At 46.6% G+C, this 52,836-nt stretch overlaps 2 protein-coding genes and 1 long non-coding RNA gene across 9 annotated transcripts; 2 read left to right on the forward strand and 1 right to left on the reverse strand.

Moving 5' to 3' along the window:
- Positions 1-2,784: 2,784 nt before the first annotated feature.
- LOC115076441 lies at positions 2,785-21,041 on the forward strand. The gene is made up of 3 exons (XR_003852761.1): positions 2,785-3,818; positions 3,975-5,528; positions 20,742-21,041. It is a non-coding gene; the product is annotated as an uncharacterized LOC115076441 (long non-coding RNA).
- On the reverse strand, positions 5,069-32,131 carry LOC115076440. Of its 3 annotated transcripts, none has more exons than XM_029577907.1 (9): positions 32,113-32,131; positions 26,343-26,439; positions 20,066-20,219; positions 18,534-18,679; positions 17,324-17,500; positions 15,019-15,138; positions 7,929-8,015; positions 6,408-6,555; positions 5,069-5,522 (listed from the first exon to the last, which is right to left on the reverse strand). In XM_029577907.1, the coding sequence occupies exons 3-9, from the start codon at positions 20,121-20,123 to the stop codon at positions 5,491-5,493; spliced, it is 768 nt and encodes a 255-aa protein (XP_029433767.1). In that variant the 5' UTR covers positions 20,124-20,219; positions 26,343-26,439; positions 32,113-32,131; the 3' UTR covers positions 5,069-5,490. The 3 variants fall into 3 exon arrangements, with proteins under 3 accessions (XP_029433767.1, XP_029433765.1, XP_029433766.1); XM_029577905.1 differs by lacking the exon at positions 32,113-32,131 and adding an exon at positions 28,809-28,926; XM_029577906.1 differs by lacking the exon at positions 32,113-32,131 and adding an exon at positions 28,245-28,585.
- LOC115076439 (solute carrier family 35 member E2A-like) lies at positions 28,941-51,146 on the forward strand. 5 transcript variants are annotated; one of them, XM_029577902.1, is made up of 10 exons: positions 28,942-29,078; positions 34,245-34,355; positions 40,103-40,599; positions 41,723-41,858; positions 43,723-43,850; positions 44,807-44,927; positions 46,761-46,814; positions 47,163-47,235; positions 47,551-47,696; positions 48,647-51,146. In XM_029577902.1, the coding sequence occupies exons 3-10, from the start codon at positions 40,248-40,250 to the stop codon at positions 48,876-48,878; spliced, it is 1,242 nt and encodes a 413-aa protein (XP_029433762.1). In that variant the 5' UTR covers positions 28,942-29,078; positions 34,245-34,355; positions 40,103-40,247; the 3' UTR covers positions 48,879-51,146. The 5 variants fall into 5 exon arrangements, with proteins under 5 accessions (XP_029433760.1, XP_029433762.1, XP_029433761.1 ...); XM_029577901.1 differs by having other exon boundaries at positions 28,984-29,078; positions 34,242-34,355; XM_029577903.1 differs by lacking the exon at positions 28,942-29,078 and adding an exon at positions 29,129-29,147.
- The last annotated feature ends 1,690 nt before the right edge of the window (positions 51,147-52,836 follow it).

Consider the following 52,836-nt stretch of genomic DNA (forward strand, 5'->3'; position numbering starts at 1 on the left):
GAGGCACCTGAGAGAAAAGGGTTATCTGGAGGATGTTGTTACCACTTTGTTACAAGCAAGAAAGAAGTCCACCTCCTTGGCATATGGAAGATGTTCAAGGTTTGGTGCAAGGAGCTCAGCGTGGATCCAACTTGAGCTTCTGTGGCCCACATTTTGCCTTTTTTTGCAGCAAGGTTTGACTTTCAGTTCTTTAAGGGTCCAGGTGGCCGCCTTGGGGTGCCTTAGAGGCAAGATGCACGGGTTGTCTCTGGCTGCGCACCCGGATGTGATACATTTTCTGCGAGGTGTGAAACATTTGTGTCCCCTGGTGCAGAACGCATGTCCCTCATGGTGCCTAAACTTGGTCCTTAAAGTGATGGGTGGGGTGTCGTTTGAGCCACTGCACAGGACAACTTTGAAGGATCTTACTTTAAAGGTCGTTTCGCTGGTGGCAATTTGTTCAGCTAGACAGATTTCAGAGCTACACGCCCTTTCATATAGTGATCCTTTCCTAAAGATTTCAAATTTGGATGTCTCATTGCATACGGTGCCTTCTTTTCTTCCAAAGGTTGTTTCGACCTTTCACTTGAATCAGTTCATGGAGTTACCAGCCTTTCCAAATCTGGATAGGTCGGTTGCTTTGGGTAAGGAGCAGAGGTGTTTGGATGTGATGTGAGCACTGATGCGTTATCTGGAGGTCCTTATTAGCCCATAGAGTGTCCGGTCATCTTTTCATTCTCTTGAGTGGTGCAAAGAGGGCAGAAGGCCTCAAAAGCGAAGCCAAGGTTTTGGTGTACATTTGCCATGGGATGGTCAGTGCTCAAGGTCTGAGAGCTCACTCGACTCGGTCGCAAGTGACATCCTGGACTGAATGTCAGTTAGTGTCGTCACAAGAGATTGCTAGGGTGGCTACTTGGAAGTCATTGCACACTTTCTCCAAGCATTATCGCCTTGACGTCCAGGAACTGTGGTGAAAGTGCTGGGAGCGGGACTCTTGCAGTCCCATCCGGTTTAGGGAAGCTTTGGTACATCCCAGGAGTCTGGACTGATCTGGGTATGTACAGGGAAAGGAAAAATTTTCTTACCTGCTCATTTTTGTTCCTGTAGTACCACGCATCAGGCCAGAGTTCCACCTGGGTTTGGAGAGTCCACTTCATGTGCTTTTTTGTATATAAGCTGAAGGATTTTCATTTGGGTTTTTCTGGCTCAGGTGATGGTTGTACATTCTAACTTCTATGGGTATAAGGATCGTTCAGATTCGGTGGTTCCATTTCCTCCTCCTCGTTTGGTGGGAGCTGTTAAGTTACGTTGTGTTTTCGGATACATTTCAATCTTGGCTTGGGTCCAGGTCACTAGTGAGAGACTGCAGGTTCCACACCAGCTTAAAAGACAGTGTCAGTAAAAATTTCTGTCTCCATCTGCTGGAAGGGAGGCAAAACCCGGGAGTCTGGACTGAACTGTGGTACTACAGGAATGAAAATTAGCAGGTCAGAACTGATTTTCCTTTCCACTACAAACATAGATATGGAAACAATATCAGAAAAATGCCTTGGGCCTGAATCGTGGGTAGGTCCTTCCTGTGAGCCTCTGCTGAGGTCAGAATGTGCTCGGGCAGAAATGATGTTGAGAGGTGTTGCAGTAGACTTGCACTGTATGCCATTTGATTCTAGGGCTGCATGCCCCTCCTTCTAGCAGTGCTGGGATGTCCTGCAGTATACAATTAAGTTCTACCCATTTTTCTATATGAAAAAAGAAAAGTCAGGTTGCCTACAGCCCTTCAAAGCATATACACATTCAAAAAGCTGAGGCTAAGAATCTCTGAATGCACGAGACAAAGTTACCGACCAGCCTAGCGGGGGCAAGTAAGGCAGGTAAACAAAGAAGAGGGAACATGGTTACTGTAAGGAGCTGGAGCTGTGCCCTGTACCCAAAGTCCATTTGTGGTGAGGCCTTGGCAATCAGCAATGATGTTGTTGACAGGCTGCTGTATAATTTTAGGCTTTCCCTTAGTACCATATGGATTCCAGCTGACCCTAAGAATCCCGTACCTTTGGGACCTCCAAGCCTTCAGCTTGCCCCTCACCCTAACAAGTTTTTAAAGATTCTGGCACATAGGTGCCCCCCAGATATATAAGAAATAGCAAACTCAGTCAGCTGTGAAACCTGACTCCCCTCTCCATCTGCTAGTAAGGGCGCATGAACCAGTGGTCCTGAGTCCATCGGGCTACACTCGAGGAAAATCAGTTTTTAAGCATGGGCAGAAGTGAGCCTGCCTGCATGCATACCACTCTCTCATGTCACATGCACCCTAGAAATCAGATTAAATTTCATTATTAGACCAACATGTAAACAGGCATGCCTACTGTACATGGCTGCCTTTGTCAGAGGAAGCCCACGCACCTTCACATCATTTTCATGTCGCTCTGATTGGTGTTTGCAGCCTGAAATGATGATGGGGAACAACCTGGCCAACTGGTTTACAGTAATAAAAAAAAAATAAATACAGTGCAGTTGTCACCATGCAGAAGCTCAGCTCAAATACAGTCCTATCACATGCTGCTTATAGAATTTATCTAAAAAACAAAATAAAGCTAATATCAAAACATTTGACTGCATTAAAGGCATTTTAAAATCCTGGCACCCTAGAGTTAAGCAGCAGTGGCTCTTTCCATACTTATTACAGGATCTCCCTGTTACAATGCACTTCTGCTGTTGCAGTTAACAGAGCATAAACTGAAGGGATGGCCTAGACTGAGTATACTTGGGGGTTTTTTTTATTTGCCTGTTTTCTGAAAAGCATGCGCTGAGCTGGGATTATCCCCAGAGAAGGGGCTGACCCTTTCAGTTTAACAGATGCCAGGGTTCAGGTGAACCAAGCTGTGTTGGCTGGGAGACGTTCTCCCTCTTCCAACCCATCAGATCCATCTGTGCTGCCCCAGGGTTATGTTTTGTCCTCTTACAATGTAAAACAAACACACACAGAGCTTGATTAGCATATTCCAGAAATTTGCACATCCGGTATAGCTGAGTCTTGCTGTATATTTCTGTTTTCTTTTAAGCTGCAGTGATTATTTTCTTGAATAGCAGTAGGTTTAGTAAACGGCACATGATCGGGGCTGGATTTAGGCACAGGCAACTCTGAAGATGCCCCAAAACTAGATTTCTGCTTTCCGACAGTGAAGCTTCCCTCCATGCCTGCTCCCATAATCTTAAATCGGGCCGTGCATGCAACTGTACAACTCCCACGAGCAGCAGAATTCATACACGGAAGAAGCTAAAACAAGCCCAACGCTCTGTACCTCGGTTCCAATGCTGGGTTTGTTTACATCAGATTATTAAGGGCTGGGCCATCAACGTCCTGGCAGGCAGCTTATCAGCACACACCACACATGGAAAGAACAGATAGGGAGCAAAAGGGTGAAACCTAAACCGGGAAGGTGGTGCCACAGGGAGGCTGGACTCAAGGCCCTGCTTTCCTCAGTGGTTGCACTGGAAAGCTTGCACTGTCACAGATTAGCAGCGTGGGAAGGCGACCACAGAAACAGTGTCTGAGCTGCAGCCAGGGCCCTCATTTGCCATTCAGAAGGGAAGGACGTGGGCGGCAATGGCTCAAAGACCTGAAGTCAGGGCTCCTTAGCAGCTGGGAGACAAAAGCAGCCACCTTTAAAAAAAAAAAAAAAAAAAAAAAAAAAAAAAAAAATCTTTGTCTGGGGAGGAACAAAGCAATCAGGGAAGGTGTGCACTAATGCCTTGAGATTTGCTGGTCAGTGGGGCAGAGCTGAGAACTCGCTCGCTTGTGGCCAAGAGCCCGTGCAGGGCTAAGTTAAAGGACAAATCAGGTAAAAGCAATCGTATGACTCTTAATAAAGGGGAAGAGAATGTTTGCTACATTGCTTTCTGACTCCTGTGACCCTGACAGGACTGCTTTACCTCCCTGTGCCAGTAGTGATGACTAAAATGAATAATTTTGAGGTTTTTCTACTCCCTGCCTTTAGTAAGAGTTACAAACTTCTACCCGTTTGTGATGACGTAAGTTCCGGTCCAGGCTATAAGAGTCTCACTTTCAGCGGGATGCCATTTAAATACAAGGGCGGCAGGACGCGGCCGCTGAAAAATTAAGATACTTCAAAAGATGCCAAGAAATTATAAGAAGCAAGAAAATGAAGAAGGCAAATCGCGACTTTGAAGCTGGGCAAATCATTTATTAACAGATACAGAAGGATATCCCCCTGAGGCAGAACTTCGGGTTCGAAACACGCGCGTGTCGGGGAGAGGGAGACCAACCAAAATATGGGAGCAGATGAGTATTGACGGTTCCTCTCGTATCTTTTGAAACCTTTGTGCTATAAAAAGCGGTGATTGAATGCTGACCTTTGATTAGTTTGCTTGACATTTTAAAAAAAGGCAAAAAATTTCAAAAAGTTCAAAAAACGATGTTATAATTAAAGTAAGGTGGCCCCATACCTATTTAGGAGTCTGTATGATTTGACAGACCCTCAGAGTGAGGGGCCTACATATACTTGGCTAAATTGATTTACATGAATTATTGACCAGTGATACGATTGTTTCGTGTTTGTGTGTGCATTTAGTAAGAGTTATGCAGATTGGGCAATAAACCTGGCCACCTGTCTTTGCACACCAGCGGTGGCTGCATGTGAGTATCTCAGCTGCTATCCTTAAGTGCATAGGAGGTCCTGTTTGGATGACAGTTGCTATGGAAATATGAATCATCACTGTCCTTGGCTTTTCCCTGGCATTGGTTCATTGCATCTGCTCTTGACCTGGCCCTAGAAAGGTTGAGCCAACAGCACACACAATTCAGCAGAGCAGAAGCCCAAAATGTCCCCACGACTCCCACCTGAGCCCTGAGATTTCTAGCTAAGCACACCTACAATTAGGGTTTTCACAAACCCTCTGCTTGAGTGCCTGGGTCTCCACATTGAAAATCAGCACCAGGCCAAGGCCCTTAATGGGCTTTAGTGAGGCAGGAAAATGCAGCTTTTATTTTGTAAAGCAAGGCTTGCAACCCAGCAGCACACTGGGAAGTGGCCCAGCCCATGATTGATTTGATTTGCTTGATGTATCTATATTTTAGTAGTGTTACACATTCTTTAATGATTGATGTTTTATGTTTTTATTATACATAGGTTTGATATTGTGTGAAAATCAGTATAAAAAAAATAAAATTGCCATTACCAAGACAAAAGGCAGCCTGCAATGTCCTGGGCCTGCTGCACTAGCACAGGTCATAAGAGAAAACCACAAACATGGAACTTTTTTCACAGGGGAAGGTTATCGGGTCCTTGTTGGAAATGCACACCAATAAATCAGTCTTCCTTTCCAGAAAACTACTCCGTGCAGCTCCAGGACACCTTCAGTATCAGCTCATGGACCTCGACCCTGTGCTGAACACTATCTTCGGCTCAGAGCCCAGGACCCCCTTGTTCCAGTAGCCATCTTAACTCTGTAAGAGTAGAGTACTACGAATCTCACTTGGACAGTAAATGCCCCTCAGGAGTCGATCCTTCCATAAGAAGAAAACACTGCAGGTGAGAGAGGAAGTCAGAATGTAAATTATTCCCATTAATCAGCAGAATGGCTTCTCGAATTGTCTTAAACGCAGTGGCTAATCCAGGACAAAAGGAACTCCAGCACTAGTGCAAGGAACTTTTATGACCTGGGCAGTTTTAAAACGTGGCAAATGCTGCAGGGCAAATTTGATTTATTTATTACAGATGACAACCAACCAAAACCTTACACGTACAAGCCTAGTTTATACCAGCAAGGACACTAATGCCTGCCAACTCTAGCTCCAGAAATGTGTAGTCACACTAGGTTTAATTGACAACTTGTGTAAAAGAGAAGCACCAAGATTTAACTTGCTTTCTAAGCCCAAAACAGCTAAAGGGGTGCTGCTGCTTGATAAAGGTTAATTTGCATCTCTTTAAAGGTGTAGATGACAGTAAGCTTGATGGCCTGGGCTGTATTATATAGTCTTGAGTATACATAAGGTCAGTTCTAGGACCATGAGCGGCACCACGTCCAGTACTGCCAGACAGAGGGAGCCCTGCCGCTGCTCCCAAACTCCTGATTCCAGCTGGAAATCTCCTCCCAGGACCAAGAAAGGAGAGATGGAGTTGGTACCCAGAAACCCCAGCCCTGGGGAGCAGTGGCCTCTGTCAGCTCTCTTTACTTTCTGAATATCTTAGGAAAAGGTTTACAGAGCTCCTCCTAGTTCCTGGGGTGGTTGATATTTTATTCCTCCCTCTCCAGAGAAGCTAGGGCAACACATTCCTGGACACCCTGTTAAGTTAAAAAAAAGGGTTCAGCGTGTGGCACAAGGCTAGCCAGCCCCCGCTAAGAAATTAGCAGCACAACACTGCAGTTGCCCCCCCACCCCGCGGGAGCCTGGACTGGAAGGCACTTACTTCTCTCCCTCAGGCCCTGGCCAAAGCTGCGATAAACATGAAAGAGAGCCCAAAACAGCACGGATTTTATCACCACCGAGACACAGGAGCCGATTACAGTAGCTGCTTCCAGGGTGTAGGATTTGCCGGCACCCCAGCTGTTCACCACCTAGAGAAAGAGAGAGGAAGAGGAGATGAGCCGAGGAGCCGGCGCCTGCAGGAAGCCCAGGGGAACTCATACATGCACAAACCCTTTTAGTTGTACGTGAATTAGATGCAGAAAGCAGCAGCGCTCTGCAAGTTAACCTTCCAGGCTCGGCTCACACCAGGCTGCATTAATCTGCACATCTGCTGCAAGCAGGGTCAGCCATTCCCCTTGCAGCAGCCTGGGTGCTGCCTTTTTGCTTCCGTTGTGCTTTCAGGGAGACCAAAATGGGCACATTTTGAAAAAAACCAAACCCCTCTGCCATGTTGTAAGAATCCACCCCCATGGGATTTTGGAGATATTTTTTCCACATAAGGGGCTCCTCCCTAGCTTTGGCTAAAGCTCTAAGCCCAGACTTGTAGGACCTGAAGTGAGGGCAGGAAGAGTGACGCACGCTTAGTCATTCCTCTCCTATTCCCTTCCCAGTAAAAGGCAGAAATGGGCTCATCAGAGCCTAACAGCTTCAGTCAGGACTATTTTTACTCCTCCTTTCTAAGGTGTACACAGCACTGTACAGATACGGCTCTCAGAGAGACCCTGCTCCCGATCTTGTTGTGACAGAGAGACTAGAAGACTTATTCTAATCACTTAACTATTAAACATGTTTTACAGTAACAGCAGGGGGGATGAAACAAGGTGGATATTTTGTAGGACTGGATGGGGCGCAAGCACCCACTTGGGACAGCCCATGGTGCCAGAAGTCCTGCATCTTCACCCTACGCCTCCCTCCCAGTCTCCAACGCTAAGTTAGAAATGAGGCAGAGTTGCTGTGTCATTCTGCTCACAGAGCAGGGCGCGGCTACAGCACAGGCATTATAGCAGGCCAGGGGGCAGGGAGCTTGTGCACCGAGCTCACAGCTGTAAACCTGGGGGAAACACACCCTGCCATGGCTCCCAGAAAAGACCGCAGCTCTGAGTGGGGCCAGCAAGCCATTTACTTTTATTTCTTCCCTGCCGACACTGGCACAGCAATAAGAAAATAAGAGTCCCTAGCGGGTGCTGGATGTACGAGGAAGCCCTCTGGGAACTGACTATACGCAGCCAGCCAGTGACTCAGGGGTGGCACAAAGGGGCCAGATCTTCAGGGTACCCCCCCCCCTCCCTGAATATGCATGAGAGAGACCGGCATAAAAGGGAAGCAATGCATGCAACTCTGACTCATAATCATTGTGGATATCCTGGAACCTGTCCTGTGTGTGGCTCTCGAGGACGGGAATTAGCCAGCCCTGCAGTCGCTCAAACGGGCTGGACAACAGTATTAGGGCTGGGCAAGAACCTAGATAAAAAACAGACTTTGCCAGACAAGACTGTGAAAAAGGGTGAGAGGATGCAGTTACCGTGTACAGCAGGTAGATGAGATAAGCAACTTCTGGCAGATTCTGAAGTAAGAAAATCCAAACCAGAACCTTCAGTTCTTTTAAAATCTGGAAGGAAACAGACTTTATAAGACAGCTTTAGATTTTTATTGTAAAACTCTGACAAAGTTCCTCTTCTTAAAAGGTCCCTGATCAGTATAATCTCTGCAGGCAGTAACTCCTTTCATCGTCTGCATGCAGCCGTACCGTGATCGCCACTACACGCCTGCTCTGCAGCTGGAAAGCTAGGGGTTTGCACCCTCATTTACTGTGCCACCTGCAGACCCTCACTATTTCTGTCTCCAGCAGATGGAAGAGGTGCAGACCTGCAGCCTGACAGAAATGTTCCATCACAAATGTTATTTACCTGTTTATTACTATTACCACCATCGTTTTTTAATCATGTTACTGTTTCTAGTGTTCTCTGTACCAAACAAAAGGAAATGCTTGACTTCCTGCACTTTAAGTTATTTGTAAACCCATGTGATATGCAATTGAACACTGGTATATAAAAAAACAAACAAAAAAAAACCAGAAGAGGAAGAAGGATCTAGAAGAAGAGGTGTTCCCTGAGGAGCGAGCGGGGGATTGAACATCCCTGAGCTGCTTTAGCCTGCAGCACACAGGAGACTGAAGTCAGTGGTCCTGGTTCCCTCCGTCTGCCTGATGTGGCCAGGAGCACAGGAAAGGACCCCTTTTGCTATTTTTATGGCTGTTTATGGGCCTTTGGGGGAAGCAGGAAGCGATGAGTTTTCTTAGCACACTGGGGATCCGGGGCTGCTCAGGAGAGGTGTCTCATGCTGCTAATTCCCCTTTTTGTCTTCTCACGCGACAGTGAGGCTCAGGGCGAGCTGTGTGCGCGGCCATAATGGCACCGGTCTCAGAGTGCAGGAAGGAATGTCTGGCCTGCGGCGTTAGGCGGGAGAGACTAAACTCGGTTGTGATTTGCTCAGAACCAAAGCCAGGAGCAGGAAGTAAGTGGCCCCGGGGCCTGAAACCTCAGAAGACCCCGAAGAGATCTAAGGTAGCCTCCACCTGGGCTTGGACTGTCCTATGAGAGATGACTGCTCTACGGTTTCAGAAAGTTTGGATGACCCACAGGATGAGCCGGGTGATGATCCAGAGGATGAGCCAGGGGATGGACATCTGTCTGGTTGTGAGCAAGGATGCAGATGGCCCTGAAGAGGTTCCAATCACAGAAGGGGGATGACCCTAGAACGGTCTGTCTGTTCCGCAAGGAGGAACAGAGACCACTTATTCCTCAGGTTCTGGAAGAGCTGGGAACTAAGCTCATCCAGGAGGAATTGGATAATGGAATGGATCCGGTCCTGGGTGGGCTTTGGGGACCACCGAAGGCCTTTCCATTGCCGAAATGGGCGAATAAGTTGGTGAACCATGAGTGGGATACTACAGAGGCAGGCCTCAAAGTATCCAGGACAATGGCAAGAGGCTACTTTGAAACTACTGGTGTTACCCAAGGTCGACGTTTCGATATCGGCGGTGACAAAGATGACTACCATTCTGGTGGCGGGGTCAGCCATGCTGAAGGATGCCCAGGACTGAAAGCTGGAAATTCATTTGAAGAGGATGACGTCTTGGCTCTAAGTTTTACAGCAGCAATCTGTGGTAGCCTGAGGCAGAGAAACCTGGCTGTGTTGGGTGCAGAAGAAGGGGCTCCAATCCAGCAGCCAATTCCAGAGAGGCGACCCAGTTAGAAGCCAGAGTGGCCTGTGTGGCAGATGTGCTTTATGATTTGGTCCGGCCGGCCTCCACATAAATGGTAGCTGCACGCAGGCTCTGGTGGTTGTGTAATTGGTCAGTGGACAGATGGTCCAACTCGCAGCTTTGTAATCTTCCTTTTAAAGAAAAAAAAAATGTTGTTCAGGGAAGATCTGGAGCAGCTGATGAAGCATTTGGGGGGAGTCGAAAGGGAACAGATTGCAGAGGATAAGAAGAGCGGTAAGAAAACTTTCCCTGCATGTTCCCGCTTCAAGGATGGGAGGAGATTTCGTCCCAACAAGACTGCTGCGTTTTCAGGGAAGCAGAGCTTGGGAAGGCAGCAGTCCTTTCGGGGCGGCCGGAAAACAATCTGAGACAGCTCCAGTCAGTGGGCCAGAGGAAGTACGGTAAATCCTCACAATGAAATCAGACTGGTCAGTCCTTCCCAGGGAGATTAGCCCTCTTTTAAGAGGAGTGGACCAAGATAACATCAGACCAGTGGGTCCTAGTGGTTATAAGAGACGGCTACGCTTTAGCATTTTCACGCCCGCTCAAGGAAGCCTATGTAGTATCTCAATGCACTTTCCACATCAAACGGGAGGCAATTTGGGATACATGGCAGAGGCTTTAGAGGCGAGAAGCAATTGTGTTGGTACCGCCAGAAGAACTTGGCCAAGGGAGGCACTCTGTTTACTTCGGGGTGCCCAAAAAAGAGGGCACCTTTCGTCCCATCCTGGATCTTCAGGAGGTCAATGCGGCTCTGCGGGTTCCGCATTTCCACATGGAGCTGTTGAGGACTGCAATAGTCACGGTCTGCAAAGGAGAGTTTCTTGCGTTATTGGATTTAACGGAAGCTTATGTGCACATCCCCATATGCTCAGAGCATCAGAGGTTTCTGCGGTTCATGGTGCTAGGGCAGCATTTCCAGTTTCAAGCTCTCCCTTTCGGATTAACGACAGCTCCGCGAATGGTTGTGGTGGCAGCTGCTCTGCGAAAGGAGGGGATTCTAGTCCACCCTTATCTGGACGATTGGCTCATCTGGGTGAAGTCATAGATAGAGTGCAGTCAGTCGATTCAGCGGGTCATGGAGATGTTGGGGTTGCTGGGTAAAAAATCTAGCAAAGAGTCATCTAGTTCCATTCCAGTCACTGGAATACCTGGGAACAAGGTTTGATACCCAACTTGGCAGAGTGTTTCTTACCTAGAGAAAGGATTGTGAAACTGCAGGCACAGGTGGTTCGACTATTGCAACTGGTGATGCCCAGTGCCTGGGATTATTTGCAGGTCCTCTGTTCTATGGCATCTACGCTGGAACTTGTGCCATGGGTATTTGCGCACATGCGTCCTCTCCAGAGGGCACTTTTGTCCAAATGGTATCCGCTGTCAGAGGAGTTTCATCGCCCTTTGCTACTTCAGGGAGACTCCAGGTCCTGTCTTTGGTGGTGGCTGGCTCCCCATAATTTGGAGAAAGGAGCAGAACTGGAGAATCCGGATTGGGTAGTGGTGACCACCTATGCCAGCCTCAAGGGTTGAGGCTGGTCTGTCAAGGGCAGACGGCCCAAGGTCTTTGGTCACCACTGGAAGCACCCTAGTCTATCAATCAGTTGAAAATTAGGGCAGTGTCATTTCCTGCAGCAGCTGCGTGGTCAGTCGGTGAGAATATTCTCGGACAATGTGACATCCGTGGCCTATATCAATCGCCATGGCGGGACAAAAAGTCACACAGTGGCTCGGGAGATGCAGGCGCTGTTTGCCTGGGCAGAGCAGTGTCTGGTGGGGATAGCAGCGTCCAATGTGCTGGCGGATTACCTCAGCAAGCAGCAGTTGGATCCTGGGGAGTAAGAGTTGTCTGCAAAGGTCTTGACCTTCATACAGTCCAGGTGGAGCAGTTCACAGCTGGATCTGATGGCACGGTGAAGCAATGCCAAGGCAACATGATTCTTCAGCAGCAGGTGGGAGATAGGGATTGGTTCAAGCCTGACCATCAGAAATTCTGTTGTATGTATTTCCTCCATGGCCTCTCGTCTGTTGAGTGTTGCAATGCATAGACACACACCCAGGAAGGGTGGTTCTGGTGGTGCTAGAGTGGCTGCGTCATCCATGGTTTGTGGACCTCATTCAGCTCACGATAGATGGACCCATCAAGTTGGTTCACCTGCCGGGGTTCCTGAGGCAAGGGCCCATATTCTTGGTTCGGGCGAATAGCTTCTGGCTTGTGGTTTGGCTTTTGAGAGGAGGCGGCTATGGCTGAAAGGATATTTGGAGCCGGTTATTGCTACTTTACTTCAGGCGAGGAGGCCGTCCACTTCGCTTGCTTACATTTGCACGTGGGGAGTATGAGTCCTGGTGCTTCGAGGAAGGTATAGATCTGTTGTGGGTCAATATTCCTCAGATCCTGGCATTTTTGCAGCAGTGCTTGGCGAAGGGCCTGGCCTACAACTCGCTCCGCGTGCAGGTAGCAGCATTAGCATGTTTTTGAGGGAAGTTACTTGGAAAGCAGTTGGCCTCCCATCCAGATGCTGAATGTTTTCTGAAGGAGGAAAAGCATTTGCATCCTCTGGTTCATAGCATGCGTCCGTCCTAGAGCCTTAAATTTGGTTCTGAAGGTGGTTGTAGTTCTCCTTTTCAGCCTTTGCGAAGGGTGTCTGAAGGATCTCACCTTGATGTCTGTCTTTCTGGTGGTGATTTGTTTGGCTAGGGATATTTCAGAGAGTCAGGCATTGTCATGTAGAGAGCCTTTCTTGTAGATTATGGACGATAGTGTCTCTGTGTGCCATCGTTCTTGCCTAAGGCCATTTCTTCGTTCCATATTAACCAGTTGGTTGAACTCCCTGCGTTTCCAAATTTGTTGGAAATGTCGCATGTACGGGAGCTTCGCTTATTGGATGTTCGCACTGAGTTATGGTACCTTAGTCACTAACAGTTTTTGGCATTCAGATCATTTTTTGTCTTGTTCAATGCAGCAAAGCATCTAAGGCCACCACTGCACAATGGTTAGAGGAAACTATTTTTCAGCCTCTCTTTGTAAAGGTGAGATGGCCCCAGAGGGGCTGCGTGGGGGCACAAGCTGTCTCCTGGCGGAGTGTCAGTTGGTATCGCCGCAGGAGATCTGTAGGGCAGCGACATGGTCTTTGCTTCACACTTTTGCCAGACATTACAGATTGGATGTACAGGCTTCAGAGGAGGCTGTGTTGCGAGTGGGTCTTTTTGGTTCCCACCCAGTGTAGGGGTGCTTGGGTTCATCCCACTTCTCTGGACTGATCTGGGGTACACCCTGCTAATTTTCGTTCCTAGAGTACCCCAGATCAGTCCAGAAGCCCATCCCCTTATTTCTGAAAGACAGGCGTTGGTTCAGTATGTGTATATTGCAGAATGTACTGACTGGATGGAGGTTGGTTCTTTCAGTTTTACCCTAGATGTGAGGGCTCCCAGTTCAGGGGGATCACCCTGGAGGGAGGGGGTTGGAGTTAGTTTTAGATTGTTCTGGCCTGGCTTGGGTATAGGTCAGTACTGAGGGACTGCAGGTGGCGTTCTTGGTTATGTAACAGTGTCTTAAAAGCTTTGGTTCTCTGCCTCCAATCTGCTGGTAGGGATGCAAAACCGCACTAGTCTGGGCGGATCTGCGGTATTCCAGGAACGAAAATGAGCAGGTAAAACCAATTTTCCTTTTCTTTGGCCCCCACCCCCCAAGACGTTAGTCAGTTCAGAACCGGAGCAGGGCAAACACCAGCACGGTTAAGGTAACTGTCGAAACAAGGAGAAGATCCAAGTTGCTAAGTGTTCTTGTCCAGCCTCTCACTTTCTGGTTAATTCTGTAGAAACTCCAAACTGTTTTTGGCGGGAGTGAGACTGCAAGCTCTTTGGTTCTGTTACAGTAATTCAGATTGACTCTGAATGCCTCTCTAGGCCCTGCAATGACTTTGCCTTGGTTAAACAAAATGTACATAATAAAAAAAAAATAATTAGGGAGTTAAGTCTTCAAGCTGTTGCACCCTATAATTTAAAAATCTGTCAAAGGAAAACAGCTTTTTTTTTTTTTAATATACTAATTCAGGAGGCAAAACCAGCTACAAAAAAAACCCCATTACGAAACCAACAGAACAAATGCTTGTTGGGCTGCATAGATCCCGATGAGTAACGGGAAAGCACACAGGGGCCTGTTTCCCAAACCTGCAAGAAGGGAAACGTCCTAGAGTTCACAGGAGGAAATCAACAGGCTTAGGTTAGATTTATAAAATAGAAAATACTGGGCTGGCCCAGCTTAAAGCACCCCGGGCAGGGGCCTACATGTAACTTCCAGCCTCAGGCAGAACAGGAACAGTGGGGGGGGAGGGTCTGTTAAACCTGGGAAAGCAATGAAAGCTCCTGGTTCCAATTGCGCTGGAAGAAAAAGGTGGAACAGCAACTGCTGGGCCCAACCCCCGCCCCGTTCCTCTTCTAGATGTAAGCAGAGGGCAGGTTGCAGAGTGAGCTGCAGCCTCCCTTTCCACTTACAAGTTATGTGTGGGTGAGGGATATCCAGGCTTTCGTACCGCTGTCTTCATCATTTCTCCTTGCTTATCAAGGATTAAACACTGGCTGCTTTTATAAACAAACTCACACTTTGTGGCAAAACCAGAGATGATTTGGGGTCATTTCCCTGGTTCTGTTTTTAATTTTGAGGGCCATTTCTTTCAGTGCAACCACACATTGAATCTGCGATTCGGGCTGCTTCTTACGTCATAGACCTAACCTTCTCTCTGCAGGGCAGTTCAGGCTCTTACTGGTCTTGGCTTTGCTGGGTCTGCCCGCCCTTCAGACTGTGCCGAATTCTGCTGGGCCCGGGTATCGGGGAAAACATTGCTGCTGTAGGATGTGGCCGGTCCAGTGGAGGTCACACAGAAAGCAGCTCTGTTAATTCCTAAAGTGCTGAGCATGAGTGCCAAGCTTACTGAGACCTGCACAGTGTGGCCTCCTGGGGGTCCCTTTACGCGCTTCATTCAGTTAGGAGAGGTGCAAGAGAAGGCTCCCAGACCCGTTGCAAAACCAATCCTTCAAAATAAATAAAGCCTTCCTATTTCAGCACCCTTAATGTTGAGGCTTTGTTACGAGCTTGCTGGCTCTGCCTCCTGCACCTTGCAGGGAACCTATACGATCTCACTCTGGATTACTCCATTTTCTGCACTAAGGAAACAGGTTAAAAGGCTTCCAGTCCATCTGCAGAGCTGCAGCCCTAGGAGTTCCTTGTGGCCTCAGCCTGGATCCATCAGGGGAGGGAGGGTGCAGAATCAGTACTGGGGGGTGGGTGGTAAATTTGCACAGCAACATAGACTTTGGCAGCCCCCCCACCCGCCCTGTGCACTTCTGTACTCACAGCCATGATGCCAATGGTCACTTTAAGGCAGGCCCAGAGGAGTCCGATGCCTAGGATAATGCTGTGAAGGAGGGAGATGTTGAGCAGGCCTAGAACCAGAAACAGAAGGCAGAGACATAGCTGGGAGGGGAAGAAAAAAAAAAAAAGAGAGAGAGAAGCTTATACCACACAGCAGCATGCCAACACAGCCAGGCGCGTCTGCTGCCCACTGCATTCACCTCTACCACACAGCAGCATGCCAACACAGCCAGGCGCGTCTGCTGCCCACTGCATTCACCTCTACCACACAGCAGCATGCCAACACAGCCAGGTGCGTCTGCTGCCCACTGCATTCACCTCTACCACACAGCAGCATGCCAACACAGCCAGGCACCGAGAGAGCGTCTGCTGCCCACAGCTCCACTGCAATCACCTCTACCACACAGCAGCATGCCAACACAGCCAGGCACCGAGAGAGCGTCTGCTGCCCACAGCTCCACTGCAATCACCTCTACCACTCAGCAGCATGCCAACACGGCCAGGCACCGAGAGAGCGTCTGCTGCCCACAGCTCCACTGCATTCACCTCTACCACACAGCAGCATGCCAACACGGCCAGGCGCCGAGAGAGCGTCTGCTGCCCACAGCTCCACTGCATTCACCTCTACCACTCAGCAGCATGCCAACACGGCCAGGCTCTCCCGGCGCATGCACAGGACACTCTCCTGTGCACGCGATTCAGTAACTTAATTTATTTAAGTTAGGGCCCGTGGTACAAAGAGGCACTAGGGACACTAGCGCGTCCCTAGTGCCTCTTTTTGGACAGGAGCGGCGGCTGTCAGCGAGTTTGACAGCCGACGCTCAGTTTTGCCTGCGTCTGTTCTCGAGCCTGCTGACAGCCACGGGTTTGGAAACCGGACGCCGGCAAAATTGAGCGTCCGGTTTTCAACCCGTGAGCCACGGGCTGCTTTTAAATTTTATTTTTTTACTTTTTTTTTTTTTTTTTTAACTTTTGGTACCTGACTTAATATCGCCATGATATTAAGTCGGAGGGTGCACAGAAAAGCAGTTTTTACTGCTTTTCTGTGCACTTCCCTGGCGACGGCAGAAATTAACGCCTACCTTTAGGTAGGCGCACTGTATTGTATCAGCCTGAGTGATAGGTAGTGGCTATTTCTTAAGTCTGCTTGGTTAATAACAGTTTGACTTCCCTGCCAGGAACTTGTCCAAACCCTTTGTTAAAGCCAGCTGTGCTGTCTTAACCATACCCTCCAGTAATGAATTCCAGAGCTTAATTGTGCATTGAGAAACATAATTCTCTGATTTGTTTCGAATGTGCTACTTGCTAACTTCATGGACTGTTCCCTAGTCTTTATTTATTTATTTTTTTTATTAAAGAGTAAATAACCAATTCTCGACCTTTTATAATCTTAAAGACCTCTATCATATCCCCCCCTCAGCCGTCTCTTCTCCAAGCTGAACAGCCCTAACCTCTTTATTCTTTCCTCATAGGGGAGCTGTTCCATCCCCTTTATCATTTTGGTCACCCTTCTCTCTACCTTCTCCATCGCAACTATGTCTTTGAGATGTGGTGACCAGAATTGTACACAGTATTCAAGGTGCGGTCTCACCACGGAGCGATACAGAGGCATTATGACATTTTCCGTTTTATTCACCATTCCCTTCCTAATAATTCCCAACATTCTGTTTGCTTCTTTAATCTCTCCAGTCTCTTTCATGTGAACCAGATTCCAGCCTGCTTTACAAAGCTCCTACTACAGAACCTGAAAGGCAGCCATAGCCAGTGGTGCCAGTTCTCCTGATTATAGGAGTAGGTGGGAGAGGAGAATTGTCTCCAAAAGAGCTTGCAGGGGTGCATTTGCATTTTTGGGAGGCAGAAGCCTGAGCCTTCTGCACAGATTATGGTTTCTGTTCCACTGTTATTACCATGAGTACTAATTAGCACAACAGATCCAATGGGGCTACCAGCCAGTGAGAAGAATTGCATGTCAATTTCCGGTGATCTCATGACACACAAGCACCACTGAGCCCAGCATTCTCTCTCCATGCCTGGTCCAGGTCACCTGGAAGGATGTGTTAAAGGCGGTTTCATGGAGCTCTATTACTAGCAGACAGGAGAGAAGGTCAAGCCATCAGAGGCTCCATCTCTAACCTCCTTCTGGACCCCACTGGCCTGTCTTCCGTAGCAAGAACGAATTCCAGATTTATGTGAAGATTTAGCAGCTGGAAATGCCATTCTGCGCTGCATCTCTCGGCCATGCTTGTTTGCCAGCTGCGGTCTTGGAAATGCCTGGGATATGACCTACCTGTGCCTGAAGGTCGAACGTCAGCATGGAGAAGCAGAGGTTAAGCATGAAGTACTGGCACTGCAGGCTCTCCAGGGCTCCTCCCACTCTGAACGCCATCATGTTCTGGCTCTGGAGCAGGACGGCAGCGCACACCACATGGAACAATCCAAACACCAGGATCAGCACGAAGCGGGGCTGAAAGACAACCCCCAAACATTGGCACACACAGAGGACAGGAAGCAGCAGTAGATGCAGTGTTGCTTATGGGCTTCTCTCATGCGCAGTACAGGAGCCATTTTTCATTCCCCATTCCATAAATGCTGCTGGGAAGCAAAACATAATTTTAAAAAAAGCCAAAAATTGGCTGTGGGGGAAGAGAAGAATCTCGAGGCCGGCCCAAACCCGTCCTGCAGCAGAATGCAGGCTCTGATTGAAGAACAGCCCAGCCAGCCTCCATCTGAGGCCCGGGCAGTGTTCATTCTGTCCCGCTCCATCCCTTCTGACACAGATACTTGACTGCATTACATAACAAACAAACAAGGGCAGCGCAGGGGGAACCTGAAAAAATGATTCAGCTATTGGTAAAACTACTGCCTGGCGCCATTATCCTGGTGCCTTCAGATTCAGCACCACAATTTGCTGTGTGGTTTAACAGGAAGAAATAATTTAAGGTTTCTTTCCCAGGTGTTTTAGGATTTCTGGTTTGTGCAGCCTTTCAGTGTCAGGATTATGCTGTCCTCTCTATCTGCATTTTTTAGCAGATGTATTTTAGAGTTTAAAGGCCTCTGTATTCCTCCCTTGACCTAGTCCTGCCTGACAGCTGCCAACAGCTGTGCACTAGAGGAAAGATTTGTTTTACTATTTCCTGGCTATGGCGATTTTAAGCAGTGTCAGCGAGGCTTTTCTCTGTCTCCATCTGCTGGCAGGGAGGAATAAACCCAGGAGTCTGGACTGATCCGGGTACGTACAGGGAACTTGTGCACTGGATTTTTAAATCTGAAGCCGGTGCCTTATGTTCAAAGGTTGGAATCCAATTATAAGATGTTTCATTACAAGGAAAGTAACCCAAAGGAAAACCTAGTAGAAGCTTTTCAAATCAGAATGCAAAGGAAAGGATAAGATGATGTGAAGGAGATGGTGGGGATAGGTTATTCATGGCTTCCCTGGCCTAGAGGAAGTAGCACGATTGCTATCATTGCCTGGCTGGAAGTTGAATGGAACTACTGACCAGGAGACTGGGTTTTTCCTCATTAGGCAGGACGATGAAGTTAACGATAGAGCGACCCATCACCAGCAGGACAGAAAGCAGAAAGACGATGAGTTCCTGGCGGTTCTCCTGCAGAATTGCTCGCGTCACATAGTATATGCAAAACACTGCAGAGGACAATAAATAAGGGGCAGAGTCAGTGAGCAGGCGTGCCAGATCCAGCAAGGCCCCAAGCAGTACCACCTCTACACCCATCACCAACCACTGCCCGAATGACCCAACCGTTGGTGGTGGTGTCTCTTTAAAGGAAAAGAACACCACCATGTTCTAACATGTTTGCTTAATGTCTATCCTCCCCTTTATTTACAACAGATTAGTCATCAAAAGTTCCCTAAACGACATCATACATACAGGTATCTGATTAATCCTTTTTAGCTGTTAGGTCATATGTGGCATTACCTTCTCAGCTGTTCTTTTGGCCACGTCGCACACGTGCTGACAAATCAATGCCAGTGTGTGTGATGCCATGCATAGGCTGCTCCCTGTGTTCCTGCAGAGCTGACTACAGCATTTTAGAGAGCAAACTGATGATAACAAATATTTAATTTGTACCTAGTGCATAATAGCAATGGTGACGTCTAATTTCTCATGGTGTTGTGCATGCATCTCGCCAGTGACTTAGTTTCTATGCTGAAAAGCAAGCGTTTCATCGATATCACTCATCCAACAGTCCCATGAACTAGCTTCCCTCCCCTGTGCCTCGCCTCTGCCCAGATGTCAGACCTGGAGCTATGCAGTCGAGTAGTTGAGGTCATGCCACCTCCATGGTCACTGCTTGCAGGTTTTCTTTCCCGAAATGGAACGAGGGGACTGACCCCAGCTAACCTAACACCAGGTACTGCATGGACTCCTTCCTCTCATACCTCACAAGGCCAGAGGCTATGCTCCCATGTCCTCCTCACACTTCCCAATTGTTCTGGCATCCCAAAACTTGAATGGAAGGCACCAAGGCAAGCCAAGCACCTTTGGCAGGTTCATGCAAGCGAGCAGATGGAGCTAATGCTCCCTCACAAAATCATTTCTGTTCTTTTTGTCTACGACTAAATTTCATTTCAGATTCCACTTCCGGGGGTTTCAAAGCCTGAGAAAGCTGGCGATGCTTGTGCAGTACTGCAAGTTACTGCATTAGATATCAGGCCAAGCTTGGTTTCAGAACATATGTCCATGCCTTGGGAGGCATTTGAATGGGGCACCATAGGTCCAATGGTGACAGAACCAAACCAGCAGCAGCCTAAAGCCCCATGAACAATCTGGTACCAAACATGACCAGAAACACAAGACCCAGAATTCTACCTCAACAAAAATGACTTTGAAATTAAGATTTGTACTTATGCATTGCAAAACCTTACCCCTTCTAAGTGTGCCCAGATAGCAGCGTGCAGGGCTTACACATGTAGTTCGTATGCGAGGCCCTGCCCACACTGCCTGACGCTGCACCCTGTCTACAAGCGGAGGGGTTGACCATGGCCCTGGAAAAGCCGCTCCTTACTCACCTACTCCAATCAGCTGGATGAGGGAGATGGAGAAGTCCTCCCCCCGCTGGGAAGTCATATTCCTGATGGTGAGCCCCAGCACCACCACAAGCGAGGAGATCGTTAGACAAAAATAACCTTTGATGGGCCATGACAATTCGGACCAGGATTTTATCTGCAAAGAGATGGGATATCTTTACGTGCGGTGCAGGACAATTCCAGGGACAACTCAGCCCCCAGCAGACAAAGCCATATACAATGCAAATGGCATGGGGGCTGCTGCACGTTTCCTTAAAAACTAGCGCATTACCTGGTCTTAGAAGTAGACGTGAACTGTTTGGTGGGGGGTGAGGGCAGTAGCTTTCTCCTGTTGCTTTGGCTTCCATTATGAATTAGAACTGAACCTTAGTGGGATTTATTTATTTAAAAACTTTTCTATACTGTTGTTAAGTTAAATAACCATCACAACGGTTTACAGAAGGGCACGATAATGAGAAATATAGATGGTATAGATTACAAAATAATTGTGCCATCATAGTACGGTAACAATTTAAAATAATAAACTAAGAGTAAGTTAATCCTGATTGTTAGGTATAAATACGTCAGGTTAGCTTTAACATTAATATGTTTTGTAGGTTAATAACTTCTAGCTAGGTGCATCCTTGTCTATTGACCATTTTTTTCCTTCTCTTTATAGGGCCAACAACCTTCATTCACAGTTCCCTGCGGTTCCTCCCACGCTCAATCCATTTTTATCAATCCTCTGAGTGAGAGGCTAGCACAATGGCTCCCTCTGGGACCTGCTGCTAATGCACAGTCTGTGTTACTACTGGGTGGTGAATGGGACAACACCCTGCCTGCATCGGTAGCAGCCCCAGTTTATGGGTTATCTCAAAGTTTTAATAAGTTATTTTCCCTATAACATGGCACACCATGTGGACTTGAAAGCTTTGCTGTAATCTCTTGGGGGGAAAAAAAAAAAAAAAAAACTTTTCCAGAATAAAATCCAGGCTTTGAGACCTGCCCATTGTGTTGTATTTTTTGCTCCAGTGCTGGATGGCATAATAAATTGTGTGTGATCTTGTGACCCCCACCACAGCAGTGTTTGCACTGAGACACCTGCTTTTCATGGTAGGCCCCAGTGATCCCAAATCTCTCCGAATCCAGCAACTAACATCAAAAAGCTGTAACAAAAATTGTTAAACTCAAGATGAATTCAAGGGAAAAAAAAAAAAAAAAGGGCAGGTATAAAAAATGTCAGGATGTGTTAGTGCTGGTGATTTTAGACTGACTCCTGCACAGGAAGGCAGCTCTTATTCTCTGAAACCTGTACCACCTGGGAGGCAAGGAGCAAGAGCGCCCTCTGCTGGAAAAAGGAGGTACATGTTACATGAGTAAACGTTGATTTACTAGGATAGTGGCAGGGTGGAAAGCTGATCCCTCAGAGGGGCTTGAAGTGGGTGTGGGATTGCACAGAGTATGGACTTTTAACTATGGGTAACAGAAGCATTTAGAGCATGGGAGAAAAACAGAACTCCTATATTAAAATTCGATTGTATATACGCTAGTTTGTTCTCTTTGACTACCTGCATAAAGTATGGCTACTTGATAATTGCCCCCTTGATGTTTCTCCTTGAGCCCCGAGCCTGGAGGAGGCTTTGAAGGAGGGAAGTGAAGCATAGCTCTGACCCAAGGACAGCCTGGCTCTGAATGGTTTAAGTGTCCATACAGTTCGTACTAAATCTAGCTCTGGGCCTTTATCGACTTGTGGCAAGCCGCTTATGGAAAGGAGGCACTCAGTGACGGGAGCCTAGCAAGATATAACAAGGTGAGCGGGGAGACCACCCCCATCAGGGCTCCAAAGATGAGCCTTCTGTAGCCACAAGGATTCAGATTATGGGTTCTGTACATTGCCCAATGCTGTGAAGACCAATGAAACTGAAGACTACCTGATTTTTGTCTGTGACCGATAGTCTTTTATACTATGTCAGGAGTGCTCAAATCTGTGCCCCCAGCCAGTTGGGTTTTCAGGATATCCCTAATGAATATGCATGAGAGATCTGCATAGAGATGTAGTGCATGCAAATAAGTCTCATGCATAATTCAGTAGGGATATCCTGAAAACCTGACTGGGGGGGGGCGGCCCATAGGACCAGTTTGAGCACCCCTGCCATAACACATATCCTTTAGTGATGGCAAACTCCAGTGCTTGAGTGCCACAAAACACGCCCACCAGCCACCCAGCTATCTACATTAGGAATGTAGATAGCTGGGTGGCTGGTGGGCGTGAGGATCGCCTGGTAACATGCCTACCTGGTGCGAAGGTGGCGGACCTCACGCGTCACCTAGATAGGATTTTAGACAGTGCTGGGGAGGAGCCGGCTGTCGTGGTACACGTGGGCACCAACGACATAGGAAAATGTGGGAGGGAGGTTCTGGAAGCCAAATTTAGGCTCTTAGGTAGAAAGATTAAATCCAGAACCTCCAGGGTAGCATTCTCTGAAATGCTCCCTGTTCCACGCGCAGGTCACCAGAGGCAGGCAGAGCTCCGGAGTCTCAATGCGTGGATGAGACGATGGTGCAAGGAAGAGGGATTCAGTTTTGTTAGGAACTGGGGAACCTTTTGGGGAAGGGGGAGTCTCTTCCGAAGGGATGGGCTCCACCTTAACCAGGATGGAACCAGACTGCTGGCGCTAACCCTTAAAAAGGAGATAGAGCAGCTTTTAAACTAGAACAAAGGGGAAAGCCGACAGTCGCTCAGCAGCGCATGGTTCGGAGAGATGTATCTTTAAAGGATACTAATGATGCACTAGAATTAGGGCATCCCGACAGTGAGGTTCCAATAATTAGAAAAGTAGTCCAAATGCCTGTAACTAAAAACTCACCTGAGCTAAAAAATTCTAACTTATCCCTATCAATTAAAAAGCAGAATAAAAATACAATCAAAAAACAAACTTTGAAATGTTTGTATGCTAATGCCAGAAGTCTAAGAAGTAAGATGGGAGAATTAGAATGTATAGCAGTAAATGATGACATAGACTTAATTGGCATCTCAGAGACATGGTGGAAAGAGGATAACCAATGGGACAGTGCTATACCGGGGTACAAATTATATCGCAATGACAGAGAGGAGCAGTCGGGAGGAGGTGTGGCGCTTTATGTCCGGGATGGCATAGAGTCCAACAGGATAAACATCCTGCATGAGACTAAATACAAAATTGAATCTTTATGGGTAGAAATCCCTTGTGTATCAGGGAAGACTACAGTGATAGGGGTATACTACCGTCCACCTGGTCAAGATGGTGAGATGGACAGTGAAATGCTAAGAGAAATTAGGGAAGCCAACCAAATTGGTAGTGCAGTAATAATGGGAGACTTCAATTACCCCAATATAGACTGGGTAAATGTATCATCGGGTCACGCTAGAGAGATAACGTTCCTGGATGGAATAAATGATAGCTTTATGGAGCAAATGGTTCAGGAACCGACGAGAGAGGGAGCAATTTTAGATCTAATTCTCAGTGGAGCACAGGACTTGGTGAGAGAGGTAACGGTGGTGGGGGCCGCTTGGCAATAGTGATCATAATATGATCAGATTTGATTTAATGACTGGAAAAGGAACAGTGTGCAAATCCAAAGCTCTCGTGCTAAACTTTCAAAAGGGAAACTTTGATAAAATGAGAAAAATTGTTAGAAAAAAACTGAAAGGAGCAGCTACAAAAGTAAAAAATGTCCAAGAGGCGTGGTCATTGTTAAAAAATACCATTCTAGAAGCACAGTCCAGATGTATTCCACACATTAAGAAAGGTGGAAAGAAGGCAAAACGATTACCGGCATGGTTAAAAGGGGAGGTGAAAGAAGCTATTTTAGCCAAAAGATCTTCATTCAAAAATTGGAAGAAGGATCCAACAGAAGAAAATAGGATAAAGCATAAACATTGGCAAGTTAAATGTAAGACATTGATAAGACAGGCTAAGAGAGAATTTGAAAAGAAGTGGCTGTAGAGGCAAAAACTCACAGTAAAAACTTTTTTAAATATATCCGAAGCAGAAAGCCTGTGAGGGAGTCAGTTGGACCTTTAGATGATCGAGGGGTTAAAGGGGCACTTAGAGAAGATAAGGACATCGCGGAAAGATTAAATGATTTCTTTGCTTCGGTGTTTACTGAAGAGGATGTTGGGGAGGTACCCGTAATGGAGAAGGTTTTCATGGGTAATGATTCAGATGGACTGAATCAAATCACGGTGAACCTAGAAGATGTGGTAGGCCTGATTGACAAACTGAAGAGTAGTAAATCACCTGGACCGGATGGTATACACCCCAGAGTTCTGAAGGAATCTAAAAATGAAATTTCAGACCTATTAGTAAAAATTTGTAACTTATCATTAAAATCATCCATTGTACCTGAAGACTGGAGGATAGCAAATGTAACCCCAATATTTAAAAAGGGCTCCAGGGGCGATCCGGGAAACTACAGACCGGTTAGCCTGACTTCAGTGCCAGGAAAAATAGTGGAAAGTGTTCTAAACATCAAAATCACAGAACATATAGAAAGACATGGTTTAATGGAACAAAGTCAGCATGGCTTTACCCAGGGCAAGTCTTGCCTCACAAATCTGCTTCACTTTTTTGAAGGAGTTAATAAACATGTGGATGAAGGTGAACCGGTAGATATAGTATACTTGGATTTTCAGAAGGCGTTTGACAAAGTTCCTCATGAGAGGCTTCTAGGAAAAGTAAAAAGTCATGGGATAGGTGGCGATGTCCTTTCGTGGATTGCAAACTGGCTAAAAGACAGGAAACAGAGAGTAGGATTAAATGGGCAATTTTCTCAGTGGAAGGGAGTGGACAGTGGAGTGCCTCAGGGATCTGTATTGGGACCCTTACTGTTCAATATATTTATAAATGATCTGGAAAGAAATACGACGAGGTGAGATAATCAAATTTGCAGATGACACAAAATTGTGCAGAGTAGTTAAATCACAAGCAGATTGTGATAAATTGCAGGAAGACCTTGTGAGACTGGAAAATTGGGCATCCAAATGGCAGATGAAATTTAATGTGGAAAAGTGCAAGGTGATGCATATAGGGAAAATAACCCATGCTATAATTACACCGATGTTGGGTTCCATATTAGGTGCTACAACCCAAGAAAGAGATCTAGGTGTCATAGTGGATAACACATTGAAATCGTCGGTTCAGTGTGCTGCGGCAGTCAAAAAAGCAAACAGAATGTTGGGAATTATTAGAAAAGGAATGATGAATAAAACGGAAAATGTCATAATGCCTCTGTATCGCTCCATGGTGAGACCGCACCTTGAATACTGTGTACAATTCTGGTCGCCGCATCTCAAAAAAGATATAATTGCGATGGAGAAGGTACAGAGAAGGGCTACCAAAATGATAAGGGGAATGGAACAACTCCCCTATGAGGAAAGACTAAAGAGATTAGGACTTTTCAGCTTGGAGAAGAGACGACTGAGGGGGGATATGATAGAGGTGTTTAAAATCATGAGAGGTCTAGAACGGGTAGATGTGAATCGGTTATTTACTCTTTCAGATAGTAGAAGGACTAGGGGACACTCCATGAAGTTAGCATGGGGCACATTTAAAACTAATCGGAGAAAGTTCTTTTTTACTCAACGCACAATTAAACTCTGGAATTTGTTGCCAGAGAATGTGGTTCGTGCAGGTAGTATAGCTGTGTTTAAAAAAGGATTGGATAAGTTCTTGGAGGAGAAGTCCATTACCTGCTATTAGGTTCACTTAGAGAATAGCCACTGCCATTAGCAATGGTTACATGGAATAGACTTAGTTTTTGGGTACTTGCCAGGTTCTTATGGCCTGGATTGGCCACTGTTGGAAACAGGATGCTGGGCTTGATGGACCCTTGGTCTGACCCAGTATGGCATTTTCTTATGTTTCTTATGTTTCTTATGCATGGGAGATTTGCATGCACTATATTCAATGGGGTTATCCTGCAAACCTGGCCTGTTTGTGGCACTCGAGAACTGGACTTTGCCATCACATTAGCTCATTAAAATGCACCGAGATTTTCACTATGCAAAAGGTTTTAGGAACTTTTTTCCAGAGAAAAATTAAGAAAAAAAATTTAGGGCAGGGGAAAGGTCTACTTCCCTTTCTACCAGAGCAGAACTGCTCCACCAGCAAGGGAAGAGAAAAACAACGCAGTACACCAGACATAGCAAGTTCTAGAAATCCTGTCAATGACTTAACTCACAGCTGGAAAGCATTAGTTTAAATTCCATCACTGTTCACTCTACACCCAGGGTACTTACAGGCCCAAAGGGAGTGGGAATAAGTTCTTGGTGCCTGGGAGTCAGATTTGGTAAGGGCTGATCCCCATTTTCGTTTTGATGAGGGATGGACAGAATCCTGAAATCCAGTTATAAAAATAAAACAAAGGTATTTTTTAGAACAGTGCCAGACAGTAAAAGATCAAATCTGGACAGGCATATGTTAACATTCATTAAAGGAGGAGATACAGCAGGCTTATATTCTGCAGTTACATCATTTTCTAAGAAATTAGCAAAAAAATAAATCAGATTATACCAAGCAACCAGTAATGCAGTAAAAATAATAATTTTATACAACTACTGAGAGGTGGCAGTGCACTTTGTTTTTCTTCCTCTGAAGGCAGGCACATATTGGCAACACAATACCTTGCACAAAAGTGAAAAGTTCAAAAAATGTATTTTTACAGAATGAAACTACTCCATGAGGTAACCTGAAAGCCACATGAAAGTGATTTTTTCCAATTCTACAATAAGAAATAGCATTAATTTGCAGATCTCATAGCTTTTCTGTATCCCACTTCTTAACTGTGCTGACCAGGAAGGATTAAACATAGAAAACACCTTTAGCTGGTCTGTATCTTCTTCCTGGAATGATGGCAATTTAATTCTAGAAAGGATCAGGTCATCACACATGCTGAGTGTATAGAATTGGTTCTGTTACATACAGAGTGCTTTGTGACATCACCAGAAGAACCAGGCAGGAGACTGTACCACACACAAGCCATCAGACCTCAAGAGCAGAAAGTGCAGGAAATCTTTTGGGTAGGTTCTCTACATCAGTTGTATACCTATCTGCTGAAATACACCCTTTATGCCATAAATCCTGTACATGCCACTTTTAAAAGGCATTTCTCCTTTCCCAGCCCCCATCAAAATATTTTGCAACTGGCAATTTCTTTAAAGAATTATGCAACAGAACAGCATGTGAAACTGCAAAGGGGAACCGAAAATTGTAAAGCAGGCAATGGCGTAATCTTGGCATAGAGTTACAATCATGTAGGATGAAGCATGCCAGGCTGCACCTCTTCATGACTTATCTGTACTTCAATTATCTACCCATAATAAATAGAAATGAAAAACAACCCTGCATTCTCCTACAGGCAAGGTTTATATGACTGTAATCACATAATGTAATCACATAGTCATTTTTTTCTCTCTTTATATTTAACTTATGCCTTTTTAGCGGTAGCTAAAAAGTATTGTAGGTGTCTCCCTATCCCCCCAAATGGCTTACAATCGAAGTTTGTACCTGAGTCAATGGAAGGTGAAGTGACTTGCCCAAGGTCAGCAAGAGCATCAGCAGGTGGAATTTGAACCCTGGTTCTCAGCCTGCTGGAGAACCACTGGAGTAGAGGTATAGACTAGCACTAGGCTATGCTTCCACTTGTAATCAAAGTCTAGGCTCTTATGGAGCTTAAGTTCATAAGTTTTCTGCCCATCTCTGAGCAATCGTAATCACATTGCTCCTTCCCCCCACCTTAACGCTGTGGCAGCTGTAGGTCAGATATGAGAACGCTGTACCATAAGCATTGTCACTCCAGGAATGGCTGTATATGCATGTAAGTTACAAGGATGTTGTTTGGAAGATGCCATGTAAACTGAACTTATTAGAATGATCACAAGAAGTTATCTCCTGTCTCTAGTGATCTATGCATGCACCATTACTGAGCCTGAGCAGTCACAATAAATGAGAAATAGGGATCATCTGGCACTCTTTATTAATTTGGATTTATTATCAACTTTTTTGATTAAGAAATACACCCAAGGTAGCGTACAACATAGAAGAATAGCAACAGCTGGAGCCCAACAAATCTAGTTTTAGCAGTTCTAGTCTGAAGACGACGGAGGCCAGTAAGGACGAGACTTCAAATAAATCGACACTACCTCGGCAAAGCAATAAGATGTAACAACAGGTTCAGGCACTCAGCGTGCCAGGCAGGTTATAGCAGTCAGTCTGATGCCTCGGCATGCAGAGGAGTAGGCTTCAGCTACTTTCCATGATGGAGGTAGTTACGGGTTTGGCAGAAGAGTTCGTTTGAAACCCAATAACCGGACTGCATGCAGGGGAATAAAGTAATGGCTTGAGCTTCCTTTGCCTGCACACAGTGCAGAGCAATCTGTTTGAGGGGGGGGGGGGCTGTTCAGGTTGCTTGAGGCTGGTTAGGGGGTTTCTTCCACTCGCCTCCAGCAGTGCAGTGTAACCTGCCTGGAACTCTGCACCCCCGCCTTTCTGGTTCTCCCTCACTCTCCACCCCCCCGGACGGTTACTCCTTGCCCCCTGATCGCTACCCCCTCCCCACCTCTTACACTGCGCGGCTACCAAAAGGGGGCTCTCGCGCCTCCTCGCCCCAGCGCGCGTCAAGCACACTCCCGAACCCACGCGAGGGGCCCCGGCGTGACGCCAAGCGCAGAGGCGGCAAGCGAGGAATGCGATGTGAGCTGCCAGACCTGTCCTCGGTTTCCATGGTCCCCCTCCGCCCCGCGGGCTCAGGCTGCAAAAGTCGGAGCGTCGACGCTGCCTGCCTATAAGCGCGGCCGCTGCCAGCTTCCGTAACTCTTTCCGGCGTGCGGGTCGGACGTCACTTCCGCTCCTCTCTGCTCGCCCAGCCCAGCCAGCGCCTGCAGAGCGCGTGCGCGAGGCCGTCCCGGCGCATGGGAGGAGGGAGGTAGGAGCTCGGAGCTCTTCGTGCTGGTGGAGCGGCGGGGGATGCGATGGAGGTGAGGAGGAGCAGCAGCAGCAGCAGCGGCGGAGCCCGTGCCTGGATCCAGCCGCACTGCAGTACCGGGGTGCTTAAGAATCGGATGCATTGGGGGGGTTAACGGTTGGGCTGACCGCTCTAGTGCATGGAGGCTAACGCTAGATTGCATCGGGGTTATGGATTGGTGAACCACGCCTTAGTGTTGTGTCGGTTGACTACTTTGCAGTGTTGCATTGGGGTTAGATGTTTGTTGGCTGTGCCATAAGGTTGGATTGTGCTCAGGTTGAGGATTGCTTAGTTTACAGGCAAGCAGTTCCTGCACTTCTCTTTAGGTTTAGGAGGCAGAGCAGCAGGGAAGTTCTTCTCCAGCCCCTCGCCTCCAGGAAAGAGAAGGAGAGGGTGTTGAGCCTGGACTACACAGAAAAGAACAGCCCCTCTCTTGTTCCCCTGCCTCTTGTATTGCAGGAAACATAAGGGGAAATGGTAATCCTAAAGGAGACGCTACAGAGCAAAGAACAAGCACAAAAAGGGTTTGAATTAGCACAAGTTTGAAATTTGAGAGCAGTAATGCCAATGGTTAAAGCTTTAATGCTGGCCTTGATGAATGGTACTGCTGCTCACAACTGGTGCCTCCAAATAGGAAAGCAATTAGGACCCTTCCTGCAGCAACAGTCATGTAATCATTAATACGTGTTTGGACCATTGCAAAACCATCTATATGGGAATATTCAATGTTCTGTCCTAACAACAATAACAATGAAACATGACCACATTATAGCAACCCATGGTCTCTATGCTGTGAATTGCATGTAATACTTTTTCATTTAGATTAACCACTCTGATTTGCTTTGAAGTGGGAAAGCAGATGAGAAATCTTAAATTGTTGGGCTTTCTGGGTGAAGGAAGGGTGTGTGTCCAGAATGGAGAATTTAGCAGCTGAGGCACTGAATAGCTGCGTGCTCCAATTCTGTCTTCACCTCTGGGCTTCAGAGCTAGGCTGGCCAACCTGCAGGGCAAGGCACAGTACATTTTAATACATGATCAAGATGGAAAAAAATCATCCTGCTTTGTAAAACATCAGCAGGATACTGGGCTGAAGATCAGATGACAGAACAAGTCTCTGAGGCTTTTTTGGGTTCAGTGGGAGAGATGCAAACCAGGGTGAAAGGAATGTGTGTAAGGGAGTGTTTTCAGTAGGAAGTAACCTTGAAGGAAGGACGAAACCTTATTTAATGGAACATAATTCCCCCAGATGCTCAGTGACAGCGGTTGGAGGTGATTGTGCAGCTGAGGCATAATCTCCATGATCAGCTACCATCTCTGACACAGGCCGATTCAGTAAACATTGTGGGAAAATGGGCGTCCTGTGTTGAACGCCCATTCTCCCAATGCACTCCCAGCCACCTCTCCTGGGCATGAGATCTTATATTTAAATAAGGGGTCGTGCTAAAAGGAGGCGCTAGGGACAATTACGCACCCCTAGCGCCTCCCTGGCCCAGGAGAGGTGGCTCTGTCAGCGGGTTCAGGAAACCGATGCTTAATTTTATGAGTGTCGGTTTTCCGAGCCCGCTGATAGCCATCGGTTAGGAAAACGGACGCCAGTAAAACCGGACCGGCCGGCACATTTTTTGTTTAAATTTTTATTTTTTAACATTTTTGGTTCCTCTGACTTAATATCGCTAGGATATTAAGTTGGAAGGTGTACAGAAAAGCAGTATTTTCTGCTTTTCTGTACACTTTTCCGGGCATGCGTTAATTTATGAGCATAAAATGTGCGGATTGGCTGCACATTTTACTTACAGAATGCCGGGTGAATGACTAATAGACTCATGAACATGCATTTGCTCATGATGAGTGCTATTATTTTTCAGGGGGTTTGGCCACGTGTTTGAGGCATTATTACCCCTTACAGTATAAGGGGTAATAGACGCCCCTCGAAAACATGCGGCCAAACGCGTGTTGAACAATGCGCACGGCTGAGCGCGCTTTACAGAATCGGCCTGAGAGGTTGGCAGCTGTGGTACACCAGTTGTCTGCACTCTCCTTTCTAGTTTGTTCTGCCTGTGTTTCAGATCTTGACTATTTTAGAACGCCATCAAGTCTGACTGCTCTGTGCTTTGCTCTCTCTCATATCGGATGAGCTGATTTGCCACTAGAGACTGAGTACATGGCCAGCAAATCTCATCTTGCACCTTCTGTTGCCTCGTGCACCCTTTTGAGGGCAGATTTTATTTATTTATTTGTTGAGTTTTATAGACCGTCATTCGGTGAAGCCATCTTAACGGTTTACAAAATTTAAATTGTAACTTTCTTAACAATTGTGCAAAAGTATAACAAGGTGCATGTTAAACAGAGATTAAACATTTGCCTTTCCATCCTGAAGCATGCTGTTTGACAGTACGTGATTATTCTTTGGTATTTCTGTGTTTGTAAGTGAAATTCTCTAGCTGTAAATCATGAATTTGTAATGTGATGCAGAAATGCAGGTGCTCCTGTAGCCAGGTCTGTCTGGCAGGCTGTGCAGAGGCACCTGGGAGGCTGAAAGACTGCTATGGGAGGCTAGTTAGATTATTACAAAGCTTTGTGGTTAGACTTGGGAAGGGAAGAGAGCTGGGGGTGAACTGAGTGGGGGATCTTGGATGCTCATCTGCTCAACATGGTAGAGTAGAAAGGAGGAAGATGACAATAACTGTTTTGGATAAGAGAGAGTTCTTACAAGCAGTCACGCACTAAGGCTGCTAACCGGGATAGATCCTTGGAGTGTGGACAGGAATAATTGGGCAGAGTGGATGAGCCCCTTGGCCTTTTCCGCCGTGTGTGTGTGTGTGTGTGTGTGTGTGTGTGTGTGTGTGTGTGTTGGGCATTGCGTGTTCTCATTGTTCTAACTGTGAAAGTTCCAGCTGTACACCTGATGAAAGATGTGTGTGAACAGAGTTAGAAATTCTTGCATGCTGTACGTGTGAACGCACGAATGATGGTACACCGCTCCCAGGAGCATTGCAGAATTCTGTACCCCCCCCCCCCCCCCCCCCATCTTATCTGTAAAGATTTACCTGTGTGATGTGGGTTTTCAAGTTCTACACCAGGATTCAGCTCTGGCATCCGAGTCAGCTGTAAGCAATCTAGTTCCGGCATGCGAAAAAGGGATTGTTTACAGTTCTCTTTCAAAATGTAAGTCTACTAGGTAAACAGTGTTGTTTGGGCAGCCAGCTTTCCTGGGCTCAGTGCCTCATCCATCAAAAGCAGAGGTGACCTGCAGCAGCTTCCTTCTGGAGATGCCTGCACGGAGTCAACTCTACCTAGCTGTTCAGAGAGAGAGTCATCCGTGGCCTGGACTGCAGTAAATGCTCCGATCACACAGAGAGAAGATCATGGAAGCTCCTGAGACCTCACCATTGGGCTTTTGGACATGTCTGATTTTGGTTTGTGGATGAGGAAAAGTGACAAGCAGAGAAACAGCAGCTGCTTCCTTTTGGGTCACTTTTCAGGCCCAAAATAGAGAAGTAGCTATGCTGCAGAAATCTGTGTACCAGGCTTTTCTTTTTCCCCCTGTAAATAAAATGGGCTGGCCTGCTCTCTCGAATCCTATACATACTGGGTATCATGGGGCTGGAATCACGTCCAGCTCGGGCCTTTCAGAGTGCAGCTGCTGCTTAGGAGAGACTAGAGCAGATTGTTTGATGCACCAGGACTTAATTCAGAGATTTTTCCTTCTCTAACGAGCTGATTCAGCTGAAAAGACCAGGAGTTACAGTTAATTCTGTGAAGCCTAGAGCTGGCAGTCGTTTCCCATGCTTTGCCATTATTGAGTGTTGTCACAGGGCCCCTGCAGATGCAGGGGCCCTGTGACAAAGCACAGAGCAGCTTGGCTCCGTCTTCCGGGTGGCTTCCTTTCCTGCTTTGAATGTTTGGCAGGCTAAAGTGTGCTTTGTGGTTTGCTCTCTGTACTTATTGCAGATGAGCTTGTAGCAGGGAGGCTAGTGCATACTACCTTTCAGAGAAGAAGAATTGCCAGAGTGGCTAGAGATATTTCATAGTAAAACAGTTTGGCACCAGTGTGACAGCTGATGTGTGCCAGTGGTGTGGGTGAGCAGAGGCTCATGGCCATGGGACAGAGCTAGGGCAGAGTGCCGGGACTCCTCTGGGCTGAGGGAGCTCTGCCCTGCTGTGCCAGTGCGAGGGCGACAGCATTTGTACAAACTGTCATGCCACTAGAATGACTCTGAATTGACATTAGTGGGCTGGAGGGAGAGAGCAGAGGAGTGGGGAGAAGCAGGCAGAGAGAGGAGTAGAAGGCCCAGACTGAGGGCAGAGGGGAGTAGGGAGGAGCCCGGAGAGAGCGTGGGAGCCGCAGAAGGCGACATGTCCTCAGGGGGGAGGGGACAGCACATTTCATGGTGCTGGGAGAGAGGTTTCCTGGGATTCAGGTACTCCGCTGATACTAAGGGGCTGCGGGATACTTCAGCATTGGATCCTGTGCTGCTCCAGCTTATTTGTCAAGAAGGAAAGACTCCTGATCGCCTCATTCGGAGCAAGAGTGAGCTCCAGGCCATGGGATTCTTCATTACTAAATACAGTTGACAGCACATTATTTTTTAGCAACACATTTGGCCCTGCTGACCTTTTTTTGACAGGCAGGCAACCACAGAAAATAATTAAAATCATGAACTGGGACCAGGGAGCAGCAGTTACTTTTTTACCTTGATGCTATTGCATGAATTCCCTGTCTACACCCCCAGTCCCCTCCCTGTTGGGGGGGAGAGAGGGGAGGAGGACTTAGCAGATCAGGTTGCAGTCTTACCCGTTCTCTTCTAGTTTTGCAGGAGACTGGAATTTATTTTTTTTTTCAAAGTCTGTTCCATGGTGGTTTTGGTTCCTGGGGCTTAATTATCACTTGGAACATGGTGAGAGACAGATGTGGCATGTGGGGGGCCTCGCTTGCCAGAGGATTGGGGGTTTGGCTTCCTGATTCCTTAACGAGTGCCACGTTTCCGTGATTGGGAGCTGCTGAGATCAGAGGACAGGCAACTGGAAGCCTCTTTCCAGCAGTCTTATTCTTAGTTAGCAATCCTCCTGTTGCTCCGATCTCCTGCTTTACAATGTGGCAGAGTCAAGGTTCACTATTGTACAGAAATAGGATACAAGAAGAAAAGATGTGAACTTTTTTTTTCTCTTTCCAAAGCAGGTGCACTAGTGATGAAACTCTAGAATAATCTTTTGGTTTGCACACGACGGCGAAGTTTTTCATTACACGTGGACAAGAGATGCTATGTTTTAGAAATTAGGGCCTGAGCAGGTAGGTGGGTAATTTGCCAGTAAATACAAAATGTTTTTTCCATTGTACATAACTCGCTGGCTGCAAACTCCTTTGAGATGCAGCAGCAGTGAATTTGTCATCTTCGTTCCTATTGGGAATCCACTGGGACGTTTCTAGCTGCTGGACGCTTTGAGACTGGGATCATTTACCTTGCCTAGAAAGGATTTGGGTTGATATTTACGGTGCACTTGGGTTTCTTTCCCAGCTCCGGACGAGTGGAACTGGGATAGCAACCTCTGTATTTTTACCAGTGATTAAAAAAAAAAAAAATTGTATGCGTCAGAGGCTCTTTGTGTAGTTCGCAGTCGTTGCTGGCTAACGGTGCCTTCACAAACGCTTGTGCTTCTGGGGTTAGGTAGCGCGGTGCTCGCTTCGGGATTAGCCTGCCCATCTTTTCACAAAGATAAACTCTGGAACAATTTTCTTGTGTGATACAGAGCAGGAAATGAGAACAGTTGGACTGTGCAAGACTCCAGGAGTTGGGTGCTCTTCAGCTCCCACGCCATCCCCCTTCACAGAGATCCAGAGTGTCTGTGAGCTGCAGAGACGTGTGGGGGAGCGGAGGTTGCTTTGGGAATCTTCCATGGGTTTTTTTTTTTTTTCTCTCATTTCTGCTTCTAGGAGACAATTTTCCAAAGTTGTTTAGCATGATAAAGGTGCCTTCGTCTGCCAGTCCAAACATGCATGAAGGATTTGATGGTGCACATATTCTTTGTACATAAAGAAATCTTCCAAAACAAAAACCTCACGCCAAGTGTGGCCAACATAACTAGGCACTCCCGGTATTAATTACCTTCATTTGCCTTACATATAATCATCGGCCAAATGTTAGCACCTGCTTCTCAATTCTTTAAGCTTAAGTTTTATTTGCATACAAAAATTATCCGATACTCCCCGACAAGAGTCCATGTTTCGTTCACTGCATTGGGCGAAGTTCCTGAAACAGCCACTCTACTGTGCCTTTTCTAACTCCATTCAAATATCATAAAACGCCAACAGTTTTTTAATATCGGAATACATCGAGGCAAAAATATATGTACTCTATAAAACAATGGCACACATACACCCCAAAATGTGTCCTTCTGAATAGATCTAATTCAGAGTACAAACGTTACTCAAAACAAGTCGAGTGCTTTGTAGAATCGGACAGACAGCGTTACCTTTCATTGCCATAGGGTTTGTTCTTGGCGCCAAAATCAGAAGACCGAAAGTTACAACCTAGAAGGTTCCGGTAGAGATATTTATAGGGTTCTTTATGTAACTGAATACTATTCAATCTCGACACTTGAATACTGTTGTTCAGAGGGGACTAAATGATAGATCCAGAACTCTTCCCTTAAGTTGAGGCGATGAACCCGGTCGCTCTGTCGGAAGGAATCTGTGATATGTTCTAAGATACCCCATTTCAGCTCTTCAAAACGATGTCTTTGTTCAAAGCAATGGGCTCCACTGGGAGCTTGCATCTTGCGTGTATTCACCCAGCTTTTATGTTCAGTAAGGCGCGGCCTAATCTTACGTTTAATACGGCCAACGTGAGCCATCTCACAGGGTCACTGAATGGACTTGGGAGGAAGAGGGTGGCTGTTTCAGGAACTTCCCCCGATGCAGGACCTGGCATGGGGACTCTCAAGATATAAGTTTTATTTGCATACACAAATTAAGCTTGGGGAGTTGAGGTGGGCGCTAACATTTGGCCGATGATTGTGTGTGGGGCAGGTGAGGGTGACTGATGCCAGGAGGGCCTAGTATGATGGCCACATAGATGGCGTGGAAGGTTTCTTTCAGTATTGTCAGCTCCTTCCTTGATTGCACATACTCCTTGGCCATGGGGAGGTGAGTGAAACAGGATGTATACAATTCATTTCCCATGCAAACGATTGCTATTTTGTCCCGACCATCCACACTAATAGACTTTGCGGTTGCTGATTTTGCAAAGGAAACGACATTCTGGGTGCAGTACACGAGTGCTAAAAGTGTCCACCTACATTATAAACATTGCAGGCTTTTCAAACTTGGCCCTCACTTATGCAGGTGACACTTGATGGTGATTTGAATATGGGGGCCTCGACCCTTTCCTCTCCAGGCTTAGCACAGACAGTGCTTTTACGTTTCATAGACAAGATCAGATGTATCCTGAAGAAGGGTGGAGGGGTTGGGCCTAGGCTTGGGGGTGGGGTGGCTTAAAGTGGCTTAAAGTCCTTTTCAGTCAGGAAGATGACATCCATGCTCTTCTCCCCATTTGCTGGGAGGGGGGGAGAGTTTCCTTAAGGTTGGTCACTTCCTCCAGCCTTCTTCAGTATTAATATTCAGCCACTGGCATCAGTCTTGTGCGTTGTTAGTTAATGGAGACCCTTTCAGGTGGGAAGTCTTGCCTCACAAATCTGCTTCACTTTTTTGAAGGGGTTAATAAACATGTGGATAAAGGTGAACCGGTAGATGTAGTGTACTTGGATTTTCAGAAGGCGTTTGACAAAGTCCCGCATGAGAGGCTTCTAGGAAAAGTAAAAAGTCATGGGATAGGAGGCGATGTCCTTTCGTGGATTACAAACTGGCTAAAGGACAGGAAACAGAGAGTAGGATTAAATGGACAATTTTCTCAGTGGAAGGGAGTGGACAGTGGAGTGCCTCAGGGATCTGTACTTGGACCGGTGCTTTTTAATATATTTATAAATGATCTGGAAAGGAATACGACGAGTGAGGTTATCAAATTTGCGGATGATACAAAATTATTCAGAGTAGTTAAATCACAAGCGGATTGAGATACATTACAGGAGGACCTTGCAAGACTGGAAGATTGGGCATCCAAATGGCAGATGAAATTTAATGTGGACAAGTGCAAGGTGATGCATATAGGGGAAAATAACCCTTGCTTTAGTTACTCGACGTTGGCTTCCAGTGCTGGCTTATATCTACTTAAAGGCTTTGGCTGTGGTATTTTGGGTACTGACCAGTATGGGCCCCCACTGTACCTTCCTACCTTCCTGTGCTGTGTGAGATTGCTTTCCACTCCTCCTTTCCTGCAAGGCCTGTGCTTGGAGCTCCAGAACGAGCAGCACTACCTGACTGCAGCTTAGCTTGGGGAACAGTAATTGGTATTGTGACTTTCCTGTCAGGTCAGATTGCTTTGAATTTTGAAAACTTTCCTGGGTTCTCAAACATTGCTGATTTTGTTTTGTTGTATTGTCTTTGTTTTGATCGGTTTTGTGTATGATCTATTGTTTTGTGTGGTTGTTTTGTTTTTTTTTTTTTGAGGCCTCTATTTGCTGTTTTATATCCATGGTATTATTGTTTATATTGCTTGAGAAATTAAATTGTCAACATTATTTGTTCACTGCTTCAGGCACTGGTGATTTTAATTTAAATGCCCAGGTCTGCTTTCTATGGCTTATTGCCACCTTTTTTTTTAAGAACAGCCATGTTTCTTATTTTTCCCTGAAGACTGACGTTGAGTAGAGCCTTAAAAATTGTTTCAAGTCTTGGGAACAGAAATTCTGCTTGAGGTCACTTATCAGAAGTGTTCTTGTCCTTGCCTGTTCCCGTCCTCTTCCACTCTATGTTCTGTGTCGCACGGCCCAGAACAGAATTAATCAAAATGTTTGATCGTCGTAACGTTGCTGCTAAATGGGTTTCATTATAAGCATTGCCTGTTTATTGTTCACACGTCACAAATAGTAGTTTGAGGAGACTAGAGCAGTAATTATTGATCATAAAACCTCCCCTTTCTGTGCTTCTTACTGCAGTCATGCCCCCGTTTTCTGCTATGGTCACTCGAGTGTGGTTTATTTTAGGGACTAGCCTGGCCCACTATATTAGATGTCCCCCTAAGGGATAGCCAAGCTGTATACACAGCACGCTGCTCTCTTGGTGGCTCTTATTAATTCCCAGTGGCTAATCCTTTCAGAAGCCCACCAGGTGGCCGTCCCCGCACTGGCACGAAGGGGGCGCCTGCCTCTTGTCGGGGCCGTGCGCAGCTCGTGGCTCCTCACCTGCTGCTGGCTCATGGGTGCAGCTGCTGACGCTTGTACCAGAAATGTGGGTGGAGGCCCAGGGCAGATTCTCGGAGACCCGTCAGAATAGATGCAGATTTTGCAGGCCCTCTGAGCGTTGTCCAGGGCCCTCCGTAATTCTCACCGGACCTGCAGCTGCTTATGGGCCGTGATCTCTCTTCATGGCTTTTCTGCCGCTCGTTGCTTTTTAATTTTCCTGTGAGTAGGCAGCATTGCAGCTTTGTAAATCTTCTGAGCATGGGTGTCTTTAAAGCCTGGGGCAGAGAGCAGAATAAATAGAACGAGCGGAGGAGAAACCGCCACCCCAGCATTTTTTCTGAGGCGTGCATTTCGAGGGATTTTAGAAATGCGTAATGTCGCGATTGGTCGCTCGTAGACGAGTAACTGAGAAAAGGAATTGAACTTGTTCGGCTCCTTTCTGTCACCAGTTCGTTCCACGTCGCCTGGACAGGTTTGCTGCTGGTTGATGAGATCTCGGGAAATGTGCTGAGCTCTCCAGGAAGGACTTGCAGGCACTGAGTGAGCTGTTGACCCACATAGGCCAGCATTTTAGCTAAAACCATGGAGAAAGAGCTGACCCAACTACTTAATAATCGTCGTACTTTAAGGTCGTGTTCATGCGTGGAAAGCACCCGTTGCCATCAGTCCGCCTGCGTGTATCAGGGGGCCCTCTCTATGGACTGATTGTCTGAAACCTGAGGGCCATGCGCGGAGCAGAAACCATCCTTTGAGCCTCTTTCAGTCTCTTTTGCTTCTTGTAAATTTGGTGCTTGTAAGACCAGTTAGATCTGTGGTGCTCCCTCCCCAGGCCTCGAGGGCCAGAATGGGGGTTGGCTGTTCAGGATATCCATAATGAATATGAATGAAATAGATTGGTGGGCACTGTGCCTCCACTGTAAGCAAATCTATCTCGTGCAGATTCATTAAGGACACCCTTGAGGGCTGGAAGTGAATACCACTGCGTTAGATTACTCACACTGCAAACTGAGCAGGGCAAGCTCGGGCAGCAGCGAGGAAACCTAACCCAGGCATAGCTGTGGTGGTGCGCCGTCTGCCCGGGAGGCGGAGAGGTCGCTCGTGCTCTGTTTCTCCCCAGACGCTGGCCAGAGGACAGTGGCAGCCTGCTGGTGGACCTGCGCACTTACGTTTAGCACAGGGGTTCTCAAGCCAGTCCTCGGGTCCCACCCAGCCAGCTGGATTTCAAGATATCCATAATGAAAACGCAGGAGAGAGAAACCTGATTGCAGAAAGAGGTATCCTGACACCCAAACCAGCTGGGTGTGTCCCGAGGACAGGTTGGGGCAGCCCTGAAACAGTAATAAGAACATAAGAACATGCCTTACTGAGTCAGACCAAGGGTCCATCAAGCCCAGCATCCTGTTTCCAACAGAGGCCAAAAACCAGGCCATAAGAACCTGGCAATTACCCAAACACTAAGTCTATTCCATGTTACTGTTGCTAGTAATAGAAGTGGCTATTTTCTAAGTCAACTTAATTATTAGCAGGTAATGGACTTCTCCTCCAAGAACTTATCCAATCCTTTTTTAAACCCAACTGCACTTACTGCACTAACCACATCCTCTGGCAACAAATTCCAGAGCTTAATTGTGCGTTGAGTAAAAAAGAACTTTCTCCGATTAGTTTTAAATGTGCCACACGCTAACTTCATGGAGGGCCCCCTAGTGTGATTTACTTATCTGTCAATTGTTTCCTTCACAGGAAATGGAGAGCTGAAGGTGTCTTGTGACGCTTCACCATGATGTTGGCTGGAGGACCTGTAGTAGTTTTATGGGACCTGGAAGCTGCAGGACTAATTACTTGATGAAGTGCTGAGGGCGTGTTCTCTTCAGCCCGCTCCCCTGCCATGTCTTACCAAGAGCAAAACCCTCTGCCCCCGACTCTCGAGGCTGCCATGTCGTCCGGAAGCGCTGCTCAAACTCTGACGGAGGAGAGCCTGAAGGGGAAAGCCCAGTTCCAGCTGGGCCCGCTGTTCATGAACCGGAGCGAAAGGTTTATCCTGGCCCGCAGCGACAGTCTGTCGGAGGAGAAGGTGCTGAAGATCACCATCACGGAGACCACCGTCATCGAGTCGGACCTGGGCATATGGAACTCCCGCGCGCTCATCTACCTCACCTTGTGGTTCTTCTTCAGCTTCTGCACTCTCTTTCTGAATAAGTACATCCTGACGCTCCTGGAAGGAGAGCCCAGCATGCTAGGTATGCTCTGGTTTCCGCTTTTAAAGCTGCTGTTTCTGTGCGCCCTGTTGGTGGTGGAGAAAGCCAGGGTTTCTGCAGGCTGTGACGCCTTTTAATGCATCCAACGTAACGGCCACAGCTGGCGTGCAGGAGCTGTCGGGACCATCTGGCTCCCTGCTTCAGATATGAGGAAGGGAACCGCGGGGCCTGGGCAGCTCGAGCACCGGGGCATTTTCGGACACTTCTTACAGTGCTCCTGGTGGCGTCACAACGTCCAAAGTCCCTTCTGATCGATTGACGTCCCTTGCGGACGTTACTGGGAGGAGGGTGTCCGTGCGTTCTGCACTTTAGCTGGCTGTTTGATTACGTGGGAAAGCAGAAATTCTGCAGTCGGAGTAAATCCGCAGACTTGGCCATTCCTTTTACATTTCTTGGTTTATCCTTTGTCCAGCAAGAAAGGTGGGACCTTTAGAAACGCACAGCCCTAAAAAGAGTCGATTCAGGGAGCCGACGTGTGGAAGGCCCTTTGCAGCTGCTGGGTCTGGCCCTTAGGGGGGGAGATTTAAGCTGAATGTAGGGACCTAAGTTTTTAGCTGGAAATTCACCTAAATGAGGTCTGCACCTCATTCACCCAAGATAAGTGCCCACCCCGGTATCTCTGCCTCATGGCCGCTGGCTTTTTAGAGCCCTAAGTTTCGATGCTCAGAGGGGCCAATAATGTGCTTCATTCCCAAAGTCAGTCCCTAAACCAGGGGTGGGCAATTCCAGTCCTCGAGGGCCACAAACCTGTCGAGGTTTTAGGATATCCCTAATGAATATGCATGACATAGATTTGCATGCAACTGAGGCAGCATGCATGCAAATCTCTCTCATGCATATTCATTAGGGATATCCTGAAACCCAGACTGGTTTGTGGCCCTCGAGGACCGGAACTGCCCCCCACCTGCCCTAAACCCTTTGAAAACGGTGGAGCAGGGCCGGCTCACTTTTCTTTCTGGGCTTGCGAGTGACCCCTTCTGCTGCCTCAGAAAACGGCAGATCTGCAGGGCTCTGTTTGTTTGTGAAAGTGAAGGGTGGGACATGGCTGGTGGGCTTGGGGTTTTTCCCCTTCTGACCTCTCCTTGGTTTCCGCTCTGCTTTGCAGGTGCCGTTCAGATGTTGACCACCACTTTCATCGGGTGCATAAAGCTCTTCGTGCCCTGCTGCTTCTATCAGCACAAAGCTCGCCTCTCCTACCCCTCCAACTTCCTAATGATCATGCTGTTTGTCGGGGTGATGAGGTAAAGTCGGAGGAAGCTTTGCATAGCCGTTGCCACCTCCCGCTCTGTAGCGCTGCCGTGTAACTTTCCCAGTCACTGCTGGCTCTCCTCAGTACAGAAACGTTGTAGAGAAAATGTCTGTGCAAGGCTAGTGGTAGAGAAATGGGAAGCTTTGTCACTTTTAGACCTTGATGGGGGTTACTGTAAAGCCATTTACGTGCATAAAAGGGGGGGGTGGTTCTAAAAAGGATCCAGGGGTCGCGCGCTCGCTGAGGGTTGCCGCTTGGATGTAGAACGTAGGCCCGGGAAGTCACCCCGCGCAGGGTGTGCCCTGCCTGGACCTGGCCTAGCTCTGCGCGAGGCAATTTGCGCAAGAATGCACTCTGCCGATCTGCCAGTTTTCAAAGCGGGCGCGGGTGCGCCTGGAAAGTCCTAGCGAAGGTCTGCAGGCCGGTGCGAAATGAGCCTCTCAAAGCCCTGCAGGGCCTTTCAGGGAAGAGCTGGGAGCAGCCCGGCCTCGGGAACAGGCTCAGCAGGGTTGGAGGCGGCAGCAGAGGGTTCTGCTGGGTACCGTGAGAGAGCGCCATGCACCCGGGGGCAGAGTATGGGAGGGTCTACCGAACATGATTACCTGTTTCCTTTTATGTTTTCAGATTTCCCCAACACAGCTTTACAAAAATGTAATACTAAAAACGTTTATTCATATACTATGCCGGGATTATGGTAAACATGTTTGAAAGAACAAAGTTGAAAACTTTCATCAGATTGAAAGATATATCAGTAACTCCGATAATGTTTATCTACTTGTATTTTGTACTTTTGAGCTGCTTGCAGGCTGCAGCTGGTGCACGTGATCGGCAGTGGTTTCTCAGTGACCTCACTGGCCCCTCCGTGCTGGGCCTGGCACTTTTCCTGCCATCTGTCTCCCTGTCCTAATTATAACTCTGGTGCATTTGCATAATTATATGTTCCTGTTTGTTTTGCAGTACTAGGTGTGCACCTCTTATTATTGAATTTACAATTCATTTTCCATTGACTGCATCCCAAAGCCAGGGCTGCACCATACAAATTCAGTTCCTTTGTAGCCTTCCTCCCGGCGCCTGCTGCTTGCCACTCTGGGAGACAGGCTTCTGGCTCCTGCTGGAATAAATGCTTTACAGTTTGCGTGTCCTTAGCTGTGTGCATCCTCTTCTTACTTTTCAGGGACCTCTGGGGGGGAGGGGTCTGATAAGTGCAGCAGGACCCCAGTTAATCCCCTACCATGATGAACCAAAATAGGAGGCGCTTTCAAAACCTGAAGCATCGTCTTCCTGAGAGCTGGAGACAGGAAAAGATACTCGAGAAACTTAATGATCTGAGCTGCCATGCCAGCGTATCTGAACAGTTTTCTTTTTGCTAGTACCGGTACCTTAATAGATGGATAGGTCTCAGTTTTTTGTAAACTTTCCATTTCATAAGCCTTCCCTGCTGGACGTTTTTATTTTTTAATATTCTAACGGGAAAAGAATGCCAAGGAACCCAGAGCCCTGTGGCACTCTGCAGGCATTTGCCACGTTTTAATCCAGGAACACAGCCCTTCCCAGATTCAGCAGGAGGAGATTTTGTTTAAAAAAAGGCTAACAATGCTACCAAAGACTGCAGCTCCTGAGCCATATAATAAGCAGGGGGTTGCCTGGTCTCTATCTGGACGGGTGCTGGGGCCGAGGAGAGCATTTCAGGATTTCCTGACCCTGCTAGAAGAGCGAGTCATTGCCGGGCCAGTGTGGATGGCAGCCCAGCGCCGTCGCTTGCTTGGGAAAGGATATGAAGTGCTTCTCTCCCCTGGCTTTGGCACTTTTTCCCTCTTTCAGTTGACTGATCCCTTTTCCTCTGTTTTTCTTCTTAGGTTTGCCACGGTAGTTTTAGGCCTGGTGAGCTTGAAAAACGTGGCAGTTTCATTCGCTGAAACCGTCAAGAGCTCGGCGCCTATCTTCACCGTCATCATGTCCCGATTGATTTTGGGAGAATACACGGGTGAGTTGGGGTGGAACAGCCGATGAGCTGCTGGCGACGTGGGCACGTTATTTCGCTTTGGTGGTTTCCTTCTGCTGCTTTTTTTACTTCCAGGGCTGGGATTGTAAGTAGAAGTGAACCCTTCTAAGGGCCTTCATTCTAGCCCCAGCTCGCGCCCTGCCTTGCTGCTAAAGCTTTTGTGAATAGCAGGGCAGCCGGCAGTCGCCGCGCATTGTGCCTGGGCGCGTCGCATTGCTTGAGGCTCGCATGCCCGCACGTGGTTTCAGGGTACCCAGAATGGTTCCTCCACACCTGAAAGGAGCGAAGTTGTGTTGTAATTTGGAGCAAGTCTGAGCGTGACTTGAGTGCTTGCTGAGAGATCAAGTGCCGTGTTCATTCATATACTGGACAACGATTATGGTAAGCAGAGTCTCTCTGCCTTTAAATCTCCCTGATGAGATTTTGTTTTGATCAGGGTCGTCTGAAATGAGCAGCTTCTTTGTAATTTACTGCTTTGTATTATTTGTTTTCTTGGTGTTTATTGTTCCGTTTTAATAATTGTGTATGTGTTAATGCTTTGAACAGTGAGGAAGTAGCGGAATAGCAGTTAGAATAAATAAATAAAACGGGGCTGGAGCCCTCATTTTGTAAGATTTCCTCTTGGAAGATGGTTCTTTGGGCAGATTTCTGGTTTTCTAGGCCCCTCCCCCCATGTAGGAGCTTTGGGTTGGATTCCTGGGACTGCTGGGCAGGGAGACCTCTGTGCTGGCACCTGACCCTTTGAAGTAAATACGGAAATACCTTTTGTGGGAAAAAGAAACCGAGCTGAAAGTGATTTTTTTTTTCTATGTACCAAAAATGAGTGTCTGTGGTTTATCTTGAAAAGTTGAGGCACTAATAGAAAGCGAGAGATCCTGAAAGGTCCCGGCCCACTGCGCAGCACTGAAAGAATGTGATCTGTCTCCTTTGCTTTCCAGGATTCATGGTCAACTTGTCATTATTGCCTGTTATGGGAGGTCTGGCATTATGTACAGCAACCGAACTCAGCTTTAATGTGCTCGGCTTCTCTGCAGCCTTGTCTACAAACATCATGGATTGGTAAGGCCTGAGGTGGAGGGGGGGAAGGGTGTGGGGGGGACTCCTGATGGTGTAGGTTGGCAGCTGAATCTTATCCAGTAGACAGATCCAGTCCTGGTTTTAACCCACTGCATAAGTCCCTGAGAAAAGTAAGACTGCAGATCCATGGGGGAAGTGACGTAACCTCTAGGGAAGGGGGATAGGGTGTTCATTTTATTTATAGCTCAGATAAAGAAGATACTCTGTTCTCGCAATGTAATAATACACAATTCTAGCCTTTGGTTTTATTCTTTTATTGCAAGGTGTTTTTTTTTTCTGTTTGTATACACAAGAGGTTTCTCAAAAAAACTTTAAATGACAAAAAAAAAAAAAAGACTGCAGATCCATGTGCAGTGGGTGAAAACTGGGACATGATTAGCTGGTCAGGCTGAAAACAAAATAACGGTGTGAGCTGGAAGCCCTGCATGCGGGGGCAGGATGAGGAGGAAGGGGTCTGTATCTCAGTCTCTCTCACCACGGGACTTCAAGATCACCGGTTACAGATGAATGGGGAGTAATCCGGGGGCTTGCTGCAGTCCTGAGCCTTTATTTCCCATCTCAGTGCATCTTGGGCTTTGTAATTGTTTATTTCATTTTGAGATACAAGGACTAAAACTCCCTAAATCCTTTGGACAGATAGATTTTAAAAAACTATGACCGTCTGGAAAAGTCCCATTGTTAATGGAAAATGTAATCTCTACAAGAACTAACTCGCGCATAAAAATCAAGATCACAATACAAACTGAGATAGCACCTTCTCTCCCCGGAGCATAATATTTCAGTTTCTTTAAATATAGCAGGGAGTCAGCAAGCCAGGAATATGTTGAGTCTTTCAGAGAAAACCCGGTCTTCAGCCATTTACCCAAATGAAGGCAAAGGTCTGTTGTTCATATGCAAGTAGAAGCCCCGACATTAGCTAATGTTTCGGTTCACCTTCATCAGGGGAACACAAATAGAGAAAGATGAGGCTGAATGGCATGCTTGTGATCGGACGCGTCATAGAATCCCAGAGGCCACGTCTGGATCGGCCCAACAGACGCCGAGTTTAGATGTGTCTGAAACAGCGCACTGCACGGCGCGGACAAACACAAAGCAAACTTTAAAGACTATTTTCACAAAAACACTGCTGCTGTTGGTCAGAATTCAGACTATAAAGGTCTGAGGATGCATTCAGCGCTGCTCTTTTTTGGAGCAGTCACCTCCACGCCCATCTTGAAACTGTTGATCGGGAATAGAAAACCTCAAATCATTAGACATGTTTATATTCCAAGCAATGCGCATCCAGAGGGGGCCATCCCTCTTGCACGTTGAAGACAGTTACGATGTTCAGTCGTCCTGGTGCTCACTGTCTGTGTGGTTTGGCCTACCTACAATTTCTCACAGGGATTAAAATAAATCCCTTAAGAAGTAGGGCACATGGTGCTGTATCACAACTTAATCGACGATCGTATTGTGTCTGCACGCCTAGAAACAGTACAAACCGAACTGCCGCCACATGGTTGATGTTCCCAACAGTGGTAGCTGAATTTGTCAAGAACAGCCGGATCGTATTAAAATGTCTTTAAGGTTAGAACGTTGAGTAAAAGCAAAATGAGTAGCATCTTGAAACACCACATGAAACTGTAAGTCATGCCAATGACACAAAATCGATGTTCAGAGTTTGTGAATACGAGGAATAAAAGGTAATAGATGCGTAATCCGAGACGCTCTTTGGAAGCTTCTGGAGAAAAAAAATCATTTGTGATTTATGTTGTTAAAATGTGGGTTATTCCATTAATGAATGCGCAAGAGCATAATTGTAATTTTGTTTTTCAGTTTGCAGAATGTATTTTCCAAAAAACTCCTCAGTGGAGACAAGTACAGATTCTCGTAAGTGTCTTTAGTTTTTTGAACTTTTAATTTTGAGCCAGTGAACGGTGTCCGAGTGCATCCACTGTCGTCTTGAGCCGAGCGAATAGGTAAGCTGCCCAGCACAGGCAGTGGCCATACAAGCTTCCACCTGTTCCTTTCCGAGCCGGTGAAAAGTCTTGGGATAACCTAACCTCATGGCCAGTTCATTATTTACTGCAGTGCAAAGGACGGAGTCCATCAAGCCCACTCGATTAAAATGCAGAACATTTTGCATGGCCAGAGGTATCCCTATGAGGCAGTTCTGCTTTCTTGCTCATGTTGTCCTAGATAAGGTTCCCGCTCATACAGCTCCGTTTTTCCTTCCAGCCCCCCAGAGCTTCAGTTTTATACCAGTGCTGCTGCTGTCGTCATGCTCATCCCAGCTTGGATATTCCTCATGGTAAGTGTGCAGATGCTGCTAGTGCAGCAGAGTCCCTGAATGTTAAAAGAAATGCTCAGAGACCCATAGACAGAAGACTCTTTGAGAGGTAAAATGATATGCAACGGGTAAGCAGCTGTGATAGCAGTGATGAGTGGCTGTGGACATTGGAGCCGGAGCGTCTCCATATTTTATTTGGTTCACTGATCACACAAAGGATGTAGGTAAAGCAGCAAGCCCAGCGTCAGGAAGATTTGCATGCTCAGCAAAACGTTACGGCGCAAACTTGCCTCCATCGTGTAACCGGATGCTTCCCCCCTCCTATACTGGCTGTAGGATATACCAGCGATTCGGAAGAACGGAAGGGGATTCAGTTACAACCAGGATATCATCGTGCTGCTCCTCATAGACGGCGCCTTGTTCCACCTGCAGAGCGTCACAGCGTATGCCCTGATGGGAAAAATTTCTCCTGTGACTTTCAGGTAAAACGCAGAACACGACGGCCACATGGCCCTTCCACATCTCCTCCTGCTCAGCTTTCTAGCCCCCTTACTCATATTGATTTATATTTATATCTAGTTTTCACCCCCCTGTTTAATGTACTCTATTGGTTATACGTAAGGGCCCCGCCCAAAAGTTAATCTTGTTCCGCTGTTATATGTAAGGGCTCCGCCCAAAAGTTTTTGTTTTTTGTAAACCGATGCGATGTGTCAACGGATGTCGGTATAAAAGAGACCTTAAATAAATAAATAAAATAAAATAAACTCCTCTGCGCCTGTCCCTGACTCGGCCACTTCTACTGGGAGGTTGTTCCAAGTGTAAAGAAATATTTCATTAGAGTACTCCTGAGTCAAAAACCATAGTCTCCATTTAACCGCTACACATTACACAGCTAGCGGTGCTCAACATAAACCGAAGCAGTACGTAAGTGATGAGACTGGGAGTCCTGACTGCACATGCCCTCCCTTAGTTTCTCTCACTGAAGCTCCTGAACACAGACAAACTGTGTTATCAGGTATTTCATTCAAAAACCTCAAAGGAAATATGAGAAACACAAATAAATGTGACTGCTGAGTGTGCGCTGATATCTAGAGACAGAGAATTATAGCACATGCTTGCTCTCCCTATATGATGGAACTTATCTCTGTTTTCTATTTCTTTTGGGATCGCTCAAAGCTGCTTACAGTAATTTAGAAATACATTAAATAAAAAAAAAAAAATTTAATCAAATACAAAAATAATCAAAAAGCCATGTCCTGATCCTTAATGAAGTCTCTAGTTTTCCACCTTTCCCCAAGGAGATTCCTTCCTGTGCATGGCACATCTGCAGGCCTGTCCTGTATGTCCTTTCTGTGAAAATCTGTTGTGCATTCACGCACATCCTTTTCTGTGCAGAGTTTTTCTTCATCTGTATGTATTTATTCTCTTTCAGCGTTGCTAGCACCGTGAAGCATGCACTCTCAATCTGGCTAAGTATTATCGTTTTCAGTAATAAAATCACAAGCCTCTCGGCCATTGGGACTGTTCTGGTGATCGTCGGGGTGCTGCTGTACAACAAGGCCAGGCAGTACGAACGGGAAACCCTCCACGGGCTGGTGGTGCAAAGCAATGGTGAAGACAGTGAGCCATTAATGTCACAAGACTTGAAAACACATGAAAAGTGACTTGGCGGAGGATCCCGGGAACATTTTTTTTTTAAACTCAATTTATCACAGCCCTGCTATAAATCAGTTTCTAAACTGCTGCTAGTCCAGCATAACTGCCGGTATAAAATCAAATGCAGGTTTTTAAGGATCACAGAAGGAAAATCACCATGTCCAGACTGAAGAAAAGGCCAGAGGAGCCAGGCCCTGCCTCTGAAGTGGATCGAGGGTACCTGCCTTTGCAACCACTGGCTTAGAGCTGAAAACAATCAGTGCAGATAGCAGCCTTCCCCTTACCGAACACTTAATACATCGGAGGTTTATCATAATGGTAATCTTACTTGCATTTTTCAAAGGAAGAGAACTATTCAGATTCACTAAGAATGATGGTAAAAGTACTCTTATTTATATATTTATATTGTCAAGCATTGCTGCTCTCCGGGTTTAATGCCTGTCTGACTATATTGTAAACTAACCTACAGTGATGGAGGGGGCCTCGCAGTTTGTCTTTTTTTTCAGTTGCTGGACGGGGCCGGAGCAGATCACAGACTTACAGTTTTTTAGAATATGTACAAACAATGCCCAAGGCAAATAACTCCAAAAGGATTTTTTAACCATTTTTGTTTGACGAGGCAAATAATGAACTTAATGACTTTGGGGAAAACCACTCGATTCATCAAGCACGGGAAAGCACTTTGTGGAGTACAAGGCCAGTGGCGGACCAAACTCGCACATCCCTGCTGAATGAAGATCAGCCTGGAGAACTGTACGATCCTGTACAACACGGGTTATTGCCGTGTGCTCTGGGTGAAAGTGTTTTCTGTACACCATAGGCCTGCACAGCCCTGGGGAGGGGCGCTTGAATTCTGACCCCTAATAGCCAGACTCCGGGCATGCTTGCCAGGTTTCCGAGAAGCAGTGCTCTTTGGCCCCTGGCTGAAGAGTGCCACTGGGGGGGGGGGGGGGATAAATAGGACGGTATCCTGTGGGGGAAGGCTCGAATATAGGAAACTGGTTCTGACTGAGCTTGAAGCCCAGAGGAGGAGAAAACTGACAAAAAATAAATTGTAGCTTCATAATCTTTTAAATGGCCAATGCATGCTTCCTGGTAGGTAAGAAAAGCAAGCTTTTATCTCCGAGTATTTGGACTTGAGGTTCAGATCGCCCGGGGCTTCTCAGCAGGGGAGGGGGAGTGCGAGGATAAGGGGCAGTGCTAGTGTCAGGCCAGCAGAATCATGCACAGGACCTCGGTTTGATATTCCTCCTGCCAAGCACGTGGGGGGAGAGCCTCCCTGTGGCACCGGCGGGCTGCTCTGTTTTGAAAGGGAAACTCCAAAATCCACTTTCTGCCCCTGCTGAAAAGTGCCCTTTATGGAGGGTAACTTTAGAACAACCCCGCTTCCTTGCTTCTGTATATTAAAAATCACATTCACAAAATCAGCCAAGCACAGTGCAGTGTGTGTGCAGTATTGCAGTTCCTCTCCGATGGGTTAATGCGGGTCGGGGTATAGATGTTTCAAAGCAGTGATTCTCTGATCTCTTTCTCCGTGAAGGCATTAGAGTGGTTGCTCTGTTGCTTTGTCAGTCTACTTCAATGTGTGGAAAGTAAACATGGCTTTTCCTTCCACACATCCAACGGTGAATAAACGTCAGGCCCGAGGGTTGGGCGATCAGCTCAGTCCAGCTGCTTTCACCCACACTCTGGAATACGCATCTTTCATGGCTTAGCTTGCGGATGTTCCTCACAGAGAGAGGAAGAACTCAACCGTGGCAACTTTTTTTTTTTCTATTTTTGCCAAAAAAAAAAGTGTTTGCTGCTTTTGCAGAATGATAAAATTGTTGAGTAGGAGCCAGACCTTCTGCTCCACGAGTAGAGCTGGAACTGGTGCTCTGCCCATCCAAATCATTCCAATGCCATGTCCTTAATTACAGTAAACTAGTTGGGTATGTAACGTAGACTCAAATGAACTTGTACATGGAGTTGTGTAGCTGTGTGTACGTGTGTATGAATATGTGGGAGCAATTTGCATATTCACTATTTAATATGAAGCAGATTTTCAGACAGTACTGCAGAAACTTTTTAATCCTTAATCAAGCAAATTTATATGTAAAGTTTAATTTCTTTAATTCAAGAGCTGTAATAAATCCAGATTATTAATCCTGTGGATCTTGTCTTCAGTGTGTATTAGTAGAAAAAGAAAAACATTCAAAATTAAATTTTCATTGTTTGTATTAAGTGTTTCTGACCTGGAGAGTTTTGCTCCACAAATAAACTCGTTTTAATTTTTATGCCCTTGGAGTTTTTCTTTGTCATCTCTGTCAGGACATTCTACCTTCCCATTCTTTACTACACATTTCTGCTCCAAGTCCTCGCATAGCCATGTTTGACTAATCTTGTAATAATGCGCGAGCCAACTGTGTCTCTGCTAGGCCTTCCTGGTTTTCTTTACAGCGGGTTAGCACTGGTCAATAAGAAGACCGAGTTTGTAATGTTGTTCTCATTTCTTGGAATTAATATAAAATGTGCCATCAGGCGACCACTGAGCTCAGTATCCTCTGTATCTGTGGCCAATCCAGGTTGTTTTGAAGAAGTATCCAGCAGATCCTACTAAAGAGATCTCAATCCATTTACTCCCAGCTCTTGGCAGAGGTGATGACAGACCTATGCTCCCAGAAGGTTAAGAACATAAGAAAATGCCATACTGGGTCAGACCAAGGGTCCATCAAGCCCAGCATCCTGTTTCCAACAGAGGCCAATCCAGGCCATAAGAACCTGGCAAGTACCCAAAAACTAAGTCTATTCCATGTTACCATTGCTAATGGCAGTGGCTATTCTCTAAGTGAACTTAATAGCAGGTAATGGACTTCTCCTCCAAGAACTTATCCAATTCTTTTTTAAACACAGCTATACTAACTGCACTAACCACATCCTCTGGCAACAAATTCCAGAGTTTAATTGTGCGTTGAGTGAAGAAGAACTTTCTCCGATTAGTTTTAAATGTGCCCCATGCTAACTTCATGGAGTGCCCCCTAGTCCTTCTATTATCCGAAAGAGTAAATAACCGATTCACATCTACCTGTTCTAAATACAGCTGTGCTATGTTTAGATCTATTCATGCCCCCCTCCTTTTACAATGCATAGTGCCAGCTACCATGGCAATCTTGCTAATTGAGAAGGCAGGGTGTAACCCTAAGAGTTATCTGCTACCTGCTTTTAGTGACTAAGATCTCATTTCTACAAAACTCCAGAACCACGACTATAACTGAATGGCTAGAAAAGTATTTCTTGTCACCTTTCTCACGCTACAGTATCTATTGTTACTGATAAACTTCTATACACGTCCTTCATGAGACCTCATCTAGAATATTGCATGCAGGGCTGGAAGCTACATCTCTGAAAAGATATAGAAAGGGTGGTGGTGGGCAGAGACAGTTAACAAAATGGGGCAGGGTCTACACCAAAACCCTCTAAGACTTGGACCTAAATATGCTAGAGAAGGCAGCTGCTGTGGAGTATTCTTTTGACATTTCCGCCAGGAACCTGTCCAACTCTTTTTATACTCCACATTCTCCTATAGCAATATCTACAACCCTGGACTTTCTTGAATTCTGTTACTGTTTTTAACTTCATCTAGTCAGGAGGCTATTCATCCATCACCACTTTCTCCATAAAGAAACATTTTCTGATGATATGCCTTGGAACATCAATGAACAATGGGCTGTAAACCAGGGTTCAGATTCCACTGCCACTCCTTGTCAGCTTAGCCAAGTCTCTTCACCTTCCATTGCCGCAGGTACAACCTTAGGGCTAGATTTCAAAAGCATTTACATTGCAAAACTGGGTTTTACATGAACAAAGTGCATTTATAAATTAAGTGGGCATTTGAAAATAACTACAATATATGTCATTGAAATGTCCATAAGAAATTCAAGTGTAAGTGCACTTTGTGTACATGGCTTTTGAAAACTGCTAGGATAG

This window comes from Rhinatrema bivittatum, chromosome 15 (assembly GCF_901001135.1).
Source record: "Rhinatrema bivittatum chromosome 15, aRhiBiv1.1, whole genome shotgun sequence".
Classification (NCBI taxonomy): Eukaryota; Metazoa; Chordata; class Amphibia; order Gymnophiona; family Rhinatrematidae; genus Rhinatrema; species Rhinatrema bivittatum.

What these genes read in the sequence shown, in the direction of transcription:
- LOC115076440 (XM_029577905.1), bottom strand. An exon ending in TGACCATTGGCATCATGGCT is followed by an intron (nt 8,016 to 15,018) that starts GTGAGTACAGAA and finishes GTTTCCTTCCAG; the next exon opens with ATTTTAAAAGAACTGAAGGT. An exon ending in TCATCTACCTGCTGTACACG is followed by an intron (nt 6,556 to 7,928) that starts GTAACTGCATCC and finishes CTCTTTCTCTAG; the next exon opens with GTGGTGAACAGCTGGGGTGC.
- LOC115076439 (XM_029577900.1), top strand. Translation starts at nt 40,248, where the DNA reads ATGTCTTACCAAGAGCAAAACCCTCTGCCCCCGACTCTCGAGGCTGCC. An exon ending in TCTACAAACATCATGGATTG is followed by an intron (nt 44,928 to 46,760) that starts GTAAGGCCTGAG and finishes TTTGTTTTTCAG; the next exon opens with TTTGCAGAATGTATTTTCCA. An exon ending in GGAGACAAGTACAGATTCTC is followed by an intron (nt 46,815 to 47,162) that starts GTAAGTGTCTTT and finishes TTTTCCTTCCAG; the next exon opens with CCCCCCAGAGCTTCAGTTTT.